Below are 71,729 nucleotides of genomic sequence, written 5' to 3' on the forward strand. Positions count from 1 at the left end.
TAGCCAAATTTCTTAAGTTTAATTAAGGTTCAATAAGTCACAAAGATTAAGAAAAAACCTCCAATCCATGGCCGGCCAGCAAGGAGGAAAAGAGAACAGTCCCAAGTTCACATTCACCACCAAATTTCATCCTTTCATTATTTTTAAGTTAAACAACATTTCAAGAGTTATTTCTAACTTTAAGAGGGTTCATAACATGCTAATATATCAAGAAAAATCACAAACAAAGTTTAAACAAAGAATCAAACACATGGCATGCCATACATCTAACCTTACTTCCACTTACTTAGTTCAAGGAATTAACCACAAACAACATCAAATCAACTTCTAATTTATCATTAATACCTTAAACACTTGATATTAAACAATAATGTTAGGGTTTAAGGATCATTCACCTTTTTTAAATGAAGTTTGAACCAACCAAAAGTCGGCTAATTTCTTAGATTATATGTAAAAAAAAAAAACTTCGCACAAATGTACGCCTGACAGACTCTGTTTCTAATTCTATACCGGCCGTGCTGAGTCAGCACGGCCGCAAAATAAATTGTCAGAGCCTTAGTCCTCTGCAACAAGTTCAGTGCACTAAGCGGGCCCACCTTTTTTTTTTTAATAACCTTGTCCCCAGCCGTGCTGACTGGACACGGCTGGGGTCACCAAGTCCAAAAAAAAAAAAAGGCGCTTTGTCAGCCTTTGTCCGACGCACCCCCAACTCGGTATTTTTTATTCTAATGGCCAAAATGCAAATGCTGCAAAATCCATTTTTTTTAACTAACCTTTTATTCATACTCTACTCAAATTTAGGCTACTTAGACTACCAAAGTGATTTACAAATCTGCAAACAAAAGAGTATTCATACTAGTTTCATAAGTAGACTTAAATTCAATCGGATCCCAAACAAATTTACTTAAACCCCAGTTTATACCTAAAAAGTCAGAATTAATTCACCAAAATACAGATTAACATCATAAAGAAAGGCCAGGACTCAAAAATGAGAGGCATTCTTTAATTTTGTAAAAAGTTTATTGTGTTCTTATGCTTATTGATTTTCATCTAAGTCCATAATTTATATTTATAATTTGTCCCCTAACTCTTACATAATTATGCTAGGGCGTCAACATTTGCAAAAAAATGGATATAATTTCTCATTTTTGAGTCATGGCCTTTCTTTATGATGTTAATCTGTATTTTGGTGAATTAATTCTGACTTTTCAGGTATAAATTGGGGTTTAAGTAAATTTGTTTGGGATCCGATTTAATTTAAGTCTACTTATGAAACTAGTATGAATACTCTTTTGTTTGAAGATTTGTAAATCATTTTGGTAGTCCAAGTAGCCTAAATTTGAGTAGAGTATGAATAAAAGGTTAGTTAAAAAAAATGAATTTTGCAGCATTTGCATTTTGGCCATTAGAATAAAAAATACCGGGTTGGGGTTGGGGGTGCGTCGGACAAAGGCTGACAAAGCGTCTTTTTTTTTTTTGGACTTGGTGACCCCAGCCGTGTCCAGTCAGCACGGCTGGGGACAAGGTTATTAAAAAAAAAAAAAAGGTCGGCCCGCTTAGTGCACTGAACTTGTTGCAGAGGGACAATTTATTCTGCGGTCGTTCTGACTCAACACGGCCGGTATAGAATTAGAAATAGAGTCTGTCAGGAGTACATTTGTGCGAAGTTTTTTTTTTTTTACATATAATCTAAGAAATTAGCCCCAAAAGTCCATCAAAGCAAGAGTTCCAAGAATGAATCACAAGTAAACCTTGAAGATAGTTTACTCAAACTAAGGTTCCTTCTCTTTGGTTTTCCTCAAAATCTAAGTTAGGGTTTTAAGCAAGAAAAATGAAATTTTTCTCCTCTTTTTGGAGCTCAAGAAAGTTGGTCAAGTAAGGAAAAAAAATTGAGCCAAAAGATTTAAATTGCTATTTTCCTTGGTCAATTTGTTTGAGTGGTTGGGACATAGACACTTGGCCTAATCTTGGCCATTCCTTCTATTAAACTTTGCCAAATAAATGTTTCTTCCCACCAATTGCTTCAAATGTCTAATTAGCATCCTTAAACTTTCACATAAGGTTTCAAACACAATTAAAATGGTATTTGGTTTTAGTGTATATAGTGAAATAAAATGATGTCAATTCAAGGAGATGTTACAATTCATATAGAAAGACAATGCAATACAACACAAGGAAATGTTATAATTTATTTAGTCTTAGGGCAATGCAAGTGATTTATGAGAACTTATATTTTTTAGTGAGGGTTCTCACAATCATTGGATTAGATACATGCACTATACATATGTTTAAATTTGGAAAAAACAAATATTTAGGTGGCGTTTGGTAAAAGGATTTCGGAATGGAGAATTATAATAAATCTCATAATTGTTGATTGGATTACTACTATCAAAATTGAAATTTTGGAATCATATCTAAAACTTTGAAAATTCTTAATTCCTTAGTAACCTGGACGGTTTTGGATAAATCCAAGTTTGATTCCCGTTTAAAAACGGGTTCGTCCTGCCACCCTTAAAAAAATTAATATATAATTATATAGAATATATATTAATTATAATATTTGTATAATTATATAATATATTTATAATAATAAATATAATATATAATTATATTTATATTTATTATATACACATATATAATATATTATATAAATATATATTATTATTTAATTAAATATAATTATATTTATATAATATATTATAAATTTATTAATATTATATAATAATATACTTATATTATTTATAAATGTATATTATATATGCATATAATTATAATATATATGTGCATATAATAATATATTATATAATTATAATTATATTGTATATTAAATATAATAATTATTATATTTAATATATAATATACATTATAATTATATAATATATTAGTATAATTAATATTTCTATATAATATATAATTATAATTATATATTTATATTATAATATTTGTATAATTATATATAATATTCAATTTAATTAATCACAAACTTATAATAATGATATTATTATTTATATGTATTATATAATGTTTATTAGTATATGTAATATAATTGATAATATCAATTATACTAATAATTATACATGTTTACTAATAGAAATTATTAATTAGTTATACTAAATTTACTAATACATTTAATTAGTGAAAATTTCTTATATCCCATTTCGAAAGAATCAATGAATCTAACATTAACTATATTAATGATATACATTCCTCGTATTGAACCAAATAGATATATTTGAATAACTGATTCCATTCTAAATCCAATATGAATGATCCCAAATTTGAATCTGATTTCAAGGTACGAAACAAACGTCACCTTAATAACAAATGAAATGATAGGAGGCAACGATCGAAACTTTGACCTTCCAAGTTCCAACCAATAGAGACCTTTACCACAGTTTTGTCGTGGCAAACAGCCCAGGGCTGTTGGTTCTACAAATATATCCAATAGAACCTAAATGGGTTATCCCACAGCTTTTGGGCCGTCACGTGCTAAATTGTTAATTGAATCTATGACCAATTTACCAATTCGTTTCCCAAATTTGAGCGTCACGTGTTAATTGAATCTATTCCAAGACTTTTCCGAAATTGCAGGCGTTTTTATCAGTCAAGTCAACCTTTTGAAAAGCGAAGCCAAGCCAACCTGAGCCTGAGTCCCGAGAGGCCGAGACCTAACGCCTCACAAGTTGTGAGTCACAACTCTGAAACAAACAGAAAGCGGGAAACTCCAAAACAACCCAGAGCTGCAAGCCTTGGTCCGCATTCCCTTAGAATCTTCGTAATCCATTTAGGGGTTTTATCTTCAACGACATCCAGGAATTGCGTAGAACACGGAGGCTGCTATGGAAGAGGTGAGGGCCAGCTCAGCTTGGGTCGCCAATCACTCCTCTCACGTCACCGTCGACTTCTCAGGCATATTTATGATATTTCATTTTTGGGTTTTGGTTATAGCTGTCACTTGTTTGATTTTGATGGGATGATTGAAATTTGAGTGTTTATGGTGTTGCATGTGCAAATGAGTGTGAATGAATGGGAGTAAGTATATTCTTGCAGGCATTGAGAGAGTTGCGGAAGCTATAAAAGATTCGATACCAAAAGTGGAGTGGGATTTTGAAGGGATTCATTATTTTGACAATGGCCCTCTTACTGTTCAGTACTTGTTTGTTTTGGATGCTCTAAATTTCTGCTTCTGGCCAGGTATCTTCGTCTGTATTTAACGGAATTCATTCTGTTTAAATTGGTATTCAGCTTTCTTATATTTTTGTCAACACTAAGTACAAAAAGGATTTAATTTTTAATTGCACTTCCGTTTTTAAAATGGTGGAATTACCTTGAAATTAAGCGCTCAGCTTATTAATTCAAGGTCTGGATTATAAGTGCGAAGACATTTCTCGTTAATTTAGTTAGACCACCTTTCTTGTCTTTTCTTTGGTGTCAAAAGGAACCCTTGCACCACAAGCCTTTTCAAATCAATTCCACTTTAGCAACAATGTTGCTGCAGTAAAGAGAAGATAAATACTGGTTCCTTAACTGATATTAACCGATACATGAGAGAAAATATTCAAAAGGCCTATAATTGTGACCTTGTATTGTTATTTTATCCTTTTTTTCAAATTTCTGTATCTCACTCCAGTATATCTTTTTACAACCTTGGGTTGTTCAGTTCTTCCTATTAATGGCTGACATTTTCTTTTTGGGTTTTGTTGCGATTTGATGTAGACAAGGAGATGAGCTATGAGCATTTAGCATCAGGATTGAAGGAAGCTCTTCAGAATGACAAAACTGCATTTGATGCTGATCGCCTGCAGAAGTACACTGGTAACCTAATTCCTTAAAAGGACTTGTCTCTTGGGGTGAATTCCTCGATATTATTTGGTCAACGTGAAATACCTCCGTATCTGTACTTTCTGTCTCCCACCTGTTAGAGATGGTCAAGCACTCGCTCAAATTTGTGTTGCAAACCAGTACGAGCCATATAATGCCTTCTCTTAAAATCTGTGTTTTTTTATTATTTTATTATTTATTCGTGAGACTTATAGACTGCAATCAAAATCTTGGCACATTTTAGTACGTTGTACTCTTTGTTACTGATATTGATATACTTCGAGATTTCCTTTTTCTGTAAATACTCATTCTGGGGGCATATCGTCAAATCCACTTCTGAAGATTTTCTAGCTCAAGTTCTTGGAGGATAAGCTCTTATTGTAAACTTTCACTTTAGATTCCCACTTTTCCCATTCATCATTGCCAACTGTTGCTAAGTGTAAGCTACTGCGGGTATGTCTTGGCCGTAAAGAATCAGATTTCGATGGCCAATGATTGTCATCTCAAGCATTGTTTCAGGTCCTGAACTACGCAAGATGTTGAAATGGCCTAGGCCTCTTCCTTTGGAGGATGAAAGGGTGCGCTTAATGCATGAGGTACTGTTGCGGAGTTTTGATAGAAACAGGTTGGAGGGCCTGTTCTGTTTGTTCCATTTCTACGTAGCAAACCACGTTAGCTTTTTAACCTACTTTCTTGCTTTTTAGGTTGGATTAGAGTTGGAAAGAAATTTTGAAGGAAAAGCATTAAAACTTGTTGAGTCCTGTGGAAAATCAGCTGTCAAACTTGTGGCACTCATCACACGCAATTTCCCTGGTATGACTTGCCTGGTTCTTTATTCCTGTTTTGCTGAATAATTTTACCATTTTCTAACATGTTATATGTGATGCAAATGAACTTGTTTTAGGCTTCCGTGACCACACTGTATACAAAGGTCATCAGGTTTTCCTGTATAAAAGAGCCCAGATATTTGCTGCAGATTTATGGGGTGCATTTAAAGGTCAAGGATATGGAGAATTTAATGACATAGGTGCAATAACCATATTTGCTGATTATATTGTCCCAGCAGTTCTCCAGCAGCTTGGAGTGTTGAGATACAGTTCATCTCTAGCTAGTAATGTTGATAACCAAAGTGAAATTGGCTCAGGCACTGAGGAGGAAGTAGAGTTGCGGGCATGCTCTGTCTATGCCGTGGAGAAAATGAGAGAGTTAATAAGTAAAAAATGTGGAAAGCAGGTCTGTCTTGCTTGTCATTGTCTATTATGGTTTCCTCTGTTCTTTAGTTTCACGTTTAATTTACTTGAGTGCAATGTGTATGGATGAAGACAAAATGGATAGTGATTCTGTGATTGTACTTGGTTTTTGCTTCTTTACTTATGCACTGAACCATTTGTGGCAGAGTTCTTCCAAAGGCCTTGTCCTTTGAAGCGATCTGTATATATTGTTATTGCTGAAGTCTGGACTTATGTTTAGGCTACAATAGTTTGATAAGCATGTGAAATCTATAGTTCACAAAACTGTAAAATGTATATGAGGCTTCACCTCATGTAGCTTTGCTCTCAGAATGGCCACATTGTATTGTGTATGTGTACTACTTTGTATTAACCTTATTGAACCCTTCACCAGCAGTATATGCTTATATTGTGGGTCAGGGTCAGCGGTTGTAAGACTAAACTATCAAGTATTCATGTTCTGTGCAAGCACCCAGCATCACCAGGAATGGCAATTGACTTGTACTGTTCAATTTTGCCCATGCTACATGTCTTGAACTGTCTATATCTAAAATTCTGCGTAATTTGCATCTGCCCTATGGTCAGAATAGCATAAATTCTACTTGATATTTCTATGCCTAATGGTCTACGTGAGTTCCAGTTGAGCACAGCAAATTTTTTATTTGCATTTGCAACTAAGATAAGAAACTATCGGCAATCTGAATGAGAAGCATTTTACAAGTACATATTCAGTGCAACGATTTACATGTGAAATTCATGTTGTCTTTTGTTGCTTCCTTTTCTACTGTTGGCTTCTTTGCTTAGCGTGATCCTGTATTTCAACTTAATTATGCCTGACTAATATTTTCGTGTGTTTCTCGATTCAAACTTTCCTGTATTTCTGGTTTAATGTTCTTTTATTTATATCTTATATCTTCTTTTCTTACTTATTCAGGTTTTGAGTGTGGAACTGGATCTTTGGTTATGGTCTGTTGGTACACGATGCCCATCTCTTGAGCACCATCGGACACTTTCTATATACTATTGATGGACCATGCAATGAAGTTGCTGTTGTTTGGGCTCTTGAGTTTTCATTTTGTGTAGGATAGCCTGGGGTGGGTTAGATCAACAGAGAGAGAGAGAGAGAGATGATTTTGAGAAGCTGGCAAAAAACACGACAATGTACTTGTCTTATTGGATCTCTTTTTTGTTTTATGAAAGTTCCTCCGTCACTAGTTGAATTCTGGCTGTTTCTTGTTTTAAGACCTCCTTTTCAACCTCTACATGTGAAACATGCTTCTGTATCATTAACTAGCTTGAGAATAAGCAGTAGGAATCCGGACTATAATGCTTTTAATTTGTTGAAAAGTCTCAAAGTTTTTTGACTTAAGATTACAGTACTCCACTTCTTTCTTCATTCTGTAATCTTGCTTTTTAGTTTTTTCAATGCATTTTGATTGGTAGCTGTAGGTAGGAATCAAAGGTTTGATGAAAGCTCTTTGGGCCTGTATATCATGCCCTTAAAGATGCTTCTTTCATGTAAGAGTCTCCAAATTCTGTCTCTGCTTGCACATTAAACATACTGAAACATTTTCTAACTTCTCAAATAACGCTTCCACGAAGATGCTGCTTTTATTGTGGCAATTAAACTGTAGCACCAGGATTTTTTGTGGTTGGCAAGTTTCCTTCATAAGGACACTGTGGTATACCTGGATACCTGACAACCCGAGGTCCAGCAGGCACTTTGTTGGCTTTGGGACGGATATCCTGCATGCAAACAATTAAATCAGTTTCAGCGGAGTAGGGCTTTTGACACTCCAGGATAGGATATTGATGACTTATTTTGACATCTTTCTTTCTTGTTTCCTTTGCAGCCTTGTTTCCATGAGGTATTGATCATGCGTGCTTTGTTTTACTAGGATGACATCATGATTCCCACTTCTGAAAATCTTGGCTTCACCACTTTGTATATGTCTAAATCAACTACTCTTAGAGTAGTTGCCCTCTCTTAAGAGAAGTTTACTACTTTATTTGGATGTAGGTCAAGAGATTAAATGCCTTGACCTGCATGCTAAAAAATCCAAAACTTCTTGAAAGGTTTTGCCAGTGGATGTGTAGTCATCCGTCTGAATTAGTGGTGGTTCAGTCTCTTTCGAATTCACTCCTTGACCCCTTTGGACCCCCTCCCTTGGTCCAGAGTAGGAGTAGGTGTAGAATAAAATTTATCGTGTCCGGCAAAAAAAACAAAAAAGACTTTTTATATGTCCAAGTCCTTGTATATTTTAATGAAGATGACACTGCCAGTGGCACTTGGGTATTATTCTTGAAGTCATCCTGAGATAATTCACGCTATTAGTGGGATGCTCCAGTACTTCACACTTTGATTCTGTAAATGTATCTCCCATGGTCACTTTTACGCTGTCTGAATTTTCAGTCAGGTGTGGGTATCTCTTCAATGGGAATTTCTATATTGATATTAAGTCAATCAAACTTCTCTACCAGCTGCTGAAACATTGGCTGGTTGAACGGAGGTAAATTCGTTCTGAAAGACTTGCAACTATGACTAGTGGCTAAGACATCGAAGTAAGGTCCAGAAAACAAATGCTCAATGTATCTATGTGCACTTTCTAGGCAACATAATCAGCCTAAGATCATGATCCAAATTAGGAGTTGATGACAGGTTTTTTTTGTTGATTACTTGTTAGTGCCTTGCTGTTAATTCATCTGATTTTTACACTTCCAACTTCACTAGAAGAGAAGCTCAGGGGGACTATCATTACCTGGTCAAAAATAGCAGTTGGAACTGCAAGGGTGGCCAGAGCATTGGGGGAATCGACTATTCCCGAAATCCTTCCTTCGCATGGACAGCATGAGAGTAGAAGGTAGACCTAATAAGCAAAGCAATATCACTAGGGTCACGATTGCGGTACAATATTAGGCATTGCATTATGCTGTTGTTGTAGGAAATTGCATGAATAACTCTTATATTATAGAGCTTCTATTGATTTCTGAGTTTGAAAACTTGTTACCCATTAACTTCTATTGAAGGACCTCACCTGCTCCTTAGTGTACCCGAATTTTGAGATGTAGTCAATTGCATTCAGCACTGCTCGTTTATAAGCAACGCTGGCATCAAGGAAGTGTTGTCTCCCACTTTCATCCACGCTGATGCCCTCAAACACCAACCATTCAGAAAACCTTGGTTCAACAGGGCCTATCTCAAATATAGGATTGACATGCAGGGGAGTAGGCCCCATAGGAGTGAGGTACTGTTTCATGCCATCTCTTATGATCTCACATCTGATAGCAATTAACAAGATGCCAGATAAATTTGGAGAAAGAGGAAAAACATACATAACTGCATGGCCATTATCGATTGTTTGGAGGGTTTGAAGATTGTCTAAGGTGTCCAAAGCATGCAGTAACATATTGGATCTTTGGACAACTTTCAGGAATATCGACTCGAGTGTTTCGGTGCTATTTAGTGTAGATCTCCTCTATTGTGTTTACACTAGGGTTCTTCAAATTTTAATTTGCTATAGTTCTATTTCTTTAACTTCTTGTCTTGTTATTGCTGCTCCCTTGCCCTTTCCGCTTAAAGGAGGGGAATACTTTTTGTTAAATCTAGGGTCTGTTTGACAGGTGTTATCACCCTGTTTTAAAAAGACAAAATTTGTCTAATACACAATCTACAAACTCTGAAACAGACACAAGTTTTGGAAAAAAAAAACATTAAATAGGGGATCAATGGCAGAGGTAGTTGATGGTGGTGGGTGGCAGAACGGCAGGGGGAGGATCTAGGGAGTTTTGTGGAAAAATAGGTGCTTTTGAGTGTTTTGGACAAATACCAACATTTTCCTAAAACAATCAACAGCATTCTACAGTAAAATTTGAGACAAACATACCGACCAAACAAACCCTAATTTCTGAACACAATATAGAATTTCTTGTCTGGCAATTACTGCAGTTTAGACAAAAAAAAAAAAAAAATTACTGCAGTTTATGATATATATCACCCAACAATTCTATTTATGTGTGTTTCATCAGTCACAAGTTTGCTGCCAATATTTGATTAATAATGATAATCAATCCATTGAGTAAGCTGATAATGGATGTTTTCACCTTAATCTCTCACTCTCCGTCTCTTAGATATGCACTTAGTTAATTGGAAATGAGCAGTTATTATCTAAATGTTATCAAGTATGGTTCTTATTTGCTTTAAGACTGTCAAACTGTAATAATTTTTATCTGTCGTAGTTTCGATGATGGCAAAACAGAAGTCATGAAATGGGACTCAAGCTACGGTCTCGAGTTTTCTTGTCCCAGGAAGCAGCTCCCCCCACCACCCCAACAAAAAGCACCCGAATTCAATTTGTATAAACTTCTTCTAAAATCCCTTCTTAACCGTTATTGGACAAAGTATTCTCTAAAAGTCTCAAGTTTGATGCCTGGATTTTAAGCAGGAAAGACTAATTACTGAGATCGAGCATGAAAGTACTTGAGTTCTAGAAAACCACTCATCTCAATTGCCCCGCAGAATGCCACCTCCCCATCACCTTGGGAGAAGTGCATATCTCCAGTACTCAGATTTGCTCCTTCTACGAAGACTGGAAGGTAAACTTTTGAACCTCTGCTCAGGTTTTTGATGTCACAATTCCCTCCATTTTCTCTTCCAGGAATAGTCCTTGCTGCTTCCCGAGCAATCTTTTCCCATTCAGGTGTTCCGTCTTGAATCTACATGCAATGGGGAGCCGGATTAGTTCTTTGCTATACGAAGCTATTTAGTTCTCATTTTATTTAGTGCTGACTAGCAAGAGAATGGACCTTAAATTTTTCAACACACTAGAAATTACATCAGAGCAAAGCAGACATCTTTAACTGGGGCTAAAACTTTATGGGACCTAACGTTTACGTTGGTTATATATCCATTGAGTCATACCTTGCCAAGAACGCAGCCTTTGGTTGATGGTAAGTTTGCCAGTGGTCGTGCATGCAATACCTCACATAATTTCAGAGAATGAAGACCAGTTTCTTCAAGGGTTCTCTCTCTTTCATTCCATATAGTAAGGAGTTCCATGGAGGGCGCGGTTCCTATTATTCCAGGGTGGGTTAAACCTGGAAACCTTACTCCTATGCTCGGTAAGTGCCCCATCAAACCGGAAATCAGTCATGATCAGAATACATGCCCGTGCTGGTCTTGCCGACAAATAAAACTCAAGCACGACATACCTGGTATATGAGGAGAGTAAGCATATATTCCTTCAAAGTACCAAATAGCTTTAGTTGCATTTGGAAAATGGTCAGTCAGAAATCCTCCGCCATTCTCTCTATCGAATATTGCAGTGAAGCCCCATTCATCGCCAGGAAGGGGACCCAAGTTGCAAATTTCAACTGCAAGAAGATCACCTGGCTTGGCTGGAATCCCATCTGCGTCAGTGACCTTGATTGGTCCACTAAGATAGTGTACCTGAGCCAGATCTCAACGAGCCATAACTAGTAAGTAGCTGGTACAGAATTCTGCACTGTTGTCTCTCATAGAGAACATCAGTTTCGAGATGAAAAATTTATAGGCGGGATCAAATCTGTAAAATCGTTCCAAGTGGCGAAGTACACTTTCGGGTACATATTCGATCATATGAAAGGAAATAAATATACGGTGGACGGATTTTCTCTTGATGTAGTACCTAGTTAGTCATTCCTGTTTTACTTGCCATATTAAGTTCAAACTGTTTTAAAATCACTTGTTTGGGGAGAGTTGTAGCGGCGTAAGCTGTGGTTAAACTAGAAGCTTTGTACTTACAACTGATAGGTCTAAAATTTTTATATCAACAGCAGAATTGTCATCTTTGATTGCACCTCCTGTCCAATCTAGCATCTCTATTGTGAATACCTCACCCGACTTGACCTCAGCCACCGGTGGTATCTCTGGATGCCAACGGTTGTGAAGGGGTTGCATCTGCTCCCCTGGTTTCTTCTTTAGGTCCACAGTTGCAACTCTTCTTGGAGTTGGAGGAGCCATGTATGAGTTGCTCTATAACTATCATGCACACTCAGGTGTAGTTTATTCTTTTAAGTTTTATCAACAGAGCCTTAGGTAGCTGAAAATTGTTCTCAAAGCTGCGGTAGCTGAGAGAAGGCAGGAGTGACAATTTTCCAAATGGTCCCCCATCAACCTTAGGGTAAAGGACAATGACCGTTGAAAATGGAAAAAATCTCTTATCGGTAAGCAGGATAATTAAAAGTTCATAGTTTTAAGTTTCTGTGATATTTTATCATTACCCTTTTACTTTTAAAAAAAAAAAAAAAAAAAAAACTGTCAATGGCTTTTAGACCAGAACTGTAATTTAGCTACACAGTTGAGTCATGGGTTTTCTTTAAGAGATAACTTGCAGCTTATTGCTTCCAACAGTTGCTTTCACATGGTGATGAAATAAGTATGATACAAGAAAATCAGAAGGGGGAACTCACGCCTGAGGGATCCGCATGCTTGATATCAAAAGCTGTATATTCTTTTGTGATCCCACCCCCGCTGAAATCGACCATCTCAACCCTGAATAGCTCTCCAGTTTTAACCTCTGCAACTGGCGGTATTGCCGGATGCCACCTGTTGTGAAGCGGAAGCTTTTGTTCCCATGGCTTCTTCTTCACATCAACAGGAATCACTAGTCTAGAACCGTGTGAAGTCATGGTGGTGCTTTACTCAACTCTAAACGTCTTTCACAAATCGGACACAGTTAAATGAAAAAAAATGTTGGTAATTTAATCAGCCAGTGGCGCGATTCATTGGATCATCTTAACGATCACTTTCAGATGTAACGTGTTGACAGCCATGATTTGGCACCACATTGAAATTTTACACCCTCCCCAATTTGTTGGATGGTGGACCGATTTTATTTCAGTTTGATATTTGCAACATCAATATTGATATTTTCTATCATTCAAGGCTGGACTCAACTACAAGTCTACAACAACAACAACAACAATAGTGACTGGTCCGTCCTACCACGCTACTACTCATTTCTAGTATCGGCACCCACAAAAGCTTTGCTAATCCCTTACGTGGGAATTTTAGCCGTTCCATCTTTGAAGGAATAATTACAAATCTAATTGACGGAAACCTTATTGTATTATGATCAGAGTTGGTTTGATTGGATCAAGGATTCCAATATTGAATTAAAAAAATGTGAAGACAAATGACGGATGGATGCTTATATTTATCTGAAAGGGTTGCTTTATAGTAACTTTATTTGCGCAAATGCTGGGGGAACAGGTGGAATGGCTTGATTTTCAGTACTCTCATCATTTTGGAAGGGAAATCGGTGGTTCGAGCTAAATCCAAATTACCCGTAGAAAGTACCCGCAAATCCCGATCTGATGGATATTGCCTAGATCCTTTGTCTTTTCGAACATAATTAGTCTAAGCAGATGATGATGCAATTGGCTTCTCTCTCTTTTTCCTTTTTTTACATCCTCGTAAGACAATATATATATATATAGTTTAGTTGTTGATCTCCTCAAGGCAGTCTTGGTGGTGGTTTGATCATGTCCACATTGTGATGATCGATCGTATCCACATTCTTACTATCCTGATTTTGAATGTTTTCTGCTTGCGGAAAAAAGGCAAAAATAAAAGGGAACCTAGCTATCGTTTCAAGCATTGACAGTTGACAAGAAGGATGCAGTGAACAGACCATGAATGATCCAAATGCAGTGAAGCCTCGGAGGCACGCGTACTAAACAGCGGATGCGAGCACGCGGTGGGGACATGCGTTGGTTTCCTGGGCCGGCATTTAAGAGGAAAGCCATCGGTTTTTGTTTTGTTAGAGTTAGAATAAAACATATTGAGGACTCTCGCGAAAAGCTTCACCGTTAGGTTTTTTCTGATGTACGTTCGTTTGCCGGCGGCCTCTTACAGTCGCAAAAGCACAAAGAAGATTAACTTAAATGGATAAGAGGAGACGACGTATACCATCAATGGTCCTGCGCGCAATTAGTTTACGCGCAGCATGCGCGCAGGAGGTTCTTGTGTTCTGTTATTTATCTTTATATACAGCAAACAGAGAAGAAGGTGGAAGAGGGACTTGGAGATGCAGGCAGCAAGTCGTAAACTTCTTCGAGTTTGAGCTGTAATTCTATTCTGATTGCAGAAGAATTAATGGTACTGGAATGATAAACTAAAAAAACAGTAGCAAGAAATGGCCTGTACCCTACCTTTATAATTGCGATGGGGTCTCGCTCATGTAGGATTCCAGTTACTAATCATTGACCAAAAGTCCAGGTCAAGCTCGAGTGTTGTGGCTAAATGAATCTTCTCCTCATGCCATGAACTACTCTCGACTCTCGTCATTTTTTTTTTTTGGGTAAGAATTATTCTTGACTTTGCAATTGCGATCTAATTAATGACTGCATTTGAACTGAGAGAATCACCGTCCCCGGAGTGGCCAGGTCACAACAATAAAAGCTTTGAAATCTTTATGGAGCCACATATAATTTATTTAATTCTAATTTGAGAACACAGTAATATAATATTATGTGCCCTGCCATGCAAATTGCAAATTGCAAAGCCAAGCGGGAAAGGGACGACGCATATTTTGGTTTTAGAGTTTCATTTTCTCGAGTTGAGGAGGCCTAATTAGTTTAGCGAATGAGGTTGTAATTTTTGAATTTAGAACTCGTGTGTGTAAATTGCTCTCCTCTTTTTCCTCCATGCATCTTAAATTCTACCTCTTCTTTTCTTTTCTTTGGGGAGAAAAAAAACTCATTTTCTCAAGCGTGCTTGTTAGAAGTCGGGTACGTAATACCTAAAGCAAGCTGCAAATTCACACATTCTTGTCAAAAACTGGACTACGATATGCTAAAGAACTTTTTTGGTCAGTGTATTGTGGAGCAAACATGGTTCGAGTTGATTCCAAGTACAAGAAACTTTGCCTTCGTTCCTAATGTGAATCTAGCTTTGTTTAATTACAAAATTCTTTGTCCAGTTGCGGACACAATCTAAGACAAGGTCCTTGTGTTAGCAAGAAGAAGAAGAAGAAAAGAAAACGATGGGAGAAAGAAACCAAAAGGTGTTTTAGATAAAGTCTCAAGAGTCGGGACAAATTTCACGAAAGAGTAAATACTTTAGGAATTTAATCTTTTATTCATTTGCTAGTTATTTTAACGGCGGTTGCGGAAGGCGACGAAGGGGAGGGTCATTTTCTTTCGGCTAGGCGGACGTGGCATCCTTATCCATCCGGCCTTAGCCCCGCCCACTTGAGAAGTTGCAATTGACTTGTGAAGCGTACCGACAAACTTCAAGTTGCAAGTAGCGGAAAGGGCCACAAGGGCCTAGCCCATAAAGCCAGAAAGTCACGCCTGTTTCTTTCAATTTTCATTTTCAAAGCCCAATCTCATGTTGTACAAGCATTGTACCCGTGATTTGAGAACTCAGAATAGACCGGCTTCTACAAAATTGACCGTCCGCATGGCATTTCATTTTTAAACTGGAATGACTGAAAACATTTGGCTAACTCCAAACGGACTAAATATACTCTCTGGTAGCAATAAGAATTCATGATATGTGGTGTCATCACTCCGTTTGGATTAGTTATTTTTTGGGGTGTTTTTGAAAAATTTTACTATAACAGAGTTTTTTAAGTATATTTTGAGATATTTTTAGAAAATATTTTGAAATATTTAAATGTAGTAGAGTTTTTAAAATATATTTTGAGATTTTTTTGAATATTAAAAAAAATTTAGATTATTTTTTAGAGTATTTTGTTAAAAACTTTTATAATATTTAAAAAATTAATTTTTAAAAAACTAGTGAACCCAAACAGAGAATTCATGTCTGCGGTGAAAAGAAACAACAAACGAGAAATCCAACACCCCAAGTGCGTTGCAAATACATCCACAGCGACAATTAATTATTTTGTGGCTTAGCTGCACTGAATCTATTGAGATTGAGAGAAGGGGGTGGGAAAAATAAATAAAAACATATACAAATATCCACTGCACCATCCTCCTCTCCTCTGTCAGATGAAAACTAGTGGACCTTGTCTCCCAGACGCGACACTAGTAGACGTACGTTTTCCACTAGAAAGAAAGAAAGAATGGAAGGAAGGAAAGGAAAGGAAAGGGAAAAAAAACCCATAAACAAAAGAATTAGTATTTTATTTGAAAAATGAAAGTGATTGGGTAGCAGTAGCATTACGTATTTTCCTCCTCTGGTCGTGGAAAGTGATAAGATATCAAAATCCTGACACGAGAAAGGGAATCCAACGGCTGAGGGACAGCCATCCGCGGAGACACGGAGCCGCTATTGCCCAATACTTTGGAATCTAACCCAACCACACGCACATACACCCAGCGTCACTCTTTCCTAGTGTCTTGCTCTCTCCCCACTCCCCGCTCAATTTCATTACCCAACGAGCCCCACCACCGTTTTTACCTAAACTTCCCACCTCTCTAGTCTAAAAGTTTAAAATTTCCAAGAATAAGAATAAAAACGCACACACTTACTGCTAAGTGCTAACAACTTCAGCTCCACACCTTCTCTCTTCTCCTCTCTTTATATACAACACGCCCCTCGTTTTCCTCTCCCTGCTTAAATCTCTCTCTCTCTCTTCCTGTTTCTTGCGGCCAACGCAGCAGTCTCTTGTATTCCTCTGGTGCTCAAATTCTACTTCATCTTAACGACTTTTAGTTAGATAGCTAGCTAGATAGCTCTAGCTAGCACACGATAATCGATCGCTTTTTTTCTTCTTTCTTCCCTCTAAAATTTATTTCCTTTCCTTTTCATGTCCTGACTCCTGAAATATACACCTACAAGTAAGGAAGCAAACATCATGAGCTGCAATGGATGCCGAGTTCTTCGAAAGGGTTGCAGTGAGAACTGCATTCTTCGGCCATGTTTGCAATGGATTGAAAGCCCCGAAGCTCAAGGCCACGCTACCGTCTTTGTAGCCAAGTTCTTCGGCCGCGCGGGCCTCATGTCTTTTATTTCCGCTGTCCCTGAAAATCAAAGGCCTGGTAAATCTTACTTAAATACTCCATTTCTGTTGTGAGTCGAACCCTCCTTCAAACAACTATCCCCGTTACTTGCTACTTCTTTTTAACATTTTTTTTTTCCTAAAAAGAAAAAAAAAGAAATCATTTTTCCTTATATTTTGGTAGCAGCTCTATTCCAGTCGCTGTTATTCGAAGCAGCTGGAAGGACGGTGAATCCTGTGAACGGGGCTGTGGGTTTGTTAGGGACGGGGAATTGGCAGGTTTGTCAGGCAGCGGTGGAGACGGTCCTTCGAGGCGGCACCTTGCGGGCGATTCCGGATCACCTCGTTGGTGGCGACTCATCCGACCTTGACGAGACAGTATCTGAGTGCACCACCGACATGTTTAAGCTACACCGTCATCAAGATCCTTTCAGCATAAATGCCACCAATTATCTCTACGGAAGATCGTCGGACGGTAGTAAGATGCAGAAACGGCGACGCAAGCCGGATGAACAGGCCGTCAAAGTGATGCAGTTGGCTGATCTTGATCTTAGCTTAACACCCGGTTTTGAGGGGGGTAAATATCGATGCCTTTTGCCCGAGAAGCGGCGGCTCGGTAGTCCTTCCATGAATTCTGAAGAGTCCGGGACCACCACTTGCTTCGAGAGTAATACGACTGATCATCAAGCTGGAACTGGAAGAGAGCGAAAGCTTTTGAGCTTGTTCAATTAGGTTAATATATTAATTTATGCCTGTATCCTTTTTTTTAATTTTGGGGTATTTATTTTTATTTTTAGGTTCCTTACTCTAAATTTATTTAAGGGTGGGAAAGATTTTCCCGGAATTATTGAATTCCGGCGAGTTTTTGCGAACCATCGGCACAGGATTTCCCTCTCTATGTATCTTAGTTACTAAAAAGCATGTTAGATCCAACAAGACGGGGAGGGGAAAATGAAAGTTTGCCGATGATTCCTTCATTTCTGTTTTAGCTACTCTTCTCTCCCTCTCCCTCTGTTATCATGTCTGGTAATAACTGTAGAAACTTGGAACATGAATAAATCAACGACTACTCGTCTGTTTTTTCATTTCCGTGAATTTTTCACTGCAGATGCTGAGAATCGCTGGGGGATGACTTCTAGTCATCAGCCAAAAATGTTTAGCAGCTCATTTAGATTGCTGAGTTTTTTTTTTTATTAGAAGAGAAGAATGCATCGTAATTATTTGATGTTTATGAAATACTAATACAAAAAATTTTCTTTAGAAAATGACGGTATGCGCTTCATGTTCAATTCAGGTATAGTTCTTGGTATGACACACGACACGACTATTAATCGTACTAAGGGGTACGAAGGGCGACAATAAAATATGACGATTTTTGATTTGATCCGCTTGCTTGCTTTTGTTTGAAAGAAATGTGTATGGTGCAGGCGTTTCACAGACAAATTTTGTTAGTTTTATTTGCCTGCCTATCCCCATTACACGATTATATTCATCGTATCACAGTCATGAAGGAAGATCCAAACGTTTAGCAAATGCCTCGGACAAAATTAGCTGGAGTGAACTTAGTAGGTGTATTTTCAATAGCAAAATTTTTTAAAAAATATTTGTTTGGCTTTCATTATAAATATTTTTAATTATTTTTTTAAATCTAACACACATTACATTATTGAAAAAAAAAAAAGAAAAAGAACGAAAGAGAGAAAAGAGGGTGTGTTACAAGAATATTTTAAATGATCTCCTACTCAGACACATCTCAGTATTTCCTTGTGTGGTAAACGTAATGCAGGTTCAAGATTGACCTCCATTGCCGATGGAATCATCCCAAGAAACGAACAACTTAGCAACCTCCTATGCATATGGACGAGCATCATCGTAAATGATGTTAAAAACAAAAAAAAAAAAAGTAAGGAACCAATCCAATCCGCAGGGATTAGTAGTATGGAATCTCAGGCTGATGCAGAGTTTGACCTTGTTACAACAATACGACTGCTTAGAAGTTAGATCCGTATAAGCATTACGTGGAAGCCGAAATATTTAATGTCTTCATCCGAACCAAATCCTTCTGGACTGGTCCTCCATATCTCTAGGATGATGACCAATTCATCTTCTACTGCAATATATGCAAAATAAATATCTTTGAGAACTAATTAACAAGGAGAAAAACTACTGTAAGCCGTCAAATAAAAGAAGAAGAAGAAGAGGAGCTGTGGTGCAGTATCTCGGCCTCCATTACTTGGGATGAGGACCTTTCGGCGGAGAGAACGGGCTGTTTAGGTCAGGACAGAGAGAGAAAGAGGCGGCTTTTGGGGGTGTAAAGAGGCGTACATTCCATGTACTCACCTCCTTTCATTTTATTTTATTTATTTACTTATTTTGACTTGAACAAGTTCGAATCAATTGATGCTACTATTAGTACCATTTTTTTTACTTTTTTTTTTTTGGTAAATGAAAGGGTTTATATCATTCAATCTATCTAATCCTCCCCTACTATTAGTACTATTTGATTTTCTTCTAGTGATCGTTTTTTAATATATACTATGTATATATACGTATATGTGTGTGCGTGTTAGAAACTAGAAACGAGATTCTTTCACATGAAGAATTAGAGAATCACATCAAATAAAACTCGTATGAAAATCGGTACTAGCTTGCCTTTCTGGCAAGTGATTTACACCCACAAAGCAATTTTTTAAAAATAAAAAGAAGCAAAATTGAGGTCAAACACAATCAATCCATGTCTAATTGTTCTCCCAAAGAAGCCCCAATGCGAAGGGTGATGTGTGGAACAGCAAGAACGTGGGGACATGCCCGCCCGTCACAAAGCATCCAGGACACAGCTTGTAGTTCCTGCGGCTCCTGGGCGATCAGCCAACAGACCATGGTGGTAGACGACAAGTACGGTCCACGTCAGCCTCGATTTTGGCTGTCCTAACATTTAATAAGTCCTAAAACAAAAATAGTATTTAAATATATCTTAATGCATTAATACGCCCATTATCTTCTTATCTCATAAGTATATTTTATATATATATATATACACAGCAGCAGCGGCAGCAGCAGCGGCAGCGGCTGTACTAGACGACTAGTCATTGATTTGGTCTCCTCTTCCGCCCACTTGGGGGATGATGGGGTCACTTCGTCATTGTTCCTATCTTTGAGGGCACTCTCTAGTGGGTTCCATATCATACATCATTCTTTTGTTACTGTAAACTACTCTAATTTTTTGCCCTTTTCATTTCTAGAGTTGGTTTTTTTTTTTTTTTTTTCCATACTACATATTAATGGAGCGTTTTTGCTATGCTGCGTCTCGCCGCAATTGCTTAATTGCATTTTATAGTGGCCCCTCGGTTCCAATTCCACAGTTGCCACCAAAGGATTTGTTGCTTTCTTCCATCCTCTCATCTTTCTGTTAGAGACTCTGTGGTTTATTTGAACGTAGACTTATCTATATATATATATATATATATTTACAGAAGGTGATTAAGGGCCGTTTGGAGTTGCAATATTTTTAATAAAAATCACTTTTGGATGCTAAAATGTACTTTTGAGACGTTTAATAAGTATCATCCTATAAAATTAAAATCAGGAGTGAAGTTTTTTGTGTTAAAAGTACATTTAAGAAGAAAAATCATATTTAGTGCTTTTAGAGTGATTTTTATATTTTAAAAAATAAACTATTATATTTAACCATTTCATCCTCTATTTTAAACTAAATAAAGAGATAAATGCATTTAAAAATCAATATAATAAGTACTTATTGAATATAAACCCAAACAATATATTTAATAAGCGCTTCTATTAGGTGAAACGCTTTTCAATGAAGTCATCGCAACTCTAAAAGGGCCTGACCTTAAGTATATTAATGCAAAACGCACTTTCATAAGCAACTTCGGCATTCGTCAGTGTTCAATTTTAATCTTTCAAAAGTAATTCCACCTTCATTTTAGAATTATTTATCATTGCATAAAAGGTCAAACTTTGTCATTAGTACATCCACTTTAACAAGGAAATTGACTTATCGAGATTTGAGAGGGCTCCGTCCCTATTACAGTTTGTTTTGACTCTTAATTCATTCACTCTTTTACTCTTTTTTAATAAATAAATAGTAGCATATTCCTAGTTTCCACTCCTTGTATCAATTGACATGCAAACTCCTTGTATCAACTCAAGCAGATGGTAGCAAACGTGAATGCGTCTGCATCAATCTTTCTCCTCACTTTCGTTTAGCTTTCCTCTCCTGTCCCGTACATGGAGCTCACCGATCTTTTGCGTCTTATTTAAAGGTGGTGATGATACCATCTGAGATTGACTCGGGCCTGTATTAAATGCCAAGGGACCATGATATCATGTATCCATAAGTTAAACCAGTTTTTCTTTTTTTTTTTTTCTTTTCCTTCGGAAAAAAATTTCGAGGACCTGATTTGCATTTTTTGAGGTTATGTTGAATTTGGAGAAGAGGTGTGGAGCAACAGTTAATGACAGGCAAGTTTGAAGTGGGCTATTATTATACTCCTATAATTGAGAGGCCACTAGGAGTTTGATTGTATCCGATCCAAAACGCGGACAGAGGACATTGTGATGCGGATTTCAGCGCCGCTCCTTTTCATTGAACGTGGCCAACCACGACAAATTCCAAGTTTCTGGGTGCAGGCCTGCTTACATCAAGATAATTTATAATTTATACGTTGCATTATTAAATTTTTTTTTTTTTTTTTTTTGTTGTTGTCCTCATAGTGGGTATTTGAGGCCATGAACTGGTGATACCGTACGACCCCAACTAATCCCACTGCGGATGGAGAGAGAGGCTGCCCAGTATCATCCCACCAATGGTTATCCGGAATTCGAACGTGTGCGGAGGCTCTCGCCCAACTGGGCTACAACCACCCGCTCTAGCCCGGGGACTGCATTATTAAATGCTTTGATACTACTATATATATTCGAAACGCACTGTTTTGAATAGAAACTTTTCGTGATTTGCTTCATCCATTCGAGTAAAGCGTCTCTGGACTTTTCTTTATTCATTTTATGTTTTGCATGGCTATGCGAAACTAGGAGATACTGTTCTCGTAAATTAGTAAGTTTCTGTGTTAAACTATCATATTGGTCGCAGTTGTTAATTGTTGCTTGTATCTAAAGTCTACTTACTGTGGTTATTACACTTATTTTATTTTGTTTTACATTTTATATATTAATTATAAGTTTGGTTAACGGGTGTCCAAATCTTAGTTCTTTTGTTAGAGTGTTATTAATTTTGAAAGGTGTTTAAATATAAAGGGTGAAATAAATATGAATGAGTTTGGTATATATTTAAATGTATGTTGGTAACCGTTCTTATGGTCTCCGTTGCAAGTAACAAGAAAGGCAGATTAATTGTCACCAAAAACAAATTCAGCATACATATTGAATATTCCCCGAGCTAGTGATCTCCCACAACTATATATGGTAAAAGCAATTCAGAGATGAATATCAGTGCAATAGATAGAAAGAATGAGACCTAAGTTTTGTCACTGCTTAATTACCGGTATTTAGTAATGAATTTCTTTTTCTTGTTTCTAAACTAAATAACTTCGAGGGGTTGCCCCAAAAAGTACGTAGAGGTGCCTTTTATTTGTCTTCTGAGGACAGGGGCTGGTGCGTATGATAAAGGAATATGATCATCACACTTGGGAAAGATGGTCCACATCAAAATACAACTGATACAACCATGCTGGCGGTACCATTCCCAATTTCTTGATTTGCTCTAACCATCGTTGGCACCACTTCTGATTTCTTAGCTGAAAGTTTCTCTATGACACCTGATATACCACTTTGCTATTGTGGAGGCCAATTGTGTATTTGTCACCTCGGCACCATTTTGGGGTTAAGACCCTGGTTAGGGTCTTTAAGGTCGAATGCCTGGTAGAGCTATCAGGCATTCGACCTTAAAGACATTAAGGGTCAAGGGTTTGAATCCTGGGAGGCCCTCCAAGGTACATCACCAGGGTCTTAACCCTAAAACGGTGTCGAGGTGACAAATACACAATTGGCCTCCATAGCTATCTTATGTTCTTGCACGTCAAACTATCTATGGATGGTATTCAGCGCTTCGGCGCATGCCAAACCTGACTCAATTATGGCCAAATTTGCAAATGTCCAACCGGACCAACGACCCAGATGAAATAGAAAGAAAAACTGGTTCTGGTTATTATTTCAATTTTTGATTTTTGAGTGTTTCTTTCCCCCCCCCCCCACGAAAAAAAGAAAGAAAAACAAATTTACTCGTGTGCGATCAAACAATTAAGAATCATTTAGTTGCCAGCTCCCATAAGTCTATAATGGATGACATAATAATAATAATAATAATAATAATAATAATATGTTACCACCAGACGCTTAAGCAAGGTCTAGCTAAGACGTTAGGACCAAGCTAAGGAAACCGGCCAAAGATGGCAAGTTCTTTTAATTTCGATGTTAGAGGGACGAACAACATTGATGATTGATCTTTTCCAAAAATTCTGTCCCGTCTGATGTTCTTCAGCTGATTGTGTACTAGTTTATAACTACTCTTTTTGACCAAATATTAGTTTCCTTATCTGTATAAACAAAATTGTTTAATTTTCAGAAAAAAAAAAGATTTCTTATGTTGCAATTTTTTAGACTAATAGTTATAGATATATACTACATGTGTATAATTTAAATTTTAAATTTAAATTCATTTTATGTGATATGATTTAAATCTGTTAGTGTAAAAAAATTGCACACGAATGCTAATATGTCAACCTTTAATTTTTTTTCACCCATCTTGAAACATTTAATGAACCAAAACATTTGGACAGACTACAGCGGTAAAAATCACCATTTTTGTCCAAAAAAAAAATTAGCTTTATATTTCTAGTTACAGAATAGATTGGTCTTATTTCATTTAATATTCATTATTCATTAATAGATGATAAATATAAATTATGATACTAAATGTGAAAACACGTGTCAACTTTGTATAATGGTATGGGAAAGGAAAAAAAATCCAAAGTCAATAAACAGAGACTCAAAAAAAGAACTGTAAGCAAACTCAAATGGCCCATGGGACCTCGTTCCACTTATCTTTGCATTGGGTTTCAAGTTCGAAATTCTCTAAGTGGCCGACGGATTGAATTACTGTCGGGTGAAGGGCTTAGAATCTAGACTCCTCCGGCGGGTAAGCCTTGTCCAACATACAAACAGTCAAACTGTTGCTTGCATTGAAAGGGGTCCAAGGCTTGGACTACTTACAGTGGGTTGTTACTTCTGTGACCCAATCAAGAACCAAAATGTTTTTATAATTAGAAAAGAAAAAGCAAAATTTTGCTTAGTAACAGTGCAACATAGATCCTCCTAATGTTTGGACAGAGTAGGGATCGCAATGGGGGCGGTTGCCTGCGGGGTAGAAATGGGGCGGGGGCAAAATATTTATCCCCGTCTTAAAACGGGGCGGGGGATGGGGCAACATACACTCGCCCCGTCCCCCGCATAAAAAAAAATATATACACATATATATGTATATATGTACAAAAGTAACAAAACCCCTTATTATACCCCTTAGTTCCTCCTTCATTCCCTCCTTCGCAGCCACCGCCGTCGCCTCCCATTCCCCTCAGTTCTAATCACTACTCAATTAATTGCAGGCGCAAAGGAGAGAGGTGAACTGGAAGGACGCGTGACTACATTATTTAAGGACATCAAAAAGTCAGGTGTGCCCACTTCTTTTGGTGCATTTGAAGTAAGTCGTCTATTGTGGCTTAACTTGTTGTGACAGCATTGCAGGCAATGTCATTGTTTTTATTGATGAGGTTCACACACTTATTGGTTCTGGGACAGTAGGACGAGGCAATAAGGGGTCTGGTCTTGATATTGCCAATTTATTGAAGCCATCACTTGGATGGGGTGAGTTACAGGTATTAGTACTATTTCTTCCTTGTTACATGCTTTAGTGTGCATTATGTTACTGAATACTCATTGATATCTGGACAAGAAATCATGTTACACTGGTATGATCATGGATATTGTAAGCTCATGTTTCTAATCTTAGCTTGGAATTAGTAGCCGAAAGTTTCTAATCTTTCCTCGCGGAGGACCCCGGGGGAAACGGGGCGGGGGGTTGGGCGGGGGACGGGGGGAGTTATTTGACAACTCCGCCCCACCCCCGCCCCATTGCCACCCCTAGACAGGAGATTATTTACTCAAATGTATTTGCTTCTATCACTATTACAATTTCCAATACACATTTTTATTTTTTCAATTACTTTTTTATCTCATATACATCACATCACAAAAAGTGTTACAGTAAAAATATCTCAAATAATTTACTATCCAAACAATATGCACCCAGAAAGCCCAAAAAAAAAAAAAAGATCCATTCTTATGCGATAAAATGACTTTGAAATATTCCCTTGTGAAACACAAGACTTTAGTTATTGCTTTGCTCCCTCTGAAATAAAAACCAACATTTCTCAAATTTCTAAAAATTCTGCTTGCTTCCCTCTTGCCCTTAAATTTTCTGAAGCAATTAATTCAAATCATAATTGAATGTTCTTGATAACCATGAAGTATAACTTACGTATACCTTCCTTCCTCTCATGGCGCCACAATGTAGACTATAAGGGCATTGTGGCACTTACACAACTTCACCTTTCCACAAAGCGTGGTATAATATATAGTATATGATCACAACGGGGCATTTACATTTTGCACTAACATAATACTACATACAATTCTTCAGACATATTTAATTTCGATAGTTTAAGAAATCATAGCGATGTGGCTTATGCCTCACGAAGGACAACGATATTATTGTAGTTCAAAACTTATAAGGACGAGATAACTTATCTGTCATTTTTTTTCCGGTCATCCATGATGCTTTGCAATTGCACATTTGAAATTTATAAAGCTGTGGGCTCCTTTAAAAACCAAGAACAATGGAAATAGGCATTTGTTTCAAGAAATGGTGAACATGCATGGCCTGCCTGGTGTGTGTGCGTGTCTGTATAGAACACGATTGCTAGCTTTCCGCCAATGCCTGTGCTTTTTTTTCCGGATCAGCCTTATCAAAGATGTAACTAATCAAATATCATCATTCGGATGCTAATATGAACTCCGTACTTTTGGTGGGCAGAACGAGGGCTTTTTACAGGTTAGATAGATGGCATTTGCTGTAAATTCTTTTTCTATACCTATTCAATAATTGGGTCGTAAGAAATTCTTCAGAAACTTGAAAAGGGATCATACTAAACCAGCTCCAGAAAAGAAAAGAAGATTAATCCTGTAAAATTGAAATTTTTGTCAATGTTTATCTCATAAGGCATTTTATTTAGTGTGTGGATGGCCATCTGTCGAAGCCAGTTCAGGAGGAACGGAGAAAGTCATTCTCTTAGTAATGATTGATTGATTGGATGACTCGTGCTATCATAACATGATTTAAATTCACCAAAATTAAGTTTATGAATAGACAACTAGTCAAAATTACCCAAAATTGTACTTTTTCTCCCGGCTCGTAATTCCAAAACCGTGTCTCCATGCTCTCGATCGGCTTCCATACGTTTTGGGTAAGTTCCGCTTGTTTAATTAGTACTACTAGACTACTACTAGTAGTACGTAATTCAGCAAGTAAAATATGCGTAAACTGAAACTGGAACTTGAACCATTGAAAAAAAAAAAAAAAAATACAAACCAAGTGGAATGTCTCCAGCACATGGGGTTATATGGAAATGGAACCTTTTAGTTTCATGTCACAGGGTCTTCCTTGTTTCATGTGATGTCGTACGTCCATGTTACAGCAGCGGCTAGACTGAAATTAAAACCCAGAGGACATAGATGCCAGAGAATTCCTTTGCGAGAAATTCCAAAAGAATAATGCTTCGACTGTTTGCTATAAACAGCGGATGTCCTCTAGCTCTTGTACCTCAAGTTCAGGAATCCTCCTCAATATTCTCATCCAACAATATATTAAACTTCTCACATTTTTTGACCTTACTTGATTTTACCTATGTGTATCCCTGCGATTCTTCTGATTATATTTTGCTTCATCAATTTGCTTGACAACAACCAACACCGGGGCTAGGATCTGATTGCTCTTATTATAACAAAACAATAATAATAGAAAACATAATCAAACTTCTGGCTCTAATTAATTTGAAGATAGTAGTATTATATTGTGGGGCGTCGTCCTTACGTCATCCTCACCAAATCTAATAGAGTATCGATACATGTACTGCCTTTATTTGCAAGGAGAACGTTGAGTGCCAGAAGCGTCGCCGAGGGGATGAGGAATCGAATTTATTTACAGAGAAACACGTACTTAATTTGTATAAGCGAATTGGGCTATATTTTTTTTCTTTTTCTTCCCATGTCGTTGGTGTTGGGGCAATGTCTTAGTTTTGAAGAACGTTGACTGGTATACTTGGTGTGCCGGGCACAATTGATTTGTAAAACGTACCACTTTATGTTTGGAAAACAGGGTGATTTTGTTCAAGTAGAGAAAAGCCAAAATTCTAATTCATTTTCCCTGAGGTCTTCTTCGATCCACAGCACAAGCTAAATAAATTTGTGGCACAGAAATTAAGTCATCAAAGTTTTGCTTTGGGTACGCACGTAGTTGTAAAGATCTTCTTTCGGTAATTGGTGGGGTAAATGAGTGGGACAAGTGAGAAATTGGAGCAAGAAAACGTAGGGAGGGAAAGGGATGTGAGGATATGGCGAGTTCTGGGTCTGTGGTAGCACAGCCGAATGGTCTATTTAAGTGGATTTCGACGGAGGACCAAAGGGAACAAACGTAAGTGCATCACGTGCAGGGGAAAGAAGATCCAAATATGGACCCGTTCCATATGGTGCGATATTCACATGGTATAGGCCATTTCCAGCACTCTTCGCTCTCCAGTCGCTTGCATGCCAGGTTTCATGCATATTTTTGGTGGATATCAAAAAATGGTACAGGATAAGATAGTTGTTGTTGTTTGTACTATCAATACATATTTGGATATTACTGCATGTCTAAGTAGCTAGCGTGTATAGTGTGTGAGAGAGAGAGAAAGAAAGAGGGACAGTGTTGGTTTTGGAGAATGTTGTATTAGCATTATGAAATTCCCTTGTGGGAAGTGAGCTTTTTTATTTGTGTGTTTTTTTTGGGGGGCGGGGGGTTAGGTAAAAAATAAGAGAAGGCAGATAATTGATTCTTGAATTATTAGCTTCAAAGAGTGGTAAAAGGAAGAAGGGTGTTTCTGCATCGGGGATGGGGAGACTGGGAGTTAGGTAGACAATTCGAAATAAGAGCTTAGAAAGCTATATGTTAGCTTCACATATTAATTAAAAAAAGAAGGAATAGCTTTTCCACAAGTACGACTCCCCGATGGTGATTAAAAAATAAATAATTATAACTATTTGATGGCATGAGAATTTCGGGTGGTTTTGTACAGAGAGATTGATATAGGAATTCCATCTCCAAAACAGCTGCTACATGTGAGCTACCGAAATGATTCCAGGTTGCTGGTTTTTTTTTTTTTTTTAACCATTAGCATAAACTGTTAATTTGCAGTAAGTAAATCCTGGCCTGTTTTACCGGTACTCTTGCATCATGTGGTCAGCGGTGGAGGAGTTTTGCAATTATTGCTTGACAATTGGAGTGTGCAGTTTCAGTTTGATGCAGACATTACTTGCAACAATCTGACGTTATTCATGCAATGATGCAGAGGGGTCTGAAAAATACAGGTAACGTTAAACTATGGAACCTATGGCGGAATGTGTTGGCAAGAAAGCCGGACGGAGAAAAAAGGCGGAATCAGTAAGGAGTCTATTATCCTCATTGGCTTCGACAATGATCCTTCCTTTGTCTTATTGATTTTAATTTTTAAATGGCATGAGTCTCGAATAGATAATAGAATCAGCTGAAGAACAACTCAGCAGACAGATATTGCAATTTCTATTCATATATATATTTCAGATAAATGAATAGGTTTATACTATATTTGCCTCATAATTAATGTCCATTTTCCTCGCCTATACTTGGGGACCCTTCTGAAAACTTCATCCAAAAAGCACATACAAGCAAGCATGATCAACTGAACCCTTTTAAATATGCATGCAGGAAAGGATTATATAATTTAATTCTTGCAAGCACAAAGGCTTTAAATTGCAAAGATTGATGAAATAATACACAATTATCGTGGAAGTGGAATCGGTTATATATATATATAATGTATATGCGAGGCAGGGCATAAATGATTTGAGCATGATGACCCGTGAGTGAGCCAAAGCTGAACTTGTTTCAGTCTTATGCTACGAGGAGAGTCTCTGTAGTAGCTGACAAATCCCAACTCTCACATATCGACAACCCTGTGGCCGGCTTTCTCACATGCCACCAAAATCCGACACAACTCTACTGTCTCTCCTTTAATACAAAATATACTACTATAATTATGCCATATTATCACTACCATTCCCTTCTCTGAGTTCTCTCTCTCTCTCTCCGTCTCTCTCTTCCCTTCTTGTGCTTATGTGTCTCTGTGGAGCTGTAAGACCCTTTTGTAGCCTTAAAAACGTTCCTCTCTTTTGGTGTATCCATACAGCCCTTTGTTCCAGCTCCTTTTGTGAGTGTGCTGAAAAAGCCTGCAAACTGAAAGAAATCTCTCTTTTGCCTATTTTGACTTCGCTCACAAGTACCTGTCTTTGGGATGAGAGACTCTCTCACAACTCCTTTTACTCTCCATAGCAAAAAATTGTAGTATCAAACTTGATAAAGAGAAGGAAAAACAAAAAATTAAAGGCTGAACAGTCTCTTTTCCTCGATTCCTTTGCAGAAATTTTCCCAAAATCTGCACCAACCGTTCATGGATCGCTTCCCAATGGCCAGGTACCACTGCTAGTCTAGTCCCTTTCCTTATATTTGTATCCAGCTTTTCATTCTTCCCCTCCTTTTCTACTACTACTATAGAAAAACTTGGAGTTTGGAATTACAAAACAGCGGTCATTATACCGCTCTGATTAATTCGACCCCTTTCCTCTCTCTGGAATCTCAATCCTTTCTTCCCTCATCATGCAATTCACCGAGACTTTACAGTCACCACCTTTGCACCAAATCTCACCGTTTGTGGTGCCCTCCATGAATAAGAACCAAATTCATCGAACAAGGCCATGGCCCGGTTTCCCTACATCAAAATCATCACTTGGTGGTAGCTTTGGTGACGCCAACTGCATGGAACAATTGCTAGTCCACTGTGCCAATGCGATCGAGAGCAATGACGCCACTCTAACTCAACAAATCTTGTGGGTTCTCAACAATATAGCACCCCCCGATGGCGACTCAAATCAGCGCCTCACGTGCGGCTTCCTTCGAGCTCTGATAGCCCGGGCCGCAAACAGCGGAAACTGCAAACTACTCAGCGCAATGGCTAATGTAAACACGAATATGGGGATCGATACCCATAAATTCTCCATCATAGAGCTAGCAAGTTTTGTGGACTTAACCCCCTGGCATAGATTCGGATTCACGGCGGCAAACACGGCCATATTAGAAGCTGTGGAGGGATATTCGGTCATTCACATCGTTGACTTGAGTTTGACTCATTGCATGCAAATTCCAACGTTGATAGATGCTATAGCTACCCGTCTCGAGGGCCATCCGTTGGTGAAGCTGACGGTAGCCTGCATCACGGACGGCATCCCGCCCATGATTGATCTGTCGTACGAGGAGTTAGGTTCGAAGTTGATCAACTTTGCTAGGTCTAGAAACGTAGTATTGGAGTTTAGGGTGATCCCTTCGACTTCCGCGGATGGATTCTCTTCGTTATTTGAACAACTTCGAATGCAACAAATTGTTCGGGCAGACAATGGCGAAGCACTTGTTATAAATTGTCACATGATGCTCCATTACATCCCTGAAGAAACCCTGTCCGTGGTCTCCAGTTCGACAACATTGTCAAGTCATCAACTTGAATCTTCTCAAAACGCATCTCTTCGAACGATGTTTCTAAAGAGACTCAGGAGTTTAGAGCCAACAGTTCTCGTTTTGGTCGATGAAGATGCAGATTTGACGTCAAACAATTTAGTCAGTAGATTAAGGTCCGCTTTTAATTATTTGTGGATACCTTATGATACTGTGGATACATTTCTACCGCGGGGGAGCAAGCAGAGGCAATGGTATGAAGCAGACATATGTTGGAAAATCGAGAATGTAATAGCCCACGAGGGTCTTCAAAGGATTGAGAGATTGGAGCCTAAAAATCGGTGGGTGCAAAGAATGAGAAGTTCGAGCTTTAAGGGGGTTAGTTTCAGTGAAGATGCATTTTCTGAGGTGAAAAGTATGCTTGATGAGCATGCAGCAGGATGGGGACTGAAGAGGGAAGAAGAGGATCTTGTGCTTACTTGGAAGGGACACAATGTCGTTTTTGCTACAGCTTGGGTACCAACTTGATGCTCATCTAAAATTATTGCCATCAAATCTCTAATTTCTTTCCCCCTGATTTAATTACCCCCTATTAACTGTTTTTCTCCTGTAGCTTGGCAGAATGATTTTAGAAATGATGGAGAATGCTGATAATCATTTTTTTTTGTTAGTGGAGTAGTTTTCTTTACCATTGCCGGTCTGGTCAGCCAACTCAACTGCATTGAATGTAGACAAAAATATAATTAGCACAAGTTTTTGGCCTCTGATGAGGATCTTTTGCAAATTGACGAAATCCTTCAATGGATACGGTGCTAATCACGTCATATATATATATATACCTTAAATTCGGTTCTCAAACATTTTCTTTGTGTTGCCATATCTTGTGTACTGATTTGCTGTGCTGGAATGGAGGTTCAATTATGAAAGCTAGGTTTCTTTCCCGAGAACAGATTAATCAATAAATGCATCCTGCTTTTCCACATTTTAGTTTTCCTTCCCGCCTTGCTGGTTGGCGACGTAGATAATACATTTTATTCTTGAATACACTTATACACCAACCAATACGTATAATCCAAGATATCTAGGTCCAAACCTCTTACTGATAGACTTATGTTGAAGGTTTGAGTGGATGAAAGCAATTAAAATGCACCCCCAAAAAAAAAAAAATTCATTGGACAGTAAGTACAATTTGTTTAATATTATCAATCATTTTTGTAAGACGTAATGAAGTTGGGAAATGCTAAGCGGTAAAAATAGCCAAAACAATACGATACAAGTTTTGAGGTTTAGCATTGACCAAGCATAAAAGGTTTGTTGTCTTTTGGAATCTCTGACTTCAATGGATGGATGTAGTAGTAGTAGTAGTAGTACAAACATTTGATTTACAGGCATTTAAATAATTCCTTGCTTCCATTACCCAATTTTCTGCGGATTTAAGAAGAATAATAGGACTAGATTGGGAAATGGAATATTTCTTGGTCCTTCCATTAATTACCATGATGAATTGGTGAGGTAACTTGTAATTGACCATTATTTATTTTGACTGCGACCATCAATAGGCCATGCATGATTAGCCATTAAAGTTTTCGTCTCTAATGGAAACAATTGAAAATGTTGCACGGTATGACCTCTCCCTCTCACTATCCGGACATGTTCTTAAAGGACTCGCGTGGAACTAGCTAGTAGTTTAAAACAATTTGCCTAAAGAAAAAGACTACTTTTTTGGGCACGTCTCCAGAGAATAATTTAGGACCCAAATATCCTGATACCATCTGACATGCGGAACGGGAAATTGTTAGAATTCAATCAATCTGACATTTTGTCTTAAGATCTTAAATTTGTTCTTAGGAAGCAGATGTACATGAAATAGAAATAAAGGCATTATTGTCCTAAGAAGTACCCTCTTTACCAAAATTATACTACGGATAAAAAATAGTAAACAAAAAAAAAAAAAAAACTAGTTTCGTGCAGAAAAAACTTCGTGAAGCATATTTCCAGAAATCAAGCAGCCAGGAAAGAATGGAAAGAACTGCAAATGAATGCTACTCAAAAACGAGAGAGTGGATGCCCCCGAGGTGTTCTAGCCTCCTCTCTGTAAATTGGTATGTATAAACTACATCAGGGATAAATAGGAAAACCGTCTTGGATTCAGGATCATATGAAATGACCTTAAACTGAACCCGCGGTTTTTGCTTCTTCCTTTCGATGACCCAACCAACGCTTAATTCCGCAGAAACATCATCCGTCAAGCACCTGAAATCATCGCAGTCCTCCAGCTTCCATGTAAAGTCCTCTTTCTCACCAGCACTGTCATTCTTGCTAAGCGTCCACTCTGGAAAATCGTCTTCAAATCCATGGCAATAGCAGTGAATCCTGTCGCTTGATTTCCATAAAGACCTGCCTAGTGGAGCACGTGGAGCCTCCGATAGCATGGTTCCTTTCCGTTCAAATTAAAATCGCATCAAGGATATAACCTTCGAGGCAATCCCAGTAAAGGCTTCCATTGAAGAATACCTTGGAACCGCTCAGATACTCCAAACTGACTGGCGGAAGCTTTTCCTCAATCTCCATCCATTCAGCTGTTTCTGAACAGAAAATTGACAATTTAGAATATTGCTCGTCACAAAATTTTGATCTGACTAAGCACAAGACTCTGTACTTGAGGCAATTATGATCCAAGTCGGCCATCAGAGCATAGGAGATCCTGTTGGTTGGTTTCCGGGGATGAGGAAGGGCGATCTTTTCCCTCGTCAAAGGATTGCAGACAAAACATGTTGCCACATTGCTTGCCCAAGTCGTATTGCTGCAGAGTAGAAGGCCGTTACATGAATCAATGATTTCAACCACATCAGAACAGTCGACTTGCCATAAGAATTCCAAGGACGGATCCGGAACCCCACCGGCTTCTGAATTGACCGAAATATAGTAACATGTATTCCATTCCCCAGGCCAAGAAGATGCATTAATTTTCTGGAAAAACAACCCTGTGTGGGCTCTCCCGGCGATAGCTTTACAATTACGATAATGTTGAGATGGAAAATCTGCTTGTCTAATAAAATTGCAAAAGTACTTAGATACACACATGAATCTAAAAAGCGTTTGAGGAGGCAACCGTGAAAAAACCTCTGAAAGAACGTCAGTTCGCTCACGCAATCTCTCAAACATCCTTTGCTCTTCTTTATCAGTAGTAGAATCATCATCGCTTTTAAAATCGCTCACTACCTCTTCCAGTTCCAATCTCGAAGGACCCGACCTAGTTTTATTTTTACGGCAGCCCATGTTTTCCTGTTATCAAGCTGACCAAAAGCACCCAAAGAATCAAGTTCAAGCGGCAGGAAGAAAACAAGGCTACAAAATACCAATCTCTGTTAGAAGTTTTTATTTAATCAAGGAAGCGTACGGTTCATAAGTTTATCAAGTCAATCAGGACTAAAATTTAGCTGCAAGTAGTAGTTGAGCCTTTATGGAAATCCTAGTCCAGGCGGTAATTTGGATCTGTCCATCATCAATTGTATACAAGATTCCGAGTTTCTGTGGGATTGTGGCCCTGTTTAGGCAACATTACAAGTTTCTATTTCCAAAAAAAAGGGTACGAGGATTCAAAACCCTCTAGTTGTCTGGAGAATTGAAGAAGATACCTAATTACGTCACAGCTTTGACTCCTTTTGAGGATTGAAAATTCTTTTAGACAAAACACAAGTTCTATGACCATAAGGTTTTCTTCCTGAGGACAAGTTCCCCTTTTAGTAAATAAAATTAGCTTCAAGCATTCAACTTGAACATCAAGCAGAAAGAATAACATAGTTGCTACCGGCTTAGCTAAGATATCATTAAATTGTTGCAGGATCGACAGTTCTGTGCAGAAAAATGAATAAGCCAATTCATACTGCCAATTAACACATCGGGGATAAGAATCCTGCAAGTACACAAAATATTGCAACTAGCGTCTGCAAAAACAGGGGATGCCAACAAACAGAGAGACTAATAAATCTCAATGCTATATAACCTTGGCAACGAAGCCCCCGCATCCCCTCACACCTTCTTTTAGTTCAATACCTGTTTCTGCTTCATCATTCACGCTCATAGTATCTTGGGAATGCCATTCCCATGTCTCCTTCTGCATCACCATGCCCTGCTTTCTTCTCAACAAGCACCATCCACCTAAACCAAGACACAACACTTGACATCGAACGTCCTTGTGCCAAATAGGGTGACAGCAACTGACATCTCTTCAGTCTCCTTTCAGTTAATTGATGTCAAGGATATAGAACAATTGCGATAAAGAAAAAAGTTCCTTAGGATTGTGGAGCATAAGAAAGTATCTTAAACTGAAGTCGAGTTTTTGTATTTCCGTGCTTAGTTCAGAAACATCATTGCTTGGGTGCCTGGTTTTTTTGGGGTCCTCCAGGATTCAGCAGCTTATAGTTAATTTTTTTCTCCAAATTCTGGTTATCTTGTTTGTATCTTTGCGATTAATTTGGTGTATTCTTCATATGTCCAGGCACCAATTGACTGCTGATTGATTACCCATTAACGATACCATTTTCTTTTCTTTTAGGATAGTTTTTGTCTCTGTCCTGTTTACCGCGAACCAGTGTGAGAAAATAAGTTGAATAAAAAGCATTTAATTGTACAACTTTCACCCACTGGTTACCTAATAGACCGAGACGCACATCATGATTAGTCATTCAAGTTTCCAACCAGAAAGAAAAAGGAAGGCGGGCATGAAATGTCCTTTCTGCAATCTGGACTTAATATTAAGCTTAAGGCATATAATATGGTAGCAAAGGCATTAAATGTCCCTGAAGAAGAGTAGTGCTTGCAACTTTGTATGCTTTGTTTCGACAGAACATCCATGACTCGAACATAGGCTATAGGGAGTAATTACTCATTAGTTAGTTGCTGATTTTGTCTGTCAGTTTCATATTTCTCTGTTACAACTTTTTTGTCAATTCGCAGCAAATGAAGAATTATAAGCCATACAGACCTGCTTACGCATCCTGGGGAAGAGTCTATACTATACCTCTTCTCCCTTAAAATAGTACTGTATATCTAGAATGTCACGTTTCTCAGAAGGCTACCACTGAATTTGAATCCAATCAGATGGCCAAAAGCACCTAGACTGCATTTGCAGATGGAAGTATTGACTGGAAAATAATGCTGGTACCATCGCTTTTAATTTCACTAATATTAGTGAGGAAATTCATCTCAGACCATTCATCTGGTTCAGTAGGCACTTTATCGTGTGAAAGTATCTATTGCTGACACTCCATATAACAGGATAGTAGTAATTACTCGCCATTCTTAAAAATCACGGTCAAACATTCACTGAAAGCAAAACTTTTGCTCCAAAAAACATGTAAAGCATGTTACTACTGCAAAGTTTTTAATCAGCGGTGGATAATATGTTTAAAGAACGAAGAAAAAACTGTAATCACTAGTGCAAAACTAGGGGAACACCGAAACAATCAGAAGGACTAAACCTCTAGGCTATAATCCGGGCATTTTGGCGTCCTCTTATTGTGTCTTCCTCTCACCTTCTTCGTTTCAAATCCTATATCTGCGTCATGATCAACTCTGCGATTTTGAATGGACATTGCAATACTTGTTCCTAGTCGATTTCCTGCTGTCTTTGCAGATTGAATGCGCACCAAGCTGTGCACGTAAGGGAAGACCCTATAACCACCATGAGAGGAGAAGGTCGTGTCTTCAAGGGGGTTCAAGCCACCAAGGTATTCCAGCCTCCTCTCGTCTAAATAATATATATAAACAGTCTTTCCAATACATAGGAAGAATGTCTTCGATTGAGGAGCATATGAAATTATCTTGAATTGAATACGTGGTGGTGCCTCCCACTGATTCCCGTATAATGCAGCAACTTGATCAGAAACATCAGCCGTCAAATTCCTGAATGTTTCAGAGCCCCGCCGCAGCTCCCACTTAGATTTGTACTCACCATTCATGCTAAGGGTCCACTCCGGAAATTCATCTTCAAATCCTTGGCAGTAGCAGTGAAGCTTGTCCTCTGATTTCCACAAAGACCTTCGTTCCGGAGCTGGTGGAGCGTCAATCAACTTATAGCAGGGTTCCCCTGGTTTCAAGTTTAGAGGGCACACAAGAATGTAACCTTCCAGGCAATCCCAGTAAATGCTTCCGTTAAAGAACACCTTAGAGATAGAACGCCGTAGAAACGGATCTCTCTTAAAGGGTGGAAGCTTCTCGCCGAGCTCCACCCATTGACCTATCTCTGAAAACCATATTACCAATTGAGGATAATTATCATCAGGAGTAGTAGTCTGGGGCAAAAATAAACACACGACTTTGTACTTAAGGTGGTGATGATCCAAATCTGCCATGAGGGCATATGTAGTGGCGTAAAGAACCTCCTCCTCCTTGCGTGACTTGGATTTGGATGTTGGTGTCCTGGGATGGGGAAGAGCCACCTTTTGCCTTGTCAAAGGATGGCAGACAAAAAGTTTATTCCCGTTCCTTCCGTAAGTGGTACTTCCGCAAAGTAGAAGGCCATTACAGGAATCAATGATGTTAACCTTATCACATCTCGACTTCTGTTTTAAGAACCCCAGCGAAGGATCAGGAAGCCCACCAGCTTCCCACTCGATTGTATTATTAAACTGGATTTTACCTCCATCAGTATACCAGGAACCGGATGTATAGTAGTAGAAAATTTCCTGAATGAAAATCCCGGTGATGGTTCTTCCGGCGACAAGTTTACAATTACGAGAATGAAGGGCTGCAAATTCTGCTCGTCCGATAAACTTGCATAAGCTCTTTGAGATACAACTGAATCTAAAAAGGGTTTGCGGAGGCAATCGGGAAAAAATCTCTGAAAGAATGTCAGTATTTCCTAGCAATTTTTCAAACATCTTTGCCTCTCCATCCCCAGAAGTGGAATCATCATTCTCTAAAACAAAAGTCACGGCTACTTCTTTCCCCTTTTTTCTTCCCGACACAGGTTTGTTTTTCCGATGGCCCATGCTTCTCTGCAATTAACCTGGTTAGAAGAATTCAAAGAAGAAAAAGAAGTACTATCCGAGTAGCTTATCGAATCAAGAGAGGAGGGGATGGTAGCGGACGATGGACATGAGAGGCGGAAGGAGGCCGTGGGAAAAGAGTAGGGTTGGGCATGGTATGGGAAGTGTTGTTTGCACAAAGGAAATCCGTGATGCTCTTGGTTTTGGGAATTTTGTGTCTAAATTGGAATTGGATTGACAAATTTGTTATAATTAGTGGGCTTATATTTACGATAATTCAGAAACCTTTCCTCAGGTTTTTAATAGTTTCATTGAGCTCCCCCGAGATTTAAAAAATTACATATACCTCTCTTGATTTTGCTTTAGTAACAAAATCTTAAAATAATATTGATTTAGTCAAATTTTTAAATAAACACCCAAAAATGTCCTTGTGTAATGAATTTTAATTTACTTCCTCATAAAATTATAAGATTACTAATGTAATTATAAGGTAAAGGTGCCGAATTTTTTATGTCCATTCCTACTATTTGATAAAAAACTATAATATAATATTTTTGATATTATTTTATTATAAATTTAGATTTATAAGATAGAAAATAAAACGTTGAAATAATTGATTCAGAATTTATGAATTTTTCGAGTAGTGGGATTATCATAATTTAGTAGTAGTTTTGGGCAAATTTTTTTATTTATTATTAATTTTAATACCAAAAAATAGTAAACAAAGATTAGCAAAAACATTGGATTATGTGTAAAGTTAACTCATAAAAAAAAAGCACTAATTCAATATTTGGTTACAATAAAAACTAGACATAACAGTGGTAATCTTATAGTTTTATTGGCAAAAAATTAAAATAAAAAAGAATAAGAAGGAAAAAGAATGAAAAAATAATTTCAAAAGTCGTTCTAAGTATAAACATATCAAACAAGGGAATTTCATTAAAATATTTAAGGATAATATTATTATTTTAATTGATAAGGGAGATATGTGTAATTTTTCAAATCTCAGGAAAACTCAGTGAAACTGTCAGAGCTCTCAAGGGAGGTTTCTGAAATTATCCCTTTATATTTCAGTTCAAAATAATAATACATATTTATATATTGTAATATAGGATAAAATATTTGACAAGGCTAAAAAATTATACTAAATTTATAATATAGATTAAAATTTATAACCATATATCAAAATTATACCCGTTTATCAAAATTTATAATATAAAAAACATAAATTGTGACTAATTTATTTTCCACGATTTTTGAAAAAAAAAATTCTCCTATCTTATAGCCTTAAAATTTTTGAGTGTTTGTAAAATAATGTTTTTCATAGATTTTAATATAGATTAAAAAATTTTGTGAGCTGTATTTTTAAAGTTCTTAGAATTGTTAAAAACTATAATCATTTTCATTCTCTCTTACTTGTTAGCTGGCTATCCATTGTCTCATATGACCTTCGCACCTTCAATGACAGTGCAATTCTTCCTATCATTTTTTACCACCCTTGTCATACTCCACAATTCCAAAGTATGTAGTTCACCTCCATTTTTCGATTTTTTCTGCCACTCTTAACTGCTTAGTTTTCCATTCCCCTCTCCTCTAACTTCTATCCCGCCCCCTAATTTTTCACCCCTTTTTCTTCATCACTTTCTCAAACTCTTGGACATCCCCTCCAACCTCCTCTAATTCCTTTTCCCTTATTCCTCTCTACTTCTTCCACTTGGTCAAACCAGAATAAAATAATATTACAATTTTTCATTTAAGATATATTATGCTATACAAAATCTACAGTTTTCTCTTATATACTTATGAGACTCATATGTGCACATATGTGTATACTATGTTGTGTTTTTGTTGGAATTTTTTTTAAATAATAGTAATTACGATTGGCATTTCCCATTTCTATTAGCCCAAGAGTCTTAATTTCTCTATTTTTTTTATTGAAAACATGATTTAACATATTGTCAATGTTACACTACTATAAAGTAAAATTGGCGAGCAAAATATAAAAATAAAAATTCAATACAAAAGTATAAAAAAACCAAATTTAGTTATTTTTCATATTAATTTTGAATTGCTACACACAAAAATATTGAATTAAACGATTTCAAATTTCAAAGGAGAAATTTTGTGATTGAATCCATACTCAACCTCCAAATCGAGGGGTTAAACTTTGTCGTAAAAGAAATTTTTTCCATAACTTGTAATTTGGTTTTACATTTTAAAATGCACTTATATTTGTACTTTCAAAATAAAATTGAAAAGATAAAATTTGAAACAAAAGAAAATCATAACTTCCACTTTCGTTTAACATTTTTTGCAATATATTCAATTTTACCTCTCGTAATATGAAAATCATATAAAATTGAAAATTGAACACAATGGTTGCAAGTATTGGCATCTGAAAGTGCAAATGAAACACTGATAATATCTTACAATACCCCTAACTACTACACACACACACATAGTAGCTACATATTTACATATGAAGAAAACAAAAATAATAAATAAAATAATGAATAAGAGTCAAATTTGGATCAGATATATACAAATTACGTAGATGTAGTTTAGGGTCAAATGTTCTATATTTTTTCCATGTTGAAAGGCCAATAGGAATTCATTTTTTATTTAGTGATTTCATAATTTAAACTTCATGAATAGTACCATTCTTGAATTTTTAAATATATGACTAATGAATATTACTTCCTTTTTGTTTTCTATATAATTTGCCATTTTAGTTAAAATTACTAAATTAAAGGGTAAAATATTTTTTTTACTTTTTTACTTTTAATAGGTGTGGTAATGTTTCCTCTTTATTTACCCACATATTAATAGTTTTCAAACCAAATTCCTATATAAGTGGAATATCTTCTTACATTTTAAATTCAAATGGTGGGGAAGGATATATAATAGTTAAAAATATTCAAAATTCTATATAAAAAAGAGTGAGGAGTTCGAAGCATTTGCATTTAACCATGCTACAAACCCTTTCTCAAATTTTTATAGATATAGATAATGGTTAAAAAAAATTATTACATACACTAAATGGATTTATTATATACACTAAATGGACTTTGCCCTCTCAACTCATTAGATAGGCATACATATCTTAAGATAAAATTGCCTTTGCTTTTTTATTTTATTTATTTTTTCTATATTAAATCTCTTGATTTTTCTTTTCCACCATATTCTTTATTTGTGATGCCTTCCTTTTTTTACTTATGTCATCTCGCTCTTTTGTTTTAATTTTCTATTAGTATTACCAATTTGTATGCTTATTATAATATTATAATTATCTTTTACTTATAATTTTATTTTTATTTTATTTATGTATTTATTAGAAAATTCAAAACACATTGTATAGGTAAAATATTGATATATGCCTATTATAATAAAAAAGTGTATGTTACTAGCAGTTTGACTATTTAAAAAGATAGCAAATTAGAACTTTAAATTGCTTAATATTTAAAAGTGTATTCCAAAAAATAAAGTAATTAATATTGTTATTTACTTTTTATTTATAGTTGATTGACCATTATGTTATTACAATCCCAATTTGTTACTGTTGTTATTAAAAATTATTTTATTCTAAACTCTAGATATATTGGTTTAAGTAATATCTTTCTGTATATAAAGTTTGAACAAGATTTGGTATAAAAAAATGTCATTATTTATTTTGTCAAATACACTCTTCCAATATTAACTATTATCAACTCACATCTTATCTATTAAACTTCTCGTCCCTATATAACTACCAATATAATAGACACACACAAGCGTATACCCATAACCCCCTCCCTCCCTAGCCTAACAAAACTTCTAATGAGGCAATAACTATCAACAATTTTCTATCCAAAAAAATGAAAAAAAAAACATGATTTTTCCATCCATATTTCTAATCCAAAAACCAACAACTACTAAAAATTTTAATAGATTTTTAAATAAATCCTTTTTAAATTTGCACACACATAAGGTATGCCATTCTCACCAGTATTAAATAATCTATGTTCATGGATAATATATACTTTGTTATAACATACATTATTCTTCTAATAACAAAATGTAGAAAAGATGGAAATAAATAAAAAATATTTTAAAATGATTAAATTTAATATCTAGATAAGAATAGCAAAAAGAAGAAAGTATTTGATTATATGAGAGAATGATTAAAAAATTGAAAATATCAAGAAAAGGAACAAGTAGGAAAAGGGAAAAAAAGGAAAAAAAAGAAATAAAATATTAATTAATATAGAAGAGGCATTTTTGTCCTGGAATATAAAGTGGACAAGCAAAATACCCATTTATTGAGTTGAGGGGGTAAAGTGCAACTAAACGTAAAGTTAAGGGGTTTACTATATTTAAACCTAAGAAAATTACAAGAGTGGAACAATTGATTTTTTTTTTTCCTTTTAGGGTTGCACGGGTAAATTGTGCAACCTAATATTGGATCTCATTTTAGTCATACTTGCATGCAATTCCAAGTTAATTTCTTCGCCTTATATCACATGGTGTGCACTAATCAAATTATGGGACTTGAACTATTAATATGATAGATTAATGAAATACAGTCGACCCAACCAACAAATTAAAACCGTAGCATTATCTAATAGAGTTTGATAAAAGATTTAAATAAGTAACTAAAGCATATGGGAGGGATATTGTACAATTGAAAGGGCTGTTTCATATGTGCTCCTTTTGTCTAGTTAATAGTGGTAACAATCATCTAAGTTCTAGGATTAGTCTATATGCCTTAGGCATCACAATCGATGAGGAACTTTTGTTTCCTCAGTGTTAAACACACTGATTGTAAAGTTATCTCGAGCCTTTACTCGCACTTGTACATGTTTTGGAAGTAATATAATCAAATATCGTTTCGGAAAAAAAAAAAAACTAAAGCATATGGGAGGGATTACGAGTCAATCAAGATTCACCATCAAGGGAAGGAAGTACTCAACCTATTGCTATTCCTAATTACTGCTAACCTATGTTACTAAATCCAGATCGGATCGATTGATTCAACCATTGAATCGAGAACCAACAAGACTACTGATCCAAGTTAGTACTAAAAGTTGGATGTTGTTTTGATTCAATCAAGACCGGTCAAAACCCCGGTTCAACCAGGAACTGCTATGAACAAACAAAACCGATTTTTCTAATCTTTGTTTTTTCACCTGATTCCATTGCTTGCTTCCTTGCCCGCCCCTATGAATTGTCAACTTCCATATTTTAAGCCCGACTCTATCTCAACTCTCAAGCTACCCTTATATATTCATAATTGCTAGATTCTTAAAAGCTTTGATCTCTAATATGAGAAAAAAGAAAGACAATAAAGAAGACAATATGAGAGGAATATTGTGTATTTGTGTGTGTGTTTCGGAAAAAATTGTGTGTGTAGGTATGGATATCAATGAGCGTGACTGTATATGTGTTTCATCTCTGATTGAAGTTTTTTTTTTCCCTTTTGAGAGTCATCTATGATGGAAGTTTGGTAAGATGTGGTGCGTGTTTAATCTCTGATGTAGTTTAATAAAGAAAATTAATAAGAAAGAAACAATATGACTGCGGTTAATAAGGATGGATGACAAAGGGATTAGGTTTCACTTGTTTACTTTGCTATTAATGTCCTAACACTTTTTTGTATTCATATTTTAGCTCTTCATTGTTTCAAGAAATTATAAATTCACCCATAAACATTTCTAAATTACATTTACAACCTCCTTTTTATAGAGTTCTTTGATAAATTGACTTGATTCTATTACTTTATTTTTTTTTTTGTAAAATATTTTAGAAACATTAAAAACACATGAACACGCCTTTCCTGATATTAATATATGTTTAGAAAATTTACATATTGTATTAACTTTTAAAATTAAATATATTTATAACATCACGATGATGTTATTCATTTTTTAAATGGGTTCAACTCCAGTCGAACCATTAACCCTGATCCCTGATCGAGTGGAGTGCCTGGTCTGAGTTACAAAATATAACTGCTAACTGCGATGTGCTAGAATGACTAGAAGACAAAGCTCAAACCTTCAAAATTTGGCTTTTCCAAATTCCTGTAATTGTTCATCTCTTTCTCGGTATGTTTCGCAGCCATGCAGCCGCAGACGGAATAGATACGAATCCCCTTATGATACTCTCTCCTAGCTGGAACCTTGAGAAGGCGCGTGGAGAACATGGAGTGAAAAAGAACATAAAAGAGAGGAATTGATAAATGTATTTCATACTATCATAATGGAGTAAATCTTTACTACGTCGACAGTGTATACACTGTACACTATCAGCATTGAATAAATAATAATTATATAAAATTTGAATTTAAAATTGAACTTTTACACATATATCATTAATCCAATGATAATAATATATATACAGTTAGTGTATATAAAATTTATTGGTAGTATGAAATCAATTACTCTCTTTCCATCTGGCAGCACTTATGGCCAAATTTCGCACTTCAGAAAATTTTGAAGAGAGAGCGAAGTCCCCAAAAAAAAAAAAAAAAAAAAAAAAAGCGAAGTCGGGACACGGTCTGATTGGATTACAGCACGGTTTGAACATTTGCAACGATCTTGACAGGCCTATAAAGATTATCACAGCAACAGATAACGGGCACCCGCATACTGACGAGGACAGGCGCCCGAGTCCGTGACTGCAACACAGGATGAGATGTTGAATGGCGCCAATGGGCTATCTTTCCATCTCGTTAGTTATATTGGCACGAGGCGAAACTTCTAGTATAATGTTATACCAAGTTAAGCTGCAAATAATAATAGCTCCAAAAAAAACAAACGAATATGTACTATGACAAAGTATTTTTGAAGGTTAAATTCCCTCCCAAATGCCAAATTAAGGGGAAAAAAAAAACTCTTGAAAACATTAAGGCTCCGTTTGGATTAGCTGTTTTTGGGTTTGTTTTTCAAAAATACCACTGTATAGATGTATATTATTTATAATATTCATTTATGCATTTATAATCCATTTATATTTACAAATGTATAGATGTATATTATTATAAATGAATAAATTATAAATGAATATTATATAAATGTATAAATGTATAAATTATAATTTTTATATTTTTATATAAATATGCATTTATGCATTTATAATACATTTATAGATATTTATAAATAAATATATTTATATATTCATATAAAAATATATAAATGTATTATATTATATATAATACATAATATAAATATATTTATAAATGTATAACTGTATATTATTATAAATGTATAAATGAATATTATAAATATATTATAAATTATAAGTGTATATTATTATAAATGTATAAATTATAAATGAATATTATAAATGTATAAATTAATATATTATAAATATATATTAATATTATGTAGAAATGTATTTATATAATTAATATAAATGTATATATGTATTGATATTATGTATAAATGTAAAATTAATATTATGTATATTAATATAAATGTATAAATGTATTAATATATATAATACATAATATAAATGTATATTTAAATGTATAAGTGTATATTATTAAAAATGTATAAATTATAAATGAATATTATATAAATGTATAAATTAATAAATTATAAATATATATTAATATTGTGTAGAAATGTATTAATATAATTAATATAAATGTATACATGTATTAATATTATGTATAAATATAAAATTAATATTATGTATATTAATATAAATGTATAAATGTATTATATTATATATTATACATAATATAAATGTATATTATAAATAAACATAAATATTTATATATTATGTATAAATGTATAATATATTATACATTATATTATATATAATTTATATAACATATAATATTTATGTAAATATATTATAAATATATAAAAATATATTATAAATAAAATAAAATATTTATAATATGTATGTATAAATATATAATATTAGAAATGTATAATATATATAATATACATTATTATTAATATAATTTATGTATAATATACATAATTGAAATATACATATTAATATATATTATAAAACAAAATTGAATAAATATATTTATAAATTTATATATAAATAAATGTATTTATATAAATATATAATATTTATTTCAATTGATATAATATATATAATATTATACATAATTGAATATAAATATATATTATATTAATATAATATATATATAATATACATAATTGAAATATACATATTAAAATATATTAAAATATAATTGAAATATACATATTAAAATACATAATTAAAATATACAAATTGAAATATACTTATTAAAATATACAAATTAAATATACATAATTGAAATATATTTGGAGTTGTTTTTTATATATTGTTTGGATATGGGTGTTTTTGAAATACACATTACTGTAGCATTTGGAATGTGAAAAACAGTTTTTCAAAAACAGGTGCAAAAACACTCAATCCAAACGCAGCCTAAATAATTTACTCATTTAGCGAATGAGCTATAAATCAAAGTTTCACTTGGAATAAAAGTGACATTTGAGAAATGCAATTTACATAATACACGGCTTATGATGAAAATTTATAAATTTTTTGTGCTCAATTTATTTCTGATGTTAATTGGAACGTGCACGAAAATTTAACTTAAACTAAAGAACATTGGAACAAGTTTCTGCTAACGTAACAAATCAATTTGTTTGTTTCACATCAATGCTCATCCCTTATTTATAGGTTAAATGTCGAATTCATAAAATGCTTAAGAGCCCTCACACTACTATTGCCAAATCTTCATCAAAATTAGTATTCATTAATCCGTGTATTACCATCACAAATATGTCTTATGGCCGGGCCGTTTTAATTAGACAATTAAAATACCACGCTATGTCTCATTGAAGATGTTTTTTTTTTTTATATAAAAAAAGGGAGATTACTGTAATTTCAGAAAAGGGAAATATGGTGGAAGATAGAAGTAGTTCAATCAGAGGGACTGTTAATTTGGTATCAGGAGTGCCTTCTATGTATATTTTCTTTTCATTCTTTATTGAAATTTTCATCTCTCAATACTGAGGGGGAACATAAAAACGTAACGGGAGCGCGTGAAGTGTGACCCCTGCAAATGCAACGCAAAGCTGCTGCTGCTGCTGCTGCTGCTGCACCACCTTCCCCCTACGGGTCCCACAAGATCCTGAATCCTCTCACACAAAACCTCTCCAGCTTGTCTTTTTCTCGACTCTAGCTTGCTTAAAACGTCCTCCCCTCGCCATTTTGCTTGGAGGACAAACTTTGAAGCTTTCATCAGTTTAGGCTAAATCCCAAGCCTCAGCAAATTCCAGAAGAAATCTCCAAACGTCAACCCCCGTAAGTCTCATTTCCTTTTCTTTTTTTTTTTCCTGTTAGTCAGGTTAATTTGTGGTTTCATTCTTCTGATATCTTAGAGCGATCCCTATGTATGTGATTGTGTCTTTCCCATCTTTACTCATCATTGGCGGACTGAGATCCCGCTGCTGCCCCGGTCTGTCATATGTTGGGATCGCCGTTTCCAATAAGTCTCTTTTTTTCCTCTCAGCTAGTTCGATGATTCTTCTTCGCCTTAAATTAAAGGCTTGAGACCATGTTGGAGCACGCATGTTAGCAAAGAAGGCTTCCCGACCGAGTTCTCTCAAGCGCCGAGGGCTAGGTCCCGCTTCACCTGTTCTTCGACGGCATTGAGAATTTGAAGCCCCATGCCATCAGGGGCCGTATCAAGATTTAAGGTCATTTCTTCAAATTGTTCTCCATTCTTTTCTCTCCTGGAAGTCTCACTAGAAAGAAAATACCCCTGCCATGTATGAGGCAAAACTGCTAACCCGTAAGCTTCTACAAGATATCTTATTGTTTCTGCCTATTAAGATGCGGATTGGGCTGTCTTCGGGATTTTATTTTTTCAAGTATTGATTTTCTTTCCCTAACCTATCAGTGAGTCTTCAGTTTTACTAAGGACCTGTAACTGGACTCGGAACGGGAAGGTAGAGGAAGGTCATTACATTATTTTTCTACGATTCTTGAGTTTATGAATACGGAGACGTCCATGCTTGAAAAAGTCCCGATTGTTTTGTGAAAGCTGTCTATAAATATGTGCCATCATTTTGTTTATGTACTGAAAGTTTTAATGTGTTTAATTTACTGTAGATGGCAAAGAAGAACGATGACTGCTGCAGGAAACTGTCACGGATCAGTACAGACGAGTCACTAGAGCGAGTTAATGACTTGTGCTCTGAGATAGTAAGTGTTAGTTATTTTTCTTTTTAGTTAATTTCTTGTTACCTTTTCTTTTCGATCATGTTTTTAACTTATTTCAATTTTAATTTTAGACACTCTAATATTTGTTAATTGTGAAATCTAGTCGCACGGAAAAGTAGTAAAGAAAGAAAAACATCCGCATAGATATGGATTTGATCAAGTCATGTCACATACATCTGAGAATTTGTCACACAACAAGAAAAAGGTAAATCATAACTCTCTTTCTCATATGGTATTTAATTTAGTGATCACTTAAGTTTCGAGTTGGCCTCATACTGTATCAATAAAAAGTGTGTCTCCCATGTCGTTTTAAAGGAGACTTTTTTTTTTGGTATCATATATGTGTAGAACTGGGTTACACTGTAACACAGTCGTATAAAAGACGTCTGGAAAAACTTAAAAGAAAAGAATCGGAATACTAACCGTAGTTCCTCTTGAGGCTTTCTAAAGTGGCTTGTAACTCTCTGATTGTAACAAGTTTGATAATGGATTTTTGTCACATTAGCATGTTTTGGATAAGTTTCATCTGAAGATCTACCGTCACCTTCTGATTATATATCTAGTACTTTCACTCCACCGTTTCTTGTTGGTATTTGTGTTAATTTTAAGCTGTTACCTTCTGATAGACAGTAGTGGATGATTTTCATTCATTAAAAGAAAAAGACACCTTTCTGACTGTTGTTTTGTGATCTATTACCTCACAATTTATTCATTTTTTAGTTCAAAGGTTATTAATTATAATGCTTTTTCTGTTTCTTGTTATTTTCCTAGTTCAAAGGTTATTAATTATAATGCTTTTTCTGTTTCTTGTTATTTTCCTAGAGATTTACACTGTTTTGATTTGTGTTCTTTTTGTTTGTTTTCATATCATTTACTTTCTTGCTAATACTACTAATGCTGTCTTGTGAAGAAACTAAGACGGAAGAAAGGCATTGATAGTGTGTGGTTTTGTAACTGGTGCAAATGTTACTTTCGAGATCTTACATTGCACCAGTTCTTTAATCACGTCTTCATGTGTTCTTTTCCGGTACGTGTATTTATGATAATTTCTTTAATTAGAACTTTTTTTTTAATTTAAAATTTTATTACATATTTATTTTATTTTTGTAAAAATTTTGATTTTAGTCTATGAAAAAGGGCAGATCAACAGATATTGAAAAGAGTGGCCCTATTATCTCTCGGAAAAGGGAGAAACAAGAAGAAAAAGGAAGCAAAAAGAATGTTGAAAAAGGAGAAAACAAAGAATTGGTTGCATGGGATGCTCCTAGCGGTATTTTTGCTATAGACTGCGATGCGACAGTGAAAGGAAAAATTGGTGGATCTGCGTTCGTTATTCGAGAAAATTTAGGATATTTCGTTCTAGCCGGCGTGGTTGCGAGATGGCGAGTGAGCGTTGTATATCACGAGATGGATGCAACTAAGCGTGGGTTATACCATGGGGGAAGAATAGGGCTCAACGATGATGTAGTAGTAAGGTCAGATTCAAGATGGGTAATTGACCAGAAGTTAAACGATTGCTGGCCAGCGTGAGACGGTTGCAGCGTTCTTTTGTGGGCCGCCTTTCATTCAAACATGTCCAGAGGGAAGCTAATCGGGCTGCAGACCAATTAGCAACCGCTTTGACAAAAGAGCTTATCGAAGATCTGCCTAAAAAAGCAAAGAACGAACCCAAAAAAGTATCCTAGCCACTTGCCCTTCGAGGTCATATATCAACAACCCATTGACTTACCGATTCAAGCATTTAAGATCCTCAGAGAGGATAGGAGCGGGAAAAAGATCCCTAGAGGTGAAAAATGAGAGCCAATCTGTTTGCTTTTCATTTTTTACAAGAATTTGTCATTTTTTTTTGTGTATTTTACTTTACGGATTATCGGAGTTCAGGCAGGCAGTCAGAGCTGGGTTACTGTGAACAGATGTTAATCTTTGCCGTTTTGAATCAATTTGGATATATTTTTCCTTTTCCCTGTCGATACCGAATTGTGCTTGATATTTTCTATCTTTATGAATTAAAATTGAACCGGTGAGTTCTCAATTTTGGCAAAATTAGGGCAAGGTGTAGCTATCGTGTTAGTCACCATGGTCGGCTGATGAGTAACTGTGCAAAAATAACATAATTGGTGATGGAGGGGGAGGATGACAAAAATTCTTCGCAGTCAATACTTGAATAGGGTGGGTATTAAGTATTGAGTTTCTACAGTTAAGTTCTATCTGTCTACTTTTCAATCCACTTATTTTTAATTGGATGAAGAGATGACAGGGTAATATGAGAGTAAGAGTTCATGTTTCAAAACGAGACATGTTTGATTCGTTGTGTTGTTTCATTTAATGTTCCAGCATTACGTGATTCTAGCTTCTGCACACGAATATCCTCAGGGCTCGATGAAGTGTGAGTTTTGTATGTTCCCGAAATACACTATTTGTTTAGAGCTGAAGTCATAGTAGTATCATCTACTGTAAATGCAGCTATAATGATCCCTAACTCTGAAGTTTATTCTTGACAAGTCTGGTTAATTTTCTCCTTTCCAAATAAAGTTGGGTTCTTTCCGTTTTTCCTTCTTGTCTTGTTTTTGAATTCGACTCCATGGTCACTCTCTGTTTCATATTTAGATATTGATAGACCACTTCTGTCATTGATGTCCAAATCTCTAATTTTTACAAGGCCTTTTTCCCTTTAGATTCATGGCGATCAATATCTCTTTTTCCTCGGGTGTGCGGTGCATGTCTGAGGTTTTGCTTCTAATTTTGATGCTGTAAGCCTCTCTTTGTTTGATTATAGACCATAATTTTCCTTTGCTTTTTTCTTTTAAAAAAAATTATGGTCAAGTTTTGGCTAAATATGAATTTTTTTTGCCTAACTTATCCACACAATTGGTTTTGAAATGAATATTTATGCTCCATATTTATCGTTTTAATCTTCCATTTGCTACTCATTTTTTTTCTATTGCATGTGTTTCTCTTTACAGCTGGTTTTCTCTGTTCTTCAGCCACCAGCTATCAAGTAACTCTAAATACTTTTCCCTAAATTTATTTAGTTTAAGTATGAAGTTTTAGTGTTTTTTTCTTGGTAAAAGTCTAACTGTTACCAAAAAAAAATAGCAAGTTCTGTACGATTTACCAAGAATTTGGGTTACTAATTTAGTTTTTTGCACCATAGTTTCAAATTCAAGCTTGAAGCTTGTGGAAGTCATTAAAGATGCTAAAAGTACATGGCTTTCCATGGATTTTAATTTTTTTCATCTTTTTTTTTTATTGATTTGGGTATGTTTGGCAGCCTCTAAAAATTGCCTATCCTCGGCTGCTGCGCCAGTTTTTTGATTTGACAACTTTGGCTCATATGTAGCTTACTACATTAACGGTGTGCATCGATATGTGCTTCTACATATTGTAATTTTTGTTAATTAGGCTTTGCTAATTGTTAAAGGGCTAATTTTGTAGTGATCAATTTGGCGATAAAAGTGTTTATTGGTGTTTGATATACAGAATAGAGCTACAATTTTGTCTAGCCTATGGACAGAAAATAACACTACTGAGAGCCAATTGTGAATCTAAAGATTGTTTCTGAAAATTAAAATTTTCTGATCTATCATGGTAGAAATTAATAATTGTCTTTTCTCGTGATCGAACCTAGATTGGCTCTTCCAAATAGGTAAAAGGGAATATTATGATTGGTTCTTCCTACTTAAAAGTTTCTTTGTTAGTGCATTAATTAATCAACTCTATTGTCATAATTTCAGTGTTCACTCCTGTGCTAAAGAACACTTTCATGCCTCCCATCAGTTTCTTTTGCACGTTAGTGTTTATGCAAGTAATGTGATGTACATTTTCCTCGCTGGATTTCATTCTTCATCATTTATTGACTACTGCCCTTGATATAGGATATAGCTGCTCCGTTCTATATTTCTATCTTCCACATCTATCGTCTGAAATACGCGTGCGCAGTCTCCTTGTGCGTTGTTTGGCTGAGCGAAAAGAAGAGGAGGGGTGGCTTGCATACTGTCAAATATCTTATATTGCGATATCTTCTATGACTGGTTCTTAAACCTGATATGCATTTTTGGTACAAGTAGAATTAGTGGATAGCTTTTTGCAATCCCCGGGGCCTTGAAATACATTTCAAGTTGAGGAAATATGTACTGTAACGTACCTAATCATTAGTCTTGCTTTGAACAGTTTTACCTTCAGAAAATTACCGCTTGCCTACTTTCGCATGTTGATATGACTGCACGTTTGTACGTAGCTGATGAAGATCTCAAGGCAGTCTTTGAAGTTATCATTTTTTATTCTTTAGGAGTCATGATTAGGGGTAGTTTAGGAACGTATTTTTGTTTGGATGGGAGTGTTTTTAAAAAATTAATTTTTTAAATATAATAAAATTTTAAAAAAATACTCTAAAAGATAATCTAAAAATTAATTTATATTTTTTTTAAATTTTAAAAAATATCTCAAAATATATTCTAGAAACTCTTATACTCTTAAATATTTCAAATATTTTCTGAAAATATCCTAAAATATAATCTAAAAATTCTGCTACAGTAAAAAAATTTTAAAAAATTTCCAAAAACAGTTAATACAAACGGATTTATGTTCTGCTTTTTGACTGGTCAGGGTACAAACTATAGGGTTGCTGTTCATGAAAACGAAGCATAAGATGGGTACCAGAAGCTTGAAACCTTCTGTCAATGTTCTGAAAATTTGAACATGAGATCCTTAATGGACGGGATGGTTTCCACGAAATTTTAACTGTCAGCCTGCTATTTTAAGGATAATTTCTTGTATTTCTTCAAAATTTTCTCAATTTTGTAATGAAGCTTAATTACTTTAGCCTGATCTAAATATTCTTGGTATGCTAATATCCATCAAATTAGAAACTTGCAAGCTCTATTTTGTTGGCTTTTTCTATGCCAATTCCATAGTATACATGTTTCACAAGAATGTGGCTATTAATTAGTCCCTGTTGCCATCATTTTTTTCAAATTCCATTCTGCTTCGGTTTGCTTCGTAGATCCAACTTGTTTTTGAGGGTTTGTTGGTCTTTGTATTTTTCTCCTTTCAGTACTGTAATAGAGGAAATTAGTTTGCAGAGGTATCATACTGCTGGGGTGCATGTAGAATTTTATGAAAAGTTTCTTTTGTCTAAAAAAGGTTTAAAAAAGTTTCCATGGGGGGTGCTATGGTCTACATATTCTACCAGGTTAATTACAATTAGTTTTATCTTGGAAAACAAAGGCTTTCTTAGCTTTTCAGGTTTATGCTGCTTCAGCAACCAGCGAAACAACGAGAGGGAGGGAGTCGCCCAAAAAAACTTGAATCCCTGCTGTTGTTTCCTACTGTTTCGTGCTTTCCTTTAATTTCCTTTTCATCCACATATTCCCTTGCAAATGTCACTAAAGTCTTGTACTTTGTTTATGCATATCACATTAGATCGTCTAACAAGACTAGAGAAGAAAAAGAAGGTCCCGAAATGAATATGGCTAGTAACATATTGCATTTATATTTTTGCTGTCCAACAGGAAATCACAATGGCTAGAACCTATATTCTCTGGTTATTGTTGAGACTCCAGCGTATTGAACTTGAAGATATTGAATCACTATATATTCTATTCAAAGGATGAAAAACTCACTATCTAAATATTAACTTTGGTCCCTTTTTTTAGAATGGAAAATCGTTCAAAACGTCATTCACATTTTGTAAAATAATTTTTTTCATCTCTCACTATTAAAAGTATAATTTTACATCTGTTACAAATTCATATTGGTCAAATTTGATTTCTATCTAGGTATTTGACTAGTTTTTTGTTGGAATTTATCATGTGTCTTGAAAGGCAAAATTATCAAATCAAAATTTACATAATTTAATTCATAGTCTCTCATATTTTATAAAATAAATTTTTTTGTCCCTTATATTTCACATATTGAATTTTTTTGTCTTTTATATTTTACAAAATGAATTTTTTATCTTTAATTAATCATGTGTACAAACAACTTTCTTTTAAACCCATGTAAATTTTTATTTGATTTCACCTGAACAGTATGAATAACATATAATATATTTCTATTTGATATATATATATGAGTTTAAAAAAATTGTTAATTTTTCACTCATGTTTTATTTTCTTTTACTCAAAAATTGAAAACAAAAGACATTTATTCCTGAACGTTATCGAATGTTTATATCGAATTAAATTCGGACAGAAAAAATAAATAAAGAAAAAGTATGATAAAAAGAAGTAAGTGCTTGGCACTTTCAAATTTTAAAACAAATGCATGACAAGTAATTCAATTGTTAGTCTTAAAGGTGGTGAGTAAAAGATTTAGATTTAAATTGCAATTTGTTAGCATGATTGTAAAATTTGATTTATGACCTATTAATTAGATGGTTTTATTATACAACTCAATAAATGAATTATTACCAAAAGATAAAAGTTCACAAATATTGAATAGATTCACATGGTGAATTAAATATATATATATATATGGGTCTAAAACAAAATTGTTAGTTTAAATCAATTAGATAAAAGGTCACAAATATTATTAGTTTTAAACCCATGTATATATCTATTGAATAGTATGTGTACAACTATAATTAACTTGTTTATGTGAAATCAAATATAAATATATTACATGCTATTCGTACTGTTCAAGTAATATCAAATTAATATATATTTGTGTTAAAAAAAAAAATCTAATCGTACACATGGTCGATGAATGATGAAAAAATTTATTTTGTGAAACGTGAGGAATAAAAAATTCTTTTTACGAAATATGAGAGACGAAATAATTCATTTTGTAAAATGTGACGGGCTATGGATCGAATTATATAAAATTTGATGTGACAAATTTGCTTCTCAAAAATGATCACATGTTAGGTATGTGGTAGATTCCGATAAAAAACTAGTCGAAAACGTAGGTAGGGACTAAATTTGATCAATTTAAATTTATAAAAAATGTAAAATTATACTTTTAAAAGTGATTGACGAAAAAAATCATTTTATAAAATACGAGGGACGTTTTGAAAAATTTTCCTTTTCATAACTAATATTCAAAATTGAAACCTCTTGTCATTCTATGCATAAATTTATTTTCACAGTTGTCTTTTATTGTATGGCGTATTGTCGTAGCTCTATATAGAGGAAACATCAAAACAATCGTCGCCAAGTGGGCACCTTGCGTGCTTGTCTTCGGAGAAAATGGAGCTAGAATGCTAGACAAGCAATAGCAGATGACACCAATCGTACTTCTCTTCAGAGAAAATGGAGCCGAAAAAGTAACAGCTGTTTGACACATGAATTAGACTCCAACCCTATGCGTATGAAAGGCACTGTGAACATCTGGATGATCTTTTTTATGAGTACTTTTATTTAGGACATTATCAATAGGCCAAGACATTATCAATAGTAGCCTCCATTCTATCAATTTACTCTTCAAATTGTATTAAAATTATGGCACCCATTTTCCCATCGATGTAATATAAGTACAAGTATCATATCTCTTAACAAAAATTTCCAAACCTGTATATTGAAACAAAGAATATCCATTAGCAATCGATAGAAACCCCAAATTACCAAATAAAATCCAAAAGGGGCATCTCAAGAACCACTCGGGAAACCAAATTGGTAAATAACATTAATTTATTTTATTTTAGATGCACACTATCAAATATAACTTAATATCTAACTAATTTTTTCATCTGCAATTGCAGGAGATACCTTATTTGTTCAACCTGTTCTTGATGAGAATACAATCCAATCAGTATATCTTACTATTACAGGTTGCAAGACAATCAAATGCAAGATCACATGAGCATACATACAAATGATCTTCTTATCTTCGTACCAAAATAAAACAAATGTATAATGTTTTAATATTTGAAGGCAATAATCTAGAAAAAACCTATCAATGATATCTTCAATAAATGATATATATAAAAGTATGATGGTAAATGTTTTCTTCTTTTTGGGTAGATAATGAATGTCTTTCTTCCATTATACGGCCAATTTAATGACTACAGGGGCATCCCGAGCGTTGCTCGAGGACTCAATCCTAGTCACTACTTTATACGGCCAAAAAATAGTTTTCATGAATCAAAACCTAGACCTTATTTGACAAATGAATTTTTAGGTACTTATCTAAAATTTTATTGTAACTTTCTTTAGAATTCGTAGAAAAGCTTTTTAATGTACGTTTAAAAAACTTTCCTTTTTAACAAAAAAAAAAAAGGAAACTTTCCTCTTTCCCTTTTCTTTTAGCAAAAAATGCAAGTTCACTTACAATAAGTTTTTTTTAGGACAATTTATTTATTTTATTTGTCTTTTGTGGATCAAAGTAAACAAAATTAGCTGCAAGCATCTCGAAAGTCAAGTAGAAACATTAGAATAGTTGCCACTAGCATAGCGATCATGGTCTAACATCTGCTATAATCGACAATTTTGTGCAAAACAAAGTGGAGATAAGAATCCGGTAGGAACAAATGAAATTAGAAACAAATGTCTGCAAAAACAGGGAACACAACAAACATCACACTAAACATCTAGGCTATATAATCTTGACAACAAAGCCCTCACCTTCCCTAGTTTCAACACTAGTTTCTGTTGCATCAGCCACTCTCCTAGTACTTTCAGAATGCCACACTTCTATCAAAAAAAAATTTTTTTTTTGGTAGCACTATCGGTCCGCTTTCTTTTGGACATGTGCCAAAATATGCACTTAAGACATGACACTCAGCAATGAATGTACTAGCTCGAAGCAACGACTTTTACTATAGGTTCATATAATATCTTGAACTTGATCCATGGGGTTTCTAGCTGAATACTGCTATTGTTAAGGACAAATTACAAACAGCTAGTGTCAATTGTCAAGCCCCTGAAATCTTTGTAGTTGTAAAGAGTCCGTTTCGTATGTCACCTTCATCCTCTATTATATTACTCTAATACAAGAGAGAAGGATGGGTTTTATACTTCAGAGGGAAAGAGTGTAAATGAGAATTTCAAGATTTGAATATTTTCACTTATAGTATAATAAAAAAATAATAAAATACATATTATCGAGGTGAGATGAGCTGAGCGATATGAGAAAGGAATTGTAAGCGAGAGATTTCGAATTCAAAATCTTCCACTTATACTGAAAAAAAAAACGTATATATTACAGTAGCAATGAAATTGGGCCTCTGATTCCAACAAACACCTCTTGAAGCCCTCTTACTATATCAACAAAACAGAAAATATATCTTAATGGCAGAAAATGCAAATTGTCTCTATATTGTGCTAATTATTATGTAACAATTATTCAAAAATTGATTTGTCCTTGTTCAACAATTTGGAAGAATTCATTTTTTAAAAAAGCAAAAGAAAGAGAATGGAAGAATTTTATACTTTTACATTGTCTGAAGTTGGGCTTAAGGGCTGAACCTTACTAAAAACATGAGTTCCAGTTGGGCCAAATCTCAATAAGGCCCAACTCATCAACCCCACTAAAATCAGGAACCCACCTCGTATTCGAGCGTTTGGTACAGTTCATGTAAACAAAGGAAGTGGTTTTAGCTTTTTAGGCTTAGATCCTGTTTGGGGTTGGCGGTGCTTCTGAAAAAAGTTTAAAAAAAACCCCTTTTGAATGATAGAAGTACTTTTGTGATGTTAGATGAACATTATCTTATAAAATCGGGAATAAAACTTTTGGTATTAAAAGTACTTTAAGTAAAGGCTCAATTTTGATGCTTTATAATAACTTTTGTATTCTGAAAAATAAAACATTAAATTTAATCATTATGAACTAAATAAAGAGATAAATATATTTAAAAATTTTTAAATTACACATTATCCAATATAATAAGTGCTTATTGATCTATATATCCAAATAATATATTTAAAAACACTTATACACCTAATAAGTGCTTTTATTTAAACTTCTATTAGTGAAGTATTTTTCAATAAATTATTGCAACCCCAAACGGGGCTTAGTATTTGTGAGCCTATTCAATCCTAATTCAAACCCTTCATAACTTTCTTCAAAAAAAAAAAAAAAAAACTTCATAACTAGAACAAACATATGTCACTTGTCCCATACCAATGATTTAATTCAAAAATATGACACTGATCCAAAAATTATGGGTGTGTTGAGGAACTGCTTCCTAGTTTGACAATGTGGTCATAAAAGTTTATAGGTATTTATGGTGATGTTCTCAAAAAATGCCACACTATGTGGTTCTCAAAAAATCCAGACGGGTGTGTAGTGCATCCGTTTAATCTGATGGTGGTTTAGTCCCTGTCGCCCCCCCTCAATTGGCCCAGTCGGGCCCCTCTTTAAGCTAGAGTAGGAGTAGGTGTAGAATAGATTATTACCGATTGTCGAAAAAAAAAATTTATGGTGATGTTCTGTTGGACCAGCGAAAAACCCATGGTTTTGCAGCGTGGTTGCAATGATAAAAGAAAGACAAAAATAATAGACTTCACAAGCTAATGAAAATGTATTGAAACACAGACCGTTAGTTAAATCGGTGAAATGACCGAGTTGAGATTCAACAGGTCGGACCGATTTAACTTCAGTTCAATGATATATATATACACATACATATATATATACACACACACACATAAATACACACACTTGTGCACATAATAATTGTTTCAATTGTTCCAGGCTATTATCCCATAGACTAATTTAAGACATCACTTGTTTTTTAATTAAATATTTTTAAACACAAATAAAAATTTTAAATTTTAAATTTATCTCAATTGTACCTACTTGGTAAAAATCTTAAATCCTATACAAAGTACAGCCATATTCTAAAAATAAACAAAATGCATTTGAACTTTTTGAAATTAAACAAAATCTAATAGAACTACAAAAGAAAATGACAATCTTTGAGTTTAAGGGTGAAAAATATAGAGAGTTTGGTTAATTTTTTAGAAATTAGGGTTGGGAACAAAAGATTCTACTAATAAGTTTTATTATGTTTAAAACTTTAGGTTCAATTAAAAAAAAGATGTAAAAAATGAAAAAATCGCGGTTCACAGTTCAATTCAGGTTGAACAATCCAATTGATTTTTTTTTTGTTTTGACTGATTTTTACGAAAATTAACACTAGTAATGAACCGGACTAGAGACTTGGTCAGTTCACAGTCCGACCAATCGAAACGGCCGATCCGGTCCAGTTTTCAAAACATTGGTTAATGGATAAGCATAAGCAAAGAGAATGACATATTGTGTGGTTTTATTTCCATATAAACTGTCATCTCTCATAGATTGCTCACAATCTGCTGGGATTTAGATTAAGCATATAAAGTTAATGTTGAAAATTTCCAAAACGCAAGGCTATATGAATCACGATTGCCTGAAGGAACAAAGGAGATACTACGAATTATTGTGTTACTTAAAAGAGAAAACGAATAAATATTTAACTGGATCTAAGCTCTTGAGCTTGATTTTATGTAATCATTTGTTTAGGATAATAAGTAAGAGAATAACTTCAAACTTAGATGATTATTTAGAAAATAAACTCCTACGTTGGTTTGAAGACAACGCAGAGGTACGTATGCATTTCAGAGGAGAACTAAACTACATCTAATTGTCTGAGGACAACACAGAGGTATGTATGCATTTCAGAGGAGAACTCAACTATATCTAATCTAATTACTATATATATATATACACACACATTTGGAGGACAAAATTTCACCTTTCGAAGAACATTATAATTAGTACCTACTACATTTTTTCAGGCTTGGTAGAGAAAGCGTAACGGTTTAGAAATTGAGGTCATCTTTTCCTCAAAAAAAAAAAAAAAAAACTTTTGGCGTCATCTTGTCCCACCGCCATGCGTTATCCTTGCCACTTATCCTAGGACTTTCTTAAAGAGCCATGGGGTTAATGAGATAATCAATGATCATCACCCAACTCTGAACTGATGATGATGATGATGATGCTGTGGGCGAAGGCTTCAGATCTTTTGCTTGTATCACTTGCTAGTTATAGACGGGAGTAGCATATCACTCTCTCGGACACGAACGCTACAGACCTGTTTGGAACTGGAACTGGCCCGCTGACTTCCGACTTTCAGAGAGTACACTCCGAATCGTAGGAGCACAAAATTTTGGCGTGCGGAGTCCTAATCTTATGATTGGAAAGCCAAACATCCAAACAGGACCTCCACATTATTCCGGTGACAGCAAAATTCAGACACAACTCTCGCGAGTCTTTCACTCGCTGATCGCCTCTCGCTAGTCACTACTACTACTACTACACTACTTAAATAATCCCACGTGCCTTTTGACTCTCTTATGACTACTCCAACAAAAGAAGCTTCGAAAACAAAAGCCAACTCCAAAGCCCTAATTGTCATCCCCTTTACTTCTCTCTCTTCGGACAACCAACGAGCCCACCTCGATCAACAATCACTGAACTTTCCCCATACTCCATTGTCAAGAATTCAGACTCGGAACAATTCAATTTAGTACTTCACTTAATCAGGTTTGTTCTTCTTTTCTTTTTCCTGTTTAATTTGCATTGCTTACATTCTTTTTTTTTTTTGGTTGCTCCTTTTCCAGTTGTGTTTGGGGTTTGCTGCTCAATTAGCTTTCCGGGTTTTCATTCTCGGTCAATTTAGAAGCTTAGATATCTTGATTTTCAATTTCGTTTAGATAAAGTTCACTTCTTGGCATTGATATCGAGCTCTTGACTTTATTTAAGACATTGGATTTGATACTTCTGTTTTTCTCAAAAAAAAAAAAAATCGGACGTTGCTTTTGCTTGATTATTAGTAAGTGATTGCAATAATTCTTTTGCTAATTAGTGGTGGAAGTTTACTTTTCTGCACGATATTTACTGGGATTTGCTCATTTTGACAGACATGCAATAATTCAGCCGTAACAGGAAAGTGAAATTGGGAGTGCTCATGGAGATTGACTTTCCTATGGAATGACAATGGCTAGGGTTTTGGTTGAGAATTTAAATTAGGAATTGTTTGTTGGTTATGTGCTTTCATGTGATTGCTTGATTGTTATCGTTTTTGTGGTGACAATGAATTCGGGTGTCAGAATGCCGGGACCTCGGCACTGCCCCCGGATCAGTACATTTGAGCTAAAGCTTCAGATTGAGAGGAAGATTGGTCGACAGAGAGCTGAGATGTATTTTGATCTGTTGACTAGATATTTAAGTAGTAAGCTCAGCAAATCAGAGTTTGATAGCCTCTGTGTTGGTTTGGTTGGGCGAGAAAATATCTCCCTTCATAACAAGTTCATTCAAGCAATCATTAGAAATGCATGCGTCTCTAAGACTCCCCCAGAAAAGTACAGCAAAATGGAAGGTTTGCTGAATGGCAAAGTGCCAAATGGATACCAAATTAGTAGCCTTCAGTCAATTTGTCGGGATGCGTTTACTCAGTCTCCTAGGAAGGGCAGAACGCCAAGCTTTCGTGATCGCAAGTTCAAGGACCGTCCAAGCCCTCTTGGTCCTCATGGGAAGTCCCATAATCTTGCATGTGAAGATTCAGTACCCAAGGTTCAGGAACAGCAAAGTGCTACTGAACTACTGTCCTTAGGTAGCAGGCCTCCTCTCGAAGTAAACTCTGTGGAAGATGGAGAAGAAGTTGAGCAGGCTGCTGGAAGCCCAGGCATATACAGTAGAAGTCCAGTTACAGCTCCTCTTGGAATCTCATTGAATAATAAAGGAAGAAGGAAACTGTTCGGTCACGGTTCAACCTCTTTCCTTCGCACTGAAACCTGTTATTTTACTGGCGAGCTACCTGATATGAATTGTTTGAAGAAGAGGTTGGAACAGAAGTTAGAGGTCGATGGCTTGAACGTCTCCTCAGATTGTGTTAACTTGATGAATAATGGACTAGATGCATATTTGAAGAGGCTAATAAGACCATGTCTGAGTTTGGCTGCTTCAAGGTCAGAGCAGAAGCACCATAGCCAAGTTCATCATCAGGGAATATCTGTTCCAAATGGGATGATGCCCATGACATATGCACAAAGGGCAAACAATTCCTTTTCTGTGTCAATGTTGGATTTTAGGGCTGCAGTGGAGTTGTGTCCCACATTGCTTGGAGAGGATTGGCCCATACAGCTTGAGAGGTTTCCCTTGCGTGCCCCTGAAGACTCCATGGATCAATGGAAAAGGATTTTCTAATTGTCGACTTCTCGGTCCATCTCGAAGTAAAAGTTTGTTTTGTGATGCTAGAATCCATTCTAACAGTGATGACTCCGTATACATAAGCAATGCTGATATCTTCATGGTTTAGAGTTGCTGAAATTTTTGAATCAGGTGTTTAGGTTGTATATACATCTCAGAGCTGATTATTTCCGAAGTGGGATCCCTTACCTCATAAAGTATAAGGACATTGATACTTGTATAATTTCAGCCATTAAAAATGTTTCATTGGCTACTGAACTAATATCAATAGCTTGTTCATGATGTTAACCTTTTAGCTGTCAATAAAGTTTATTATTGTGGAATGTTCAGACTTTATTTTCCTGTTTCTTTTCTTTATCTTGTAGCTCCTTAAACACAAATATATCTTTTGCCATTAGGCTTTAATTGTTTGCATGCGAGTCACATGTTTTGATGTCCTGAAAAGTTTTCTTAAATTTGATCCTCCATGTGATCTTTGCTTCAAAGCTCTAGTTTATGTTGCCTTTTTGTGCTTATTTGGTTTCCATGTTTTTGTTGTTTTTTCGTGCCTGTGTGTTTTTGTTTTGTTTTGTTTGTGTACATGTGTTGCCTTGTTCAGGCATATTTTGATACCATAAAACTGCTTGAGCACTGGAGCTTTGTTGATTGATAGCTCAAATGAGAAGAAGAACATCAAGTCAAGCCCTGCCGTACAACTTGACAGTCTTTCTTCTGCAATTGTGTTATAGATAATCATCCAATTCTTGCAAAGCCATATTACAAGGAAAGCAGATCAAAGGGTATGATTTGTTCACGATATAATTTGAACTGACTGACTTGATGCGAAAGCTTTTGATTGGTTTTCAGGGTGTGCTTTTGTGTCTACTAATCGGAATAAAGACATCTGCCACTGGCTGGCCCGCAGTTTACTATCCAGGTCCGAAGTGAAAACCTTTTAAGTTTTTAAAGTTTGTGTCCTTGCAAATTTATGGATGTTGAATGTTAGATGCAGCAAATGCTTTGGGAAGCTCTATAGCTGATGCATTTAAAGGTTAGCATCTGCCCTGGTTACAGTTAGTTGTTTGCACATCAATTAATTACTCTGTCATAATATGTATAATGAAGCAGAGAAGAGGTTCTGGTCAATGTGCTTTTGCTGTTATTCCATGTTTTTCTCACTTATTTACCAGTGCTGTGACTCCTACTGTTCAGCAGAAAGCAAAATCTTTTTGAACGTAATAATAAATGGTTTGCTCATCTAATAAGAATTTTCTGTTATAAGCTTCAATTAGGTTGGCTCGTTGCTTTACTGAGTCTTTACCAATCAATCTTTTATGTTGGACTCAGGTTCTGGCAGTTTTGGCACCTTTTTTTAACATGATCTTCTCTACAGAGCATGTAGTAGCTAGATGATGTTCAGTAGCAAAATGTATTTTCCATAAACTAGCTTCTTAAATTTTATATTTTCATGTATTTAGTTTTATAAATTCAAAGTTCTAGGGAACTGCTATGAGAAGGTGACCAAAAAGTTTTAGTGCTTGTCTTTCTGATCTTAGGTTTCGTCGTCTGAACAGTTCAAATTTCTTTATTGGAGGTAAGAAGTAGGTTTGGTGTCAGATAAGACTGTTAAAGATGTTCCTTTAGGTGCTATGAAAACAGAAGCGCGATGTATAAGCAGTGTCTGTTGGGTAGAAACTGTATATGCAGTAAGGTTGGGGTTGATCTACTCTGAACAGATTGTAGTAGTTTAAGAAATAAACAGTAATGGAAATGATAAAAATGTTTCTCTCAGTTTCCTATGTTTCTTTAGGTGCTCTTTCCATATAAAGAATACCTTGCAAGTTATCAGAATGTGACGTAAAGGTACATAAAATGAACTTTTACCACTGGAGTACTAATCTAATAGGCATCTCCTACTCACAGTCAAGGAGATGCTTTCCATGCTAATCTGGAAAGAACGTAGAAGGTTCATAAACATGTAGATATACATTTTCGTTTCCTTGATTAGTATTATGTGGATTGAGTTATCCAGGTGAACTCCCTCTCTGAACTACTGAATCCCAAAATATTAAATAGATACATGTGCAAAACTTTGCATGGGTACTATAATGCTGCCTATGGTTATTATGCATGTATAGCACAGATAGTTGGAGTGATCATTTTTTTGCATGTCATATTAAATGCATGCTCAGTTTTGCATGTCTTATAAAATTGTTGAAGCAGACATGTACGCAGGGTTTGGAATATGAAGAATCTTTGCATTCAGTTGGGATAGTTTTTTTAAGCACAGAATCTTTGCATTTAGTGGATAATTTGTTGTTAAGAACAGAAGTTATCCAATAATTAAGGTTTCAACATGTTTTTTAGGGATATCTTTAAGATGGTGGAATGGGCATGCCATAACAGCTTTGACATTTTCATGACCATAGCTTCAAGGATAATGCAATAACTATGCATGTGACTGGACATATCTTCAAGGGTGTGATCAATCTCTTTCCGTATTGTTTGGTTATATTATCTCTAAAAAATGATTTGACCAGGTATTATTAAGGCATAATAAATGGTTTCCTTTATGCGATATGATTGGCATTTCTTGGAGTTTTTCTGAAATGCTACCTATTTGTTGAAGTTGAAATTCTACCTATCTGTTAATTACCATCTCCTCCACTTGATATGTGGGTCGGACTTGTTATAGACTAAGTTTTCCAGCAAAAGTTTAAGGTTCACTTGTTAAATGTATATTGTCCAACTGAAGGATAGAAACAAGATAATTAATACGTATTATGTATATGAGCAAATTTGGCTTTTCAATTAGCTCCATTACCTCTGTTACTTGTCATATTACTTGTTGTGATTTCTTAAGACGGTAAGATAATCAAAATCTCATTGATGTTTCTGTAACTGGTTGCAATCAATTTTGAATGATAATAATATCTTTTACATCTTTCGTTTTACAAGTGTATAGTCTCTGTGTGCTTAGTTCTTTGTTTTCCTCCTCCTCTAACCTAACATGAGGATACAGGTTCTGCCAATCCTAGTGTTGGATGAAATAGTGATAGCTGTGGTAAGCAATCTTTCTATTAATGTCCTATTTGGTTTGCAGAATCTTTTTATCCGAATGCAGATATACGGTGTCGTGCCAAAGATTTTAACTCTTCCATTTTTTTACTGTCTGCAATGTGCGACAGGGTAATCATTCTGAATATGATGCAGCGGCCATTCTATACATCTGTTCTGCCTTGTAAACATGAACTGTAAAAAGATATTTTCTTGGCATCTGATATATGCATACTTGAGTTAAAAACTCGCGAACATTTTATGTTCCTACGGCGTGTACTTTTCCTTGGGTTAGGCTGGTCTGCTGGAGCGGTTGTTCTCCCCGTTCATGGCTGCGGGGAAACAAGGAGGGTGAATACAATTTCCTTGTTTAGAAACTCATAAAAAGAGATGGGGGTCAGTGGTTGAATTGCCCAAAGCTTAACAAGGTGAACCACAGATTGCTAGGATTTCTTGACAGCAGCGGTCTACCTACCCCCAATGGGCACTGCGCTCTTGTTCGCAAATTCCTTAAACTAGAGCCCAGAGACGATAAGATTCTGATGGGTTTGGAATTGTCGTCAGCCAAACGTACGATTTCAGCCTCATTGACCAATCCGGATATCATATATCAATCCTTAGCTGGAGGCTGGACCCTCCAGAAGCTTTGTGCACATAAGATTACAACTGAGCTGCTGGTCCATGCTGGAAATTATTCAGAAATGATCAAAACACGTGAAGAAGACGTTCTAACAGAGTGATTTGGGTGGCTGCTTTATTTTCAAAATTGGCTCGCTGTCAGTATGCTCCTATGTCGCGACAGCCTTTTGAAGACAATTCAAAATACTCGAACAGTAAAAGTTGAGGCGTTTGCTATAAATGAATATGCATGGATGATGGTGGCATTTTGTCCCAAAGGTCGACATAATTGCAGTAGCCCCACTTTTAATTATAGCAGTATAAATCTTAGATTAACCATTTTTGTCAGCTTTTTCTCAAGTTATGTCATTAGCCCCACTTTTAATTATAGCAGTATAAATCTTAGATTAACCATTTTTGTCTCAAGTTGTGAGCTACAGTATCCTTTCTAGTCTTAACTTCAATGATTATTTTTTTTTGCCATAAATATTCATGAGCATATCTTCGGCAAAGAAGTGTAGAAGCTAGCCAAGAGTTTTCTTGTTGGATTATGGTAGTCCCCTGGTGGTCCTTCAATCCAATGTGATTGCCCTTCTATTCAATTAATTGGACAATTGCTGAATTATCACAAGCTCTAGCAGTACTACTATTTACTTGACCATCATGCAATATATATATATATATATATATTACAAACAACCAAACTCCGCACGCATCTTAGCTCTCGCAAAAGTCAAGACAGCTAAGAGGAAGCCCGCCCATGGAATCCACACGATTCTTAATCTTAGCCAGGGGAGTAAAACAAACACAGTAGAAGAACACGTATGCAATTAAAATTTGAAGCTGACACTGGACGTGTTTGCCAGCCAGCTTTTTAGTAAGACGTGACATGCAACCTAAAAAATATGCATTTAAGATCTTAAAAGCTAACATGCAAGTTCTACGGACCTAATCATCCATTGACCTGAAACATTGCGCTGCACCATTAATTAAATCAAGAAATTAATGAGGAATCCGACTTTTTTCTTCTTCTTTTTTTTTTTTCCTAAACACATACCTTGAATAATTTTTTACTACCAATAATAGGGAACTTTGAAACTCTTCTAGTTAGATTTCATCCAAATTTCTCAATGTGTGTGTGTGTGTGTATATATATATATGGAAAAGCAACAAAGAACTAGTTGATGGCAATTTCACCAGACATTCCATGCGGGAATCACTCGAAACAAAAAAAAAAAAAAAAAGGAAGAAGAAGAAGAAATTGTAACGCATGTTTCACTCTCAATTGCTGTGGCTCGAGCTATTTCAAGGACAAATTGCTTATGGATTTGTTGAGGCTGATAGAGAACTGCTTATTAATGGAACTACGTTTTATATATTGCCGCATGGCATGGATCAACAGCAACCCTTAAAAAAGTCTATCTAGATGCAGGCATCAGAGTGTAACTCATGGAGGTGGGGACTTGATTTTCTTTTACTTGTATTGGATAGCCAATAATTGCCAAAGCGTCTTTGCTTTGGAATGATCAAAGTCTATTACAAACAAACATTTATGATTGGTACAAATAAAGAAACAACTTTACAGCAATTTCCTTTCTTGCCATGCAATTTTTCTCTTTTTCCTGATAGGCCAGAGAATGTGATCAGCATCTCTTATTGGATTACACAAAGATCACAACCAATATTATTGTGAACCAGTCGACTGGAGTACTAATTAATTTCTGGATTGAATTGAACCACTATCTCACAATTAAGCAAAGCATGTGCCATCCCATTAATCATTTGTTTTTCAATCAATTGAATGCACCACAGTCGCGGCGAATGTTCCCATTCCTTCCGGTCTTAACTCCGACCCGGCCGAGTTTGGTCATAGCAGCAACGAAAGCGTTTTGGAAAGCTTGGGAATTGGATGCCCAGGCATTGACGGTGGGTTTGGACCTGGAATCGGTGAAGAGGACCTGGTCGGAGGTGAAGAGCCCCTTTCCCGTCACCAGGTTCTGGAAGTAGACGTTGTCAAAAGTCCTTGGGGTGGTGGGGTCCATGTTGATGGCTATCGTGGGGTTCACGACCCTGGGGCACATCGACTGCAGTTGGCTTGCGTATGCTCTGTTGAGAGTCGGGTCGATTGGATTCCGAGGGCTGAAATTGTATATCCGGTTTGCAAACCGGTTACAGTGTGAGAAACCCAGCGTGTGCGCACCTGCGCAGAATTTATCATGTGACGAATAAAATGAATGCTTCATCAGACTAATATAATTACTACTATTTACTACTGCTACTAATCAGTAACCCCTGCTCCTAATCAATCTTAGTTAACTCTGGTTTTACTCTAATCAATTTTTTTTTGGTTCATCAATGCATGCATGTTTAACGAACGAAGTGAAAGTGCAATATTGTAATGCCACGTGGCGGGTGTTAGTTACCTGAGAGAGCAATCATGTCCGTCTGGCTTAGCCCATTGGCTGCGAATATTGCATTGAGCTGGTTCAAATTGAAGCTTGGCTTGGGCAGTCTTCCATTGACGCTTGAGGCAGTTGAGCTCAAGCCATCCAGTCTTCCCAATTCAACGGCATATGAAGGTCCGCCGGCCTACACGGATGAGATTAGAAAGAAAAATATTATTGGATTTTAAGGTCAAGTAGCTAGGCATGCATGAGGACGAGGGAAGATGAATTTACCAGTGCAATAACGTCTCGGGCGGCCATGGCAAGAATGTCAGCGCACGACACCTTGTTCCTGCAACTCGCCACTGCATCAACGGCTGCTTTGGCTTTGATAACCGTATCGAATCCATCTCCGGCCAGTGACAGGTTATCAGGGTGATCTTTTTCTGCCTGGTTGTTTGGGGTCGATGCTATTATGACAGAAGCATCGCAACCCTTTTTGTTTCCAATTAACCCGAGACAGAACCAGTCATTCCAATGTGTATTCAAGAAAAAATATATATACACACACACACACACACACAATTAAGAGAGAAGAGCTCCGTGTCTTTTGCAAAATGGAATGAGTTAATTAATACTTACATTGACAAAACAATCGTGGAAGAAGAGACGGAGGGTGCCGGGGACTGTAATGAAGGTCTGCTGGAATTTTTGGGTGACGGCATTCCTAACAATGCTTTCAACATTGGGGCAGGTATTGGCGTAATAGTTGCGCTTGAGCTGCGCTGACACTAAGTCAGGGGACAAACAAGCAACGAGAGAAAGTGAAAAGACAGTTATAACAACATTACTGAGCCGATGACGATCCATCATCTCTTCCAAATCCAAAGCAGGCTTAAAAAAAAATAGGAAGATGATGAACGCCTGCAGAACGAGAGAGAGAGAGAGAGAGAGAGAGAGAGAGAGAGAGAGAGAGAGAGGGGTTTATAATTAGCTAGGGTCGGTCCGGGTAAGGTTGGTTTGTAGAATGTTCAAATGAGAGGAATATATATAAGTAAAAAGTTGGTTGGTTTAGAGTCTTTCTTATGAGGAAGAAAGTTCATTAAACTATCAGAGAGAAATTGGTGATTTTGAAAATGACAGTGATGTTGGCCAAAGGTTGCGTCTATGGCCGCCTTTGGCTTTTTCCTCTTTTACATTTTCCCCTCAATAACTACTCTCCCAGCCCCAGTCGCCTAGTCTCATCGGACTTTTCAAGTTAGGGATTTAATTCCACTTCCAATGCCCGCAGCCTGGTCCAAGAAACAGAAGCAAACACATGGTAAATGATGCACATATATATATATATATATATCTGTGGCGTGCCTGACAATTCAAACAAATTAGGGAGCTTAAAATTGCTCAATCAAAACATTTTTTCTGAAATAAATGAAGATGGGGTATAAAGCTTGTGAGATTCAACATCCTGTCGCCATTTCTTGCTGTTGACACAGAGATGCCAAATTCAATGTTAAAACAAATTCAAACAAGAAGTTATGTTCCTTCAATTTGGTTACTTGACATCGAGTAATTGTTCAACAACTCATGCATGTTTTAGATTTATTCAGTGACCCCTGAACACCAGTAAAAGCTAGAGATATAATAGTTACACTGCAAAGTGAGCATTAGATACAGGGCTAGTCAAACGGAGCCTCGCGGAGGTATCTACAGGCTTACTTTTGCGCCCCTTTTGAGAAAATGAACAACAAGACCGCCAGGAAAAACTAAAAAGAAAGGGGGAGAAGAAAAACCTGGCAAAAGGATGCAAATGGTATCAAAATCGTGTTGCGGAACACATTTCCATTTGACCATTTGCCTTGGTACAGCCTGGAGGAAATACCTGGATTTTGAACCAAGCACGATCTGGGCTGTGATTGGCAAACAATTTATTTATATATAAAAAAAAGCCCCCTCTTAAGATTCGATTCATAGAAAAATTGTTGGTTTGGTTTAATCTTTCTTTCCCCTGGCCTGAATTTGCTGGCACTCAGATGCAAAATAATAGTTTAGTAATATGATGTTGGTCATAACGGAGAAAATATTTTAGTAATTAAAGTCCACATGAACGTGAAGCTTAATTGATCTCTCTGAAACAATTAAAACATGCTGTCTAAGCTTGTTTAGTGAAACAATTAAAGGCAACTTCACCTAACACCGATCTTGAAAGTGTTTATTCGAATAGACATTCCTTGTTCAAGGCACTACAATTAAGCCATAATTGTAGATCTGAGTAAATCGGATTGACTAGAGAATCATATTGTCAATACTTGTACGCAACCTGGATAAATTACTCTCTGTTTGCTAGTTCTGCGTTCATTGTCAACCTGGATAATTTTTTTAGTTTTCTTACATGACCGTTGAAATTAATCTACCACAGCCTACGTAAGTTTAAAAACTTGGAATGCTACTAACCCAAGAAAAAAAAAAGGAATAATGTGGCAAGCACGTACATTATTAGATGAAGTCGAAAGAAAGTATAGATGCTAATATAACAAACACATAAACACTAATATAATAAATACAGACATTAATACATTGAAATATAAAACACAACAAATTTTTTTGACACATACTTGCGTTCTACATTTGATCTCCTCTATCTAGTTTCACCATCAATCCTCCTTCGAGTTAAGAGACCTCTCTACTAAAGTGAAATCCGCAGCCAAAAGGTAGTGCTCCTTTGAAAGAGAAAGGTGACGAGTGGAGCAAGTTCCAGCGATGGGCTGTCTTCCCGACCTTATTTCCGTCTTTTTTATCGAGTGCTTTATTGAATTGAGGTTTATAAATGGAGTTAAAAAAAAAAGAATATATTGCTACTAGCTGTCGATTCCATTTCCGTGGCTCGATTGCATCCTGCGGTCATATCTGTGATTGCAGACGAATAATATGCATGTGAATTGGCGTACACGAGTGACCAAGCGCTTTATAGATTGGGTTGCTATCTCTGGGCTTCCTTTGTGGATCCAATCTTCGACATTCGGCCGCATGGGATGAATTTGTTGTTGCCCAATACTGTAGGGATCCAAGCTGTTACTGGTCGGGATCGGGAGTGCAAGTTCTAATATGTATCTAACCGAACCCTCTAAAGAACAAAATGCACCTGAGTGTGTGTTTATCTGGGAATCACTGACCAGGTCCAGTTTTAGCTGTTATCTAAGAAATTATCTCCTCCCATGCCTAGGTTTTCCCAACGAGGGTTTTATTTTTAGCCATCTGAAATAAAACAAGCATGCACAATAAATAAACATAAGGTGGAAGCTAAAATCCAATCCTGTAATGAAAAAAAGGCCTCAACAAGTCGTTTCCTGAAACAGTAGTATGTCTGGGCAAGTTTTTATAAAATGTATCGTTGATTGGATAAGGTTGAAATTGGAAATACATATTAAAAATTTGGAACATCAATTCCTCGGAAAAAGACAAAGGAAACTGAG

General features: G+C 35.8%; 6 protein-coding genes across 7 annotated transcripts; 4 read left to right on the forward strand and 2 right to left on the reverse strand.

The window, feature by feature from the left end:
* Window positions 1-3,638: 3,638 nt before the first annotated feature.
* LOC113778581 (queuosine salvage protein-like) lies at window positions 3,639-7,278 on the forward strand. The gene is made up of 7 exons (XM_027324024.1): window positions 3,639-3,909; window positions 4,051-4,194; window positions 4,717-4,815; window positions 5,341-5,417; window positions 5,526-5,634; window positions 5,726-6,054; window positions 6,985-7,278. The coding sequence occupies exons 1-7, from the start codon at window positions 3,840-3,842 to the stop codon at window positions 7,075-7,077; spliced, it is 921 nt and encodes a 306-aa protein (XP_027179825.1). The 5' UTR covers window positions 3,639-3,839; the 3' UTR covers window positions 7,078-7,278.
* An 85-nt stretch (window positions 7,279-7,363) lies between these two features.
* On the reverse strand, window positions 7,364-12,748 carry LOC113778580 (formamidase-like). 2 transcript variants are annotated; one of them, XM_027324023.1, is made up of 7 exons: window positions 12,498-12,748; window positions 11,259-11,496; window positions 10,969-11,159; window positions 10,528-10,763; window positions 9,086-9,329; window positions 8,810-8,917; window positions 7,364-7,796 (listed from the first exon to the last, which is right to left on the reverse strand). In XM_027324023.1, exons 1-7 carry the CDS (start codon window positions 12,714-12,716, stop codon window positions 7,674-7,676), a joined length of 1,359 nt encoding a protein of 452 aa, XP_027179824.1. In that variant the 5' UTR covers window positions 12,717-12,748; the 3' UTR covers window positions 7,364-7,673. The 2 variants fall into 2 exon arrangements, with proteins under 2 accessions (XP_027179824.1, XP_027179823.1); XM_027324022.1 differs by lacking the exon at window positions 12,498-12,748 and adding an exon at window positions 11,830-12,206.
* Window positions 12,749-16,585: 3,837 nt separating this feature from the next.
* Window positions 16,586-18,088, forward strand: LOC113777679 (LOB domain-containing protein 37-like). Its single transcript, XM_027322840.1, has 2 exons — window positions 16,586-17,039; window positions 17,187-18,088. Exons 1-2 carry the CDS (start codon window positions 16,856-16,858, stop codon window positions 17,729-17,731), a joined length of 729 nt encoding a protein of 242 aa, XP_027178641.1. The 5' UTR covers window positions 16,586-16,855; the 3' UTR covers window positions 17,732-18,088.
* An 11,358-nt stretch (window positions 18,089-29,446) lies between these two features.
* On the forward strand, window positions 29,447-31,544 carry LOC113777674 (scarecrow-like protein 32). Its single transcript, XM_027322835.1, has 2 exons — window positions 29,447-29,855; window positions 30,063-31,544. Exon 2 carries the CDS (start codon window positions 30,105-30,107, stop codon window positions 31,413-31,415), a length of 1,311 nt encoding a protein of 436 aa, XP_027178636.1. The 5' UTR covers window positions 29,447-29,855; window positions 30,063-30,104; the 3' UTR covers window positions 31,416-31,544.
* Window positions 31,545-60,397: 28,853 nt separating this feature from the next.
* Window positions 60,398-62,481, forward strand: LOC113778178. Its single transcript, XM_027323477.1, has 2 exons — window positions 60,398-60,556; window positions 60,934-62,481. Exon 2 carries the CDS (start codon window positions 61,106-61,108, stop codon window positions 62,216-62,218), a length of 1,113 nt encoding a protein of 370 aa, XP_027179278.1. The 5' UTR covers window positions 60,398-60,556; window positions 60,934-61,105; the 3' UTR covers window positions 62,219-62,481.
* Window positions 62,482-67,318: 4,837 nt separating this feature from the next.
* Window positions 67,319-69,232, reverse strand: LOC113777448 (peroxidase 51-like). The gene is made up of 4 exons (XM_027322533.1): window positions 68,902-69,232; window positions 68,554-68,754; window positions 68,299-68,464; window positions 67,319-68,075 (listed from the first exon to the last, which is right to left on the reverse strand). The coding sequence occupies exons 1-4, from the start codon at window positions 69,130-69,132 to the stop codon at window positions 67,669-67,671; spliced, it is 1,005 nt and encodes a 334-aa protein (XP_027178334.1). The 5' UTR covers window positions 69,133-69,232; the 3' UTR covers window positions 67,319-67,668.
* Window positions 69,233-71,729: the final 2,497 nt, after the last annotated feature.

The sequence above is a fragment of the Coffea eugenioides genome, chromosome 7 (genome assembly GCF_003713205.1).
Source record: "Coffea eugenioides isolate CCC68of chromosome 7, Ceug_1.0, whole genome shotgun sequence".
NCBI lineage: Eukaryota > Viridiplantae > Streptophyta > Magnoliopsida > Gentianales > Rubiaceae > Coffea > Coffea eugenioides.

What these genes read in the sequence shown, in the direction of transcription:
- LOC113778581 (XM_027324024.1), top strand. Translation starts at nt 3,840, where the DNA reads ATGGAAGAGGTGAGGGCCAGCTCAGCTTGGGTCGCCAATCACTCCTCT. An exon ending in CGTCACCGTCGACTTCTCAG is followed by an intron (nt 3,910 to 4,050) that starts GCATATTTATGA and finishes ATATTCTTGCAG; the next exon opens with GCATTGAGAGAGTTGCGGAA. An exon ending in TCGCCTGCAGAAGTACACTG is followed by an intron (nt 4,816 to 5,340) that starts GTAACCTAATTC and finishes GCATTGTTTCAG; the next exon opens with GTCCTGAACTACGCAAGATG.
- LOC113778580 (XM_027324023.1), bottom strand. Translation starts at nt 12,716, where the DNA reads ATGACTTCACACGGTTCTAGACTAGTGATTCCTGTTGATGTGAAGAAG. An exon ending in TTACTCTCCTCATATACCAG is followed by an intron (nt 11,160 to 11,258) that starts GTATGTCGTGCT and finishes TACCGAGCATAG; the next exon opens with GAGTAAGGTTTCCAGGTTTA. An exon ending in CAACTGCTATTTTTGACCAG is followed by an intron (nt 7,797 to 8,809) that starts GTAATGATAGTC and finishes GTTTGCATGCAG; the next exon opens with GATATCCGTCCCAAAGCCAA.
- LOC113777679 (XM_027322840.1), top strand. Translation starts at nt 16,856, where the DNA reads ATGAGCTGCAATGGATGCCGAGTTCTTCGAAAGGGTTGCAGTGAGAAC. An exon ending in CCCTGAAAATCAAAGGCCTG is followed by an intron (nt 17,040 to 17,186) that starts GTAAATCTTACT and finishes TTTTGGTAGCAG; the next exon opens with CTCTATTCCAGTCGCTGTTA.
- LOC113777674 (XM_027322835.1), top strand. Translation starts at nt 30,105, where the DNA reads ATGAATAAGAACCAAATTCATCGAACAAGGCCATGGCCCGGTTTCCCT.
- LOC113778178 (XM_027323477.1), top strand. Translation starts at nt 61,106, where the DNA reads ATGAATTCGGGTGTCAGAATGCCGGGACCTCGGCACTGCCCCCGGATC.
- LOC113777448 (XM_027322533.1), bottom strand. Translation starts at nt 69,132, where the DNA reads ATGATGGATCGTCATCGGCTCAGTAATGTTGTTATAACTGTCTTTTCA. An exon ending in TCCACGATTGTTTTGTCAAT is followed by an intron (nt 68,755 to 68,901) that starts GTAAGTATTAAT and finishes GGAAACAAAAAG; the next exon opens with GGTTGCGATGCTTCTGTCAT. An exon ending in GGACATGATTGCTCTCTCAG is followed by an intron (nt 68,076 to 68,298) that starts GTAACTAACACC and finishes AATTCTGCGCAG; the next exon opens with GTGCGCACACGCTGGGTTTC.